The following is a 72,089-nucleotide window of genomic DNA, read 5'->3' on the forward strand; positions in this document are numbered from 1 at the left end:
AACGGAGGACAAAAACAATGCTCATCGGGCTCCCGAAAATAGCACAAAATAGCCCGGAATCACCACAAAAAATTAATGATCTATCACAGAAGTATAATCATATCCAAATACATATTTTCAGCTCTATTTTAATATTTAAAAGTCTGATATACAGCAGCAACCCAAACTGATATGAAATACTCAACTGGAAACACCAAACTCTTACAAAAAATACACCCGAAAACTCACAAATCTGCACTGTTCAGCACAAAGGCAAACTCTGCATGAGCATGCACATGGAATGGCTTCAAACTCCTGTCCTTAGCCTTCTTGGAAACCTGCAAACTCCCATTCTTGTGTCTCCCTGGAAACCTGCAAACTCCCATTCTTGGGTCTCCTTCTCCACAGGTTTGGCAGCCTCTGAAGAATAACAAAGAAATGAGCAAAAATCAAGTTCTCGAATGAGCCCAAAATGCCTTCAAACTCCTTAAAAGAGGGCGTAACCCTAACTCACGTCCAAGAGGGGTTAATAAAACATATTTTAATAATAATTTTCATTTATTAGTCCATTAGCTTCCAAAGATCATCCCCTTTTTCCGAAACTTCACCTTTTTGGGCCTGCCTGCCTTAGAAAAAGATTATTATTTTTAATTATTTGAAAAGCGGACATGACAAGTCCTCCCCTCCCAGATATTGCTTGTCCTCAAGCAATGGCTGAACAATAAACCAATCAAACCACCTGGATCCCAAATGTAGTCATGAACTATACTACTGCCAATTAACACAGGCTCCTGCAATATCCTCTGCAATATGACCAAGAGGAATTCATAATCAAACTGACAATTACAGCTCAACCCAATTCCAAGATCACCACTGCCACAGTCAGAAATCCATGAGACACAAACTCTTAGAACATCAAAACCCAAGTAAAGTGGACAAATCAAACTACCAACATAGTAAATACCATCAACGCATCCCACTGGCCTATACGGAATGTACAATCCAACTCTACAACAATGGTGAATGCTCTCGAATGAAACTATACCAAGTATGGAGAATCCACACACTGTACAACTCCTGTAGTCAACACAACTCTGCAAATCATCAGCCACTATCTCATAACCATAACTCCCATGCACTACTGATGGTGAAAAGACATTACAAGATAAAGAGTAAGAAATGGAACCCAAACCAAATTTACCATGAACAAGTGATATAGCCCACTGTGACTGACTACCAGCTAAGCTAGGAGATGTCATAGCCAAAGGAGTAGAATCAGTAACAACAACTGCTGAAGCATCACTCCCAAACTCCTACTCTAAGTCATGTATTATCAAGCTGTCAACTGCAAAACCTATCACCATGTCATGCCCATCAGAACTCTCATCCCAATACGTCAAACTATCCCATAACTGATGACAAGCACTAGAAACCAACATACATCTTTATATCATCATCTCATCAACATGGTCATCAAAGGTAAATTGATGAGCGTACCTCATAGTGTAATGCCGATAGAATGTGCCAATCTTAGTCAGTGGCTCAAATTGTAATCCAGATGAAACTAACTGCAATTGATCATTAACCATGTTGGAACTGACTACTACCTTTGAAGATATCACCAAGGGAGTAGTATTACTAGTAGGAACCATGCCAACTGCCGACTCACCAACATCACACATGATCTTTGATACATCTCTAGTCTCTGTGCCATCAGTACTAGAGGCCACCACCATGTCAGGCATACAACAATCTGCTACAACACCCAACTCAACTGAACCTGACTCTAGTGGGAATGAACCTAATATGCCAATGTTAGTATCAAGGATGGATGCATTCCCATCTCCACTATCTCTAACAATCTCGGCCATGGACATCCTCGAATCACCAAACACCACAGCTTGTGACTGTATAGAATCAGGTAAAGACTGTAGTTGCTCTAACTCCATGGTCACCTTAGCCAAATGAAATTGTGAATCCTTGAAAGCCAACTGTGTACTCTCAAGAATCTCAGAAGTCACCTCAAGCTGCTCAGTAAGCTCACTCACCTCATCTTCCTTGGCCAACAATGCATCATATGCTGTACTACCCCACTCCATAAGATAATCTCTGTCGGCTACCAACTGCATATAATTCTGTCTCAAAATCTGAATAGCCTCCCATAAAGAGTGGATCTCTATCAAGGAAAGATAACTACCTTCCTGCTCATCACTAGTAGGAGAACCCCATCCATAAACTGCTAACAACTGATGAGCAACATCGAAATGTTGGCAACTGACAGCAATGTCTCGGTCACTAACTCTCAACTGATTAGACACATGATGGCACTAGCTTGACTATCTCCTACAAACCTCCTTTGATGCACTGTCTAAAGGAGTATCCTCAAAGTTACTAGTCTCTAGAGTATTACCATCCATATCCTGTGAATCAAATCTAAAGCTCATATCAACATACAGAGTATCAAAAACATTAGCACTACTGTCCAACTCCTCTGTACCCAAGGAAACTAAGTCTTCAAAATTGCCCACTGCATCCTCCTGGATGTCATCAATGCCAATATGATCCTGGGACTCATCTGTACACACTGCCAAATATGAAATATCATCAACACATTCTAGCAAGTATGGTCGACTGGATATATGAACAAAGCCCAACACCAGTGTATAAAAACTAATACCAACATCGGATAAGCTCCTGGCACAAGAAAAGACAACACCGTGCAATCTCCTAATCAAATCCATGATAGCACCCAAACAATCACTGCTACCAAAAAGTGTTAAAGATTTCTAGTCAACTGAATCCCAAATGCCAATATAACAATCTCGAGTTCATATTTGTAAACTATAATCAGTTGGTAGCTCAAGCAAAATCCTCACCTGAGTAATATGACCAATACTAACTAATTCCACATACCTGTCTAACATTATCCCTATATCCTGGATGTGAATGCAAGATGAACTCGCAACATTATCAATGTCCACATATGATCTACTATTCATAGAAAGCTAAGTATTAGGAGTGCAAGATGAAACTAAACTCAATTCCATGCCATGCTTATCCCCATGTCTCTTCCAGTCTTGTAATGCCAATGGAGTATTCACCAAAGAAGCTCGAGTGTCCTCAAGCTTGTGAGAAAGCCTATCAACTTCCTCCTCCTTCCTCCTCAAGGCATCTGAATAGTCTCTGACAAGGCTAAGAAGATGGTCATGATCTGATAGAAGATGTAAATAACTCAACTTCATCATTCCCATTCCTTCCCTAATCACTTGTAAGTCAACACAAGGAGACTTTGCCTGAACTCCCTTATGTCTACCCTGTAACTGAATCATCTGAATGTGATCCTCTATCATATCCCACATCCTGTCATGATGAGATAATGAAGTCACAATACTATCTTTGTTCACCTTTAGCTGGCTGGAAAAATCATGTGAAGTACTACCTGCCTCAACTTCATGTGATGAAGCATCTAACTGTGCCTGGTACTCTTTCTCAGCAAAGTCATGAATGCTCAATGTCTGCTCATCTCTACCAGGTATCTCACCATTATGCACAAAAACATCCTCATAATCATCATCTAAACCCACTACCTCCTATGGTAGAGTAGAATCTGAGACCTTTGCCTGGCTATAAGCTAGTTTCTCAAAATCCTCATGCAATTTCTTGGTAATTGTGTCATCTGCCCTGTGAGAAAATCTGCCAAATAGAAATCCAGCCAACTTATCCACCTTAGCTAGGTTGGACAACATGTCATTCATCATACGGTGGTGCTCAACCAATTGTTCAGACATGTCATGGCTTATTTTCATAAGTTTATCTTGAATGTCTAAATAACCATCCTTTCTACTGTTTTGACTCTTGATATCAATTGTCAAAGATCGTGTCCTCTGAGACTCTGTACTATACCTGTCCATTCTGGATAAAGTAGAGTGTAACCCCAATAGGATATAACTTCTTCAAACACCAAGAACTAACATGCAAATGATTAGAAGTAGCATGCAAGCATAGATTTTGACATGCAACTGATTAGAAGCAACATGCAACCACCAAATTCACCAAGAACTAACATGCAAATGATTAGAAGTAGCATGCAACCATAAATTTTGACATGCAGCTAATTAGAAGCAACATGCAATCATAAATTATGACATGCAAGATCTGGGTAGTTATAATGACATGCAAGATCTGGGTAGTTGTCAAAACTGACATGCAAGATCTGGGTAGTTGTCAAAACTGACATGCAAGATCTGGATAGTTTCAAAACTAACATGCAAGATCTGGGTAGTTGTCAAAACTGACATGCAAGATCTGGGTAGTTGTCAAAACTGACATGCAAACTTCTACAAATCCTCAGGCTGGCAAGATCATGGCTCTGATACCACTGAAATGTCCTTTTACTGATTTTGTATGATATTTACAACCTCTAATCAGATCTTTAAGATTAAACAACCAATATTTCAAAGATCCACCAATTTCTCAATAAACCCCAAATTGGGTATGCCAGAAATAGTGCCAAAATCTTCACAGCTTCACCTGTTATTAATAAATCTGAAAGTGGACATTTTTACAAGAATTTGAGTAGCATAACAGCCTATAAAATGACATTTCCAGATCTGTATAACATGCACACAATAGCTCCCAAACGGAGGACAAAAATAATGCTCATCGGGCTCCCGAAAATAGCACAAAATAGCTCAGAATCACCACAAAAACTTAATGATCTATGACAGAAGTATAATCATATCCAAATGCATATTTTCAGCTCTATTTTAATATTTAAAAGTCTGATATACAGCAGCAACCCAAACTGATATGAAATACTCAACCGAAAACACCAAACTCTTACAAAAAATACACCCAAAAACTCACAAATTTGCACTGTTCAACACAAAGGCAAACTCTGCATGAGCATGCACATGGAATGGCTTCAAACTCCTGTCCTTAGCCTTCTTTGAAACTTGCAAACTCCCATTCTTGGGTCTCCCTAGAAACCTGCAAACTCTCATTCTTGGGTCTCCTTCTCTACAGGTTTGGCAGCCTCTGAAGAATAACAAAGAAATGAGCAAAAATCAAGTTCTCGAATGAGCCCAAAATGCCTCCAAACTCCTTAAAAGAGGGCATAACCCTAACTCACATCCAAGAGGGGTTAATAAAACATATTTTAATAATAATTTTCATTTATTAGTCCATTAGCTTCCAAAGATCATCCCCTTTTTCCGAAACTACACCTTTTTGGGCCTACCTGCCTTAGAAAAAGATTATTATTTTTAATTATTTGAAAAGGGGACATGACAAACTAACACTTGGGGAAACAAAAACTGGGCCACTTGTTTACTGTCATGAGGACAACATAAATCTAAGATTTGGGCTCATGAAAAATAAATGGGCATAAATGGTGAGTGGTCAAAGTGGGCTATTCAAAAATTGTAGATTGAAACAGTGGCAGAAAACCACTTTTTGTAAATGCAATTGACCTGGAGGACTGTGTAGACAGATTCATCAAGATTTGAAAATTGGCACACTCAAAGTATTTTTAGAGTAAAACATAGTGGAACAATCCATTTGATCTCATCTATCACAGATTTCAAGTTATGATATCATGAATAGGGGTTCTGACAAATCTGCACTTCTCGACATAGTAAAAAGTAAAAAATTGCATTTGGAATCGCATTTGAAAACTAATCAAACAGATTTGTCATAAGCTCAAAATTGAAACATAGCATGCCTTTGACCTCTAGAATGAAATGCAATAGGAATTTCATCTTTTTGATCAACTGTATCAAAGTTATAACAAGTCAAATAGGGCTTCCCAGAATTCAAAAAAATTCATATCAGCATGGCATCGATAAGTGGCCAACTTTGAGGGATTCAAAACCTAGTCAAACAGACTTGAAACAATTCAAAATATGAAACATAGGCTCTAAAGCATGAAGAATAGACATTCGCGAAGTGGTGAGTCATGAAACATAATTAGGTGTGAGATATTCAATTGCAAACATGGCCTCCTAACATAGTTTGACACAGGTGAAAATGCAGATTTGACAATTGCTCAAAATGGGACTTCACGAAATGGCTCAGAATGGCAATTTAACTTCATGAAATATATAGACACACTAAAAATAAGGTGTTAAAAACATTAAACACCTCTTAGGCCTCAAACAGATGGCCAAGTACGCATGTATTTAAAAGCATTTAAAGGGTTTGATTTCTTAGTGGTACTCAAAATTGGGGTATAATTTTGAGCACTAATACTGGTTATGTCTAGGGATGCATGTCCCTTGTAGGCATGGAAAGGATTCAAATCTCCAGAAGAAGCAAACCACTCACAAAAAATTCTCTCAAACAACTTTATTGAAAGAAAAAAACAACTACCTCTATTATGTACAAGCGATGGTCCTGGGCCACCAAACTTCAACAAAAACCTTTACCTTTTTCATAAATCTGATTCTCATCTGAACCTTCATGAGGTAAACAAATACTTCTCCTATCAGTTTCACCAATTAGATTAGCATCGTGAATTTTTTCAATTGGAAAAACAAAATTGTCACCATTACTTTCATCGTGCATGTAAAAACTTGGCATAACTTCAGCCTCTTGCTTACTATGAAAAGGAACATCAACATGCTCATGAACATCAACCTCAAACTGAAATTGATCTTTATAAACTGATTCATGAACATCATCAAATGGAAATACAAAGACCTTATACTCAACTTCCTCAAATGAGTTATATATATTGCTCATACCTTGACTTTGCATCTCCTCAAATGTTGCCGATTGGATTTCAAATGAATAATCAGATTTATATTCACACATATCATCAATGTCATAATCTAAAACTAATTCAAGATCCTCCAATGGTTCTTTAAAATCAACAAATGGATTAATCATCTCATTAGAATGTTCATCATAAAATTCCTTACAAGGTGCATGCTAATTTTCAAAAATAACTTTGTCAAACACCTTGTTATAAATCTCATGAGATGCAATATCATAGTCAATTTCACTATCATACTTGAAAGAACAATAATCTGATTTATCATAGCAGTATGACAATTCATCATCATTTAAACCCAACTCAACTAAATCTAAAAACTCAAAGTTCTCCTCAAACAATGGATTGATAAATCCATGCAATGGTCCTCTTTGGGCATTATGAAAAAAAAGGGGCTGACCATTATCAGGATCATCATCATATGAAATGGTATCAAACACCTTGAAGCTATTACCCAATGTATTGTCACAAAAACTTGCAGCATATGACGAAAACCCAGAATCATATGTAGACTTGCTTTCTTCTTCATCTACCACACATATAGTATCAATGATTACATCACCTTCATTACCATGTTTAGGATAACCTCTATGGATAGAGCATGAATCATCAGTAAAATGATTACCATATGCTAAAACCTCATTGTCTAACATTAAAGTTTTTAATAATCTTTCACTTAAAACTCCATGTTCAAACCAATTAGCATCAAATTGATCAACCATTTCTTTATCTTCAAACTTTGAGGACAAATCCCTCTCAAGCTCTTCATATCCAAACTGATTTGTATAATGCAAAAACTGAGATGCACTTTCCTTTTCAGATTCAAAAAAAGAATTCATACCTTCACCTTCGTATAAATGTTCACTTTCATCATTGCTTTCTTTTTCCCAATCAACATCAGACATGTATGAAGATGAATATGTAGTATCATTTTCCTCACTTTGATTCGAGTAACCACTAGCATCATCTTCTTCATTTGATGCCTCTTGATTGTATATTAGATCAACAACTTTATTGTCATCACTTGAAACATGACTTTCATCTTCTTCGTTCTCATATTAAGATGAATATCTTTCAACTTTAGATTTTATAACATTCTCAACATGATGCAATCTATGAATAAGAGAAATCATTTCTTGCATATCTGATTGATCAAGTGAATCCACCTTACCATCCATTGCACATGACAAACATGTGCATTCTATTCTTTTGGCTGTGACTAAGATGAATGTAACTCACATTCTTCATCTCATATTATTTCTACATGGCATGTCAGATCAACAATATCAAATTCATGACTAGAGACATAACTCTTAGCCTCATCACTTGAACAAGTTTGAGATCTAGATGTAGCAACTTCATATCTAGAAACATTAGCAACATCATCATGTACATAATCAACATTACAAGAACTCACTATTGTAGCTAATCCTTGATCTATAATATCATCACATTGCTCATTGCTATCAAAATCTGAAATACATCTTGCTGTTGTAACATCATGAACATATATGTCTTCATTTGCAATAAACTCATTCTTCTCTACACACACATCCTGATTTAAAATTTCAATCTGATTATAAATTATAGTAGAGGTGTTGATATTCTGATTTGAAATTGAAGCATCAACACCACACTCATCCTTTTTTTCAAACACATTTTATTGCCACACATTTCTAGCAAAATGACTTCTAGTCAATCCGTATTTTAGATTGTTTTCAATCTCTTTAGTAGTCATAAAAGCCTAATCTAATGTCCTAGGTTCTTTATCCCTTAGGTTTTTAGTAGTAGTTGGTATGAGCCAAGAAGGTAGACTTGTTACTTATTTTAGTGAGAAGTTGAATGATGCAAAAATAAAATATTATGTTTCTGATCAGGAATTTTATGATATAGTTCAAGCATTGAAAAAGTGGAGAACTATCTTCTTCCTAAGGAGTTTGTTTTGTATACTGATCATCAAGCTTTGCAATATTTGAATAGTCAAAGAAAATTAAACCAAAGGCATTTGAAGTGGGTTGAGTTTTTGCATAGTTATACAGTTTTTTTGAAACACAGGAGTGGGAAGTCTAAAAAAGTTGCAGATGCTCTTAGTAGAAGAAAACTTTTGTTGATAGAAATGCAGAAAGAGGTGGTTGGGTTCAAGGAACTTAGTACTTTGTATCCAGAAGAACCTAATTTTGGTGAAGCATGGAAGGCTTGTATAGAACCTGTTACACTTGACATGACAAAGTGGTTAGATTTCATGATCTAGGATAGTATGTTGTTTAAAGGAAGCTAGCTATGCATTCCTAGAAGTTCAATGAGAGAGAATCTCATCAAGGAGAAGCATAGTGGACAATTGGCTAGACATTTTGGCAAAGATAAAACCATATCTTTGGTTGCTGAGAATTATTTTTGGCCAGAGTTGTAGAAAGATTTGAAGAAGTTTGTACAAAGTTGTAGAGTATGTCAGATGATGAAAGTAGTGAAGTAGAATATGGGGTTGTATCAGCCATTACCTATACCAGAGAAACTATGGGAGGATATCATCATGGATTTTGTTCTTGGATTACCAAGGAAAAATTGAGGGCATGATTCTATTTTTGTGGTGGTTGACAAGTTTTCAAAGATCACATATTTTATTCCTTCCAAGAAGACTAGTGACGTTGTTCATGTGGCAGAATTATTTTTAGAGAAGTGGTGAGACTACATGGTCTATGCAAGAGTATAGTTTTAGATCTAGATACCAAACTTTTTTGGTATTTTTGGAATACGTTATGGAAAAAATTGAAGACAAAGTTGAAGTTTAGTTCATCGCATCATCCACAGACTAATTGACATATAGAAGTTATGAATTGCAGTTTGGGAAACTTGCTGAGATGTTTGGTTGGAGACAAGCCAAAAGGATGGGATCTAATTTTACCACAGACAAAATTTTCATATAAAAAATTTGTCAATAGGAATACTGATAAATTACCATTCTAGATTGTATATGGGAGTAGTCCCAGAAATGCTTTTGAATTATGACAATTGGATAAATGAGAGATAAGTAGTGCTGAAGTAGAATAATTTGTTGAACATTTGAAGAGCATCCATGAGGAGTTGAGGAAGAACATCACAAAGATGAATACATAGTACAAGGCTAAGGTAGATGTGAAAAGAAGGTATAAGGAATTTCAAATTGCAAATGAAGTCATGGTTTATTTGAGAAAGGAGCATTTTCTAGTGGGTACATATAATAAGCTAAAGATGAAGAAGTTTGGACCATGCGAGATAGTGAAAAGACATGATTTTGGAAATGCTTATGAAGTGGAGTTGCTTGCTGAATTGAATATTTCACTAGTATTTAATATTTTGGATTTGATAGAGTATTTAAAAGGAGGTGATGGAGATGAAGTTGTAGAAGCACAGTGGAGTATTCTAGTAGTCAATTCAGCTATAAAGGAGATTGAGGAGACACTAGACAGTCATAATGGAAAAAGTACAAGGAATAGAACTTATGAGGAATACCTTATCAAATGGAAAGGGATTCTAGTAGAGGATTCATCATGGCTAGCAAGAGAGGAGGTTAACAACCTTGGTTTTCCTTTGAACATTTGAGACATGATGGGACCACTTCTCAAATTACCTTGAGTGTCTAATGCAGGAGCATCCTGGGTGTAAGGGAAATCTTGCATCACCCAAAAATATTTTTTCTTTTTAGTCTTTTCTATTTTAATAAGGACTAGTAGACAAGGTGGTTACTATTTATGGGAGCTTGCTATTTTTAGTATGTTTTTCATACAAGCTCAATATATTCTCATTTTTTACATGATTCATTTTAGAGTTATAAGCCTACCATAAAAATCTCATTGCTCCAATTTAATTATCAAAGAAGTTAGTGCAGATTTTCAGTGGAAAAGTTTATAGAAAAATCTTTAGGCTCACCATTGGAGGCCTTAGAGTGCTCGGATGAGGTCCAAAAACTCAATAGAAGGGTTCTTGAGTAGTTCCAAGCCTATAGATCAAGAGATGGTGTTTCCAAAAAGTGGTTATAATAGCTAACTGGAGCAATGGTTCGAGAGTTATGGCCTTCCGAAGTTAGGCTACCCAAAATTTCTAAAATAATTGTCAAAGATGTATTTTCTTGACTCTATATGTATTGTTAGGGTCTGTCAGCCCTAGGTATTAAGTCTCAATGTCTAGAACCTTCCTGGGTAGCATAAAATTGCCTATTTAAGACAAGCCTAAACATTGTCTATAATAGCTTTGAGTAGTAGTTCACAGCTTAGTCTTGCAGATTACTATAATGAAGGTGTCCATTTGGGTTAGCATATTGTAATTGAGAATTCTATAATTCCACCTTTGTGGTGATAGTAAGAAGTCCATATTTTGTTCTCATATTTTCTGTTGTTTCTTTGTTTTTTTTATGTGTTTATGGTATTAAGGGGAGCACCCTTCATCAGATATTCACAACAAGAAGGCATAGACTATGAGGAGACATATGCATATGTAGCTAGAATGGAAGTAGTAAGGATGTCCCTAGTTTATGTAGCAAACAAGAAGTTTAAGTTTTATCAGATGAATGTTAAATCAACCTTCTTGAATGAAGAACTTGAGAAAGAGGTATTTAATGAGTAGCCTGAAGGTTTTACTTTATGAAAAGACAAAGACATGGTATGTAGACTAAAAATAGCTTTATATGGTTTGAATCAAGCACCTAGAACTTGGCATGCAAGGTTGGACAACTATTTGGCAAAACTTGGATTTGCTAAAGGTACGACAGACAATAACTTATATTTGAAAGAAGTTGAAATTGGTTTGCTAATTATTGTAATATTTTTTGATGACATCATATTTGGATGTAATGATGAAGAAAATGATAAGTTTGCTGAAGAGATGAAAAATGAGTTTGAAATTAGCATGATAAGAGAAATGAAGTTTTTCCTAGGATTGCAGATTGTGCAGAATAGTGATGGTAATTTAATTTCACAAGCTAAGTACCTAAAAGATTTTTTGAAGAGGATTAGATTGAAAAATTATAAACCTATTGGTACACCTATGATAACTGGTCACAAGTTATCTAAAAAAGATGAGACACCTATAGTAGAGAAGAAGTATAGATCCATGATTGGAAGTTTGTAGTACTTGACTCACACCAGACCAGATATAGAAAATGTAGTTGGGATTGTAGCTATATGTCAAGCTGATCCTAAGAAGTATCATTATGTAATAGTAAAGAGAATATTCAAATATTTGAAAGGGATATCCAACTATGGAATTTGGTATGATAGATCGAGTGATTTCACTCTATGTGCATATACTGATGCGGATTGGGCAGGCAGTATGGATGACAGAAAGAGTACTAGTGGAGGAGAATTCTTTCTTGGAGGAAGACTAATTTCTTGGCTAAGAAAGAAGCAAGATCAGATTTATTAGAGTACAACTAGGGTAGAGTATGTTGTAGCAACAAATAACTACAACCAAGTAATGTGGATGAAGCAAATGCTGAAGGATATTAGAAATGACTTTGAAGAACCTATTATCATTTACTGTGATAACACAAGTAGAGTGTGTATGTCTAAGAATCCTATATTTAATTCTAAGGTTAAGAATATATCTATTAAGTATCATGTGCCAAGAGAGAAAGCAAATAGAAAAGGAAATCAGATTGGAATATGTGAGTACTAAAGATAAGATTTCAAATATCTTTACGAAGCTTTTTCCTAAAGATACATTTGAGTAATTGAGATATATGCTTAGGGTTATGCCCGTGCCTACTTCTGAGTAGATGATGTAGTAAGTGCATCAGTCTAGTGGTATAGAGAACTATTGTTAGACTGGACTGAATGCTGATGCTTCTTGTATTGGGGAGTATTTGTAATGAACTAAGTCATTGAGGATGCTTAGTATTTGGTATTAAATAGTATCTTTGGACACTCTATCTGGTTGAAGATTTGGTGTGATATATTAGCAGTTGGTCTGTAACAATTAACATGTTGTAACATTAAGGCCTTTGACATTGATGTCATGGGGAAGAGTATGTATGCATGAAAAGCATATCCTAAGTTATGGGGGAGAAGACATCCTAAGCAATGGGGGAGAGATATCTCTTTAGGGAGATTTAGAAAGATTCATGTATGGAAGTAGGAATATGCACCTATTGTGTTGAGATTTATTTAGCATGTGAACAACTAATGTTAGTCCTTGAATCCAGAAGATCTCACACGTGCTTAATGAAGAGGATTTGAGAAGATGAGAACAACAACATAGTACTACTTAGTATTCTTGGAACTTAGATGTTTTTTCATCTATATTGCCATTAATGCTAAAGGGGGAGATTGTTAGAATGAATGCTGATGATGCTACATTGGGGGAGTATCCTAAGATTTGGAGAGTATTGATATGTTGTATTTATGACTGTGTTTGTCATTGATGTCAACATAGCATGATTTCTATAAAAACTGGCTAAGAAGCAAAAAAAGATCTTAGTTGTATGGACAATGGTTTGATTATCTAGTGATTCCCATTCATGGACATGTTCTACACCATGTCTTGATGATGTGGCCAAGTGTCCAGAGTCTAAGTCAAAGACGTACACAATTTGTACCTAATTTATAGAGAGCAATTTAGAGATAGAGTATTGGGAAAGCAGTTCCTAATAGTTGTTCACTGTCTTACATTTGAGATGCAGTAAGAAGATGCATAGTTAAGTAGTGAGAGAAGATAGTCAGCTATTGATGTTAGTGAGTGCACAAGTCTTAGTATCGCATGCATGTAGTTTTGTATAGATTTTGAGCTAACAGTGTTATTTATAATTGTAATTAATTAATTATCTTATTGTAATTAATTGGGAAAGACTCAAGGCCAACTCAAGGAATTATTTTGAAGATATGGTATAAAGGAAATATGTTTTCTTTGTTTATAATATGGCATGGTGATCATTGTATGAAGTGAAAAGTACAAAAAGGAAAAGAGTATTTATAGAATGCAAGTAAGTAATCCAAGGGATTACTGGATGTGAGTTTTGTGATCTGGTTACAAGATTAGAAGGAATAGAGGTTCAGTTGACAAGAGAAAGAAAGATGAAGGAGTAGTACAATATAAATCTATTATTCTATGAGGAATAATACATAGATCAATTGGACAGTGGGTTCATTGGTCTTTCCCTTGAAGCTGTTTGGGCAGTGAGTCCAATTATCTTCCACAACTCCTTATACGGTTGGCACAACTCCTAACAGGGTTGGAATCTCCTAATAGGGATTCAAAGTCTCTTAACAAGGACTCATATGTGCTAAATGTATTCATAGACTCCTAATAGGGTCCATCCTCTACCAAGAAATATTTATATTAGTACACCATCTTGTGGGCATCATCCCCACCAGGAGTTTCCCTTTGATCAATGGTTTTCCTAGTTAGCATATCTAGTGTTATTGTGCATGAGTATCTTCTTGTGGTTTCATTTTATATTTCTCATATGGTTAAGTTTGTTTAAGGTTGATAATTGTGATAATAGTTTGATAACTTATTCATCCCCCCTTTAAGTTATATCAATGAACTATATATTCTAATAATTGATATCAGAGCATCAGGTCCTTGAAGGATAAGCTTAATAGCTTTGGGAGATCATGGCAAGAAGAGATAGTCCTAAGTTTGATAGAGGAATTTTTGACACCCAAAAGATGGAGATTCTTGGTGAGCCACCAAATTTGTGTAAAGAAGCGAGAATTGAGTTTCTAGGTCCAAAATCTTTTTGTTGCATACAAAAGAATAGAAGAAAAAGAAAAGATAGATCCATATCCAAAGAAGACATGAAGATCAAAGAAGGTATTGATCTACTTATGGAAAGAGAGCAAGAAGGTATGAACATTTTTGCTTGTTAACATGTAAAGAGTTTAGTCATTTTTCATCTAGATGTCCTAAGATAGTAAGAAAATGTAGAAAGAGTTCACTTTTCGATGAAGACAAAGAATTTAAAGCAAGTATGGAAATATTATTGAATGACTCTAATGATAAAGATAATGAGTCTAAATTAATTATGAAAGAGGAAGTAGTAGAAGAGATATCTTTGGTAACTATTATTGATCCAAAGGATAACCATGAAAATGCAAAAGTTTTCTTTGAGACTTACAATGATTTGTAGAATGATGTGTTAACTGTTGAGCAAAGAGGAGAATAGAGATCTAAACCTAGAGATGAGATAAGAGTTGAGATGTCAACTCATATCCCTAATAGGAATTTGACAAAGAATCACTCTCCTAAGAAGATAATTGGAAGCAAAGACAAACGTGTGATGACAAGAAACAAAGTAAATGAGGAGATATGTCTGATATCTCAAGTTGAACCTAGGAGAGCATATGAAGCATGCAAAGATGATTGTTGGATTCAAGGCTCAAAATCAGATTGTGAAGAATGATACATGTGAGTTAGTTCCTATACCTAAAGATAAGAATGTGATAGGAACCAAATGGGTATTCAGAAACAAGATGAATGAACATGAAAAAGTTGTGAGGAATAGGGCTAGACTTGTATGCAATGAATATTCACAACAAGAAGGCATATACTATGAGGAAATATATGAACCTATAGCTAGAATGGATGAAGTAAGAATGTTCCTAGCTTATGCAATAAATAAGAAGTTCAAGATTTATCAGTTGGATGTTAAATAAACCTTCCTGAATGGAGAACTTGAAGATGAGGTATATATGGAGAAGCCCAAAGGTTTTCCTTTATCAAAAGAAAAATACATGGTTTGCAAACTAAAGAAATCTCTACATGCTCTGAAGCAAGTACCTAAAATGTGGTATGAAAGGTTGGACAGTTATTTGGCAAAGCTTGGATTTGCTAAAGCTATGATAGACATTAACTTTTATTTGAAAGAAGTTGAAAATGGTTTATTGATTATTGTAATATTTGTTGATGACATCATATTTGGAGGTAATGATGAAGCAAGTGATAAGTTTGCCGAAGAGATGAAAAATGAGTTTGAAATGAGCATGATAGGAGAAATGATTTTTTTCCTAGGATTGCAGATTGTGCAGAATAGTGATGGTATTTTCATTTCACAAGATAAGTACCTGAAAGATTTGTTGAAAAGGTTTGGATTGGAAAGTTGTAAACCTGTTGGTACACCTATGATAACTGGTCACAAGTTATCTGACAAACATGAGACACCTACAATATAGCAGAAGAAGTACAGATCCATGATTGGAGGTTTATAATATCTGACTCACACTAGACTAGATATAGCAAATGCAATTGGGATTGTAGCTAGATTTTAAGATGATCCTAAGGAGTATCATTATTCAACAATAAATAGGATATTCAAATATTTGAAAGGGACATCTGACTATGGAATTTGGTATGATAGATTGAGTGATTTTACTCCACGTGCATATACTAATGCGGATTGGCTAGGAAATATGGATGATAGAAAGAGCACCAGTGGAGGAGAATTCTTTCTCAAAGGAAGATTGGTTTCTTGGCTAAGCAAGAAGCAAGATTGTATTTCTTAGAGTATAGCTGAGGCAGAGTATGTTGCAATAGCAAATAACTACAACCAAGTGATGTGGATGAAATAGATGTTGAAGGATATCAAAATTGATTTTGAAGAACCTATTATCATTTATTGTGATAACACAAGCATAATGAGTATGTCTAAGAATCCTATATTGCATTATAAGACTAAGCATATATCTATTAAGTATCATGTACTGACAGAGGGAGCAACAAAAAAAGAAATCAAATTGGAGTATGTGAGTACTAAAGATCAGATTGCAAATATCTTTACAAAGTCTTTTCCTAAAGATACATTTGAGTACTTGAGAGGTATGCTTGGGTTTATGCCCTTGTAATCACCAAAAAATGGTCATCTAGACTATGAGCCCCCTTTCTATATTTTTTGTATAATTTATCTAATGTTTATCCTTGATCAAATCTCCAAAAAATCTATTTATGTGATTTTATCGTATAGTTTGACCACTTTATCCTAAGTTTATATTTAATTAAAAGAACATGTCCCCCTTTTAATTAAATAAAATTCTCTAGTCATCTCTTATCCTTAGTGTGCATACATAAAGCATTATTCCTATTTTAAATATAAAAGAAAAGGCTTTTTTGTCTACACATGAATGCACAATTTTCTAGGTGGGGGAATCTTCTATTTTAAAAATAAATTTAATTCTCCTCCATACATTTGAAACCTTCTCAAAAGTCAACTCTTTATCATGATTGGTGGAGATGCTTGTGCACATGGATCAATCAAGATGCATTCTCCTCCCTTGATTATGCCTATTTTGCCTCTTAATCTCTGTTATCCATTTTTATTTAAAAGGAAGAGCTCTCTCCTCATTCAAAAATCTTAGTCTCTCAAGCTATTGTTATGCTGCAAGTTTTCTTGGTGATTTTGGAGACTTTGAGCATTCTTTTATTTTTGTATTTTAGCTTAGCTCTCATTCTACTTACATTATGACATAATTTTAAACCTAGTTTCCTTTATGATTTAGCTTAGTTCTATTTGTTAGCTTGCATTTCATTTAGAATAGCTTGCATTTGCATTGCATTTTATTCTATATTCTTGGATATTGACACTCTTACCTCTATTCTTTGAATCTCTCATTCTATGGTGCACCTTGCAAGGGTTGCATAGGTTGGTTCATTTGAGAGTCATGATCTCATATCCTTTTCATGTCATAGATAGAGAGCTATAAGCCATCTCTTGAGATGCCCTTTTTCATGGGTATTCTCAAGAACAATGGTTTATAAAAGTGTGACTCTTTTTATACACATAGCCCCCACCTACATTTGAGTAGATGATGTAGTAAGTGCATTAGTCCAATGGTACATAACACTATTATTAGATTGGGATAAATGTTGATGCTTCCTGTATGGGGGAGTATCTGTAATGAATTGAGTCATTAAAGACTCTTAATATTTGGCATTAAACAGTGTCTTTTGACAGTCGAGCTGGTTGAAGATTTGGTGTAAAATATTAGCAATTGGTATGTAACAATTGATATGTTGTAACATTGAGGCCTTTGACATTGATGTTAATGGGGGAGAGTATGCATGAAAAACATCTCCTAAGTTACGGGGGAGAAGAACTCCCAAGTAATGGGGGAGAGATATCTCTTTAGGGAGATTTAGAAAGATTCATGTAAGGAAGAAGTAGTATGCACCTATTGTGTTGAGATTTATTTAGTGTGTGAACAATTAATGCCAGTCCTAAAATCTAAAGGATTTCAGACTTGCTTGATGAAGAGAATTTGAGAAGATGAGAACATCAACAACAAAAACAACCGAGTACTACTTGGTCTTCTTGGAACTTAGATTTTTTTTCATCTATGTCTCCATCAATGAAAAAGGGGGAGATTGTTAGCATGAATGCTGATGATACTACATTGGGGGAGTATCCTGAGCATTCGAGAGTATTGACATGTTGCATTCATGACTTTGTTTGTCACTGATGTCAACATAGCATAACTTCTATAAAGACTAGCTAAGAATCATACATAGATCTCAGTCATACGAACAATGGTTTGATTTTCTATTGATGCACAATCATGGACATATTCTACATAGTGTCATGATGATGTAGTCAAGTCTGTAGAGTCTAAGTTGAAAATGTATGGAAGTTATACTTGATTTATAGAGAAGTTTAGACACAGAGTATTGGGAGAGTAGTTCTTGATGGTTGCTCGCTATCTTACATATGAGATATAGTAAAAAGATGTACAATCATGCAGTGACAGAAGATAGTCAGCTAATGATGGTAGTGAGTGCGCATGCCCTAGTATCACATGTGTGAAGTTTTGTATAGATTGTGAGCTGACAGTGCTGTTGTAATTATAATTAATTGAGAAAGTATCAAGGTTGACTCAAGGAATTATTTTGAAGATATGGTATAAAGAAAAGATGTTTTCCTTGTTTATAATATGACATGGCGATCATTGTGTGAAGTGTGAAGTGTGAAAAGATATAGAGTATTTTGAGAGTGTGAGGAAGAGATCCAAGGGATTATTGGATGTGATTTTGGTGATTTGGTTACAAGATCATAAGGAGTAGAGGTCCGGTTGACAAGACAGAGAAAGAAGAAGGATCAATACAATACAATTCTATTATTCTGCAAGGAATAATACATAGATCATTTGGACAATGGGTTCATTGGTCTTGCCCTTGAAGCTATTTAGGCAGTGGGTCCAGCTAGCTTCCATAACTCCTAACAAGATTGGAAAAACTCCTAATAGGGTTGGAATCTCCTAACAGGGATTCAAACTCTCTAAACAGGGATTCAATGTCTCCTAATAGGGTCCATCCTCTAACAAGGAATATTTATATTAGTACATCATCTTGTGGGTACCATCCCCACTATGGTTTTCCTTATGATCAAGGATTTCCCTAGTTAACATATCTTGTGTTATTGTGTATGAGTATCTTGTTGTGGTTTTAGTTTATATTGCTCATATGGTTAAGTTTGTTTAAGGTTGATAATTGTGATAATAGTTGGATAACTGATTCACCCCCCCCCCCCCCCTCTCAGATATATCAGTGGATTACATAGTCTAACAAAGGTTAGAGGATAGAGATGGAACACAAAGTACATCATGAAATGTACCATCACAAATGCCAATAGAACCTTTCCCATATACACTCATAACTGGGTTATTCCCCATCAAAATATCTAGAGTAGGAGAAGCCTCAAAAGAAGAAAACAAATCTTGAGAAGATTCCATACAGTGTAAAGCACCTAAATCTAGTAACCATTTAGAAGAGGGTGGAGTAGCAGTTGCACATAGTGCATGAAAAATTCCTATATATTTACTATTTGACTGAAATGATGATGAAGAAGAAGATTTGTGAGAAGTAGAAGGAATATCAGTACTGCTCTTCTAAAGGAGAGCTATCAAATCTGAAACCTATTTGGCATAGCTATCTAACTTCTTCTCATAGAAATGTGACTCATCATGATTAGGCTTATTACAATAAGCACACTTTGGCCTTTTTGGCTTTGGTTTATCCCCCTTAAGAGGAGGTGGCCCTGATGAACTGTGAGTGCTAGAATCAATTCAAGACTCTATAGAATGAGATTTGTTTGTCTTCTCCTTCATCCCTAAAGATGGCCATGCTACCAATGCATAAGTTTGTGAGCTTGTGAGAGAATCCAACTGAGAGATCTTAGCTTGGTCTCGAGTCACATGGTAAAAAAAATCTCAAAGGATGGCATGGTAAATCTATTACCCAAAGCATCTTTTGTGGAATATAAGGTAGAAGCAAAAATTTGAAATTTTCCATGAAGCCTAGAAAGAATAAGATAAATGAACTCAATGTTAGTCTTGGTCTTCCCAAAACCCTGCAATACAAATATTTGTTGATTGAAATTAATCAATAAGTCCTCAATGGAAGGAAAAGAATTTGGTATGAGAAAGGTAAGATCTACCTAAATCTAAAGTGCCCTAAGCTCATTCACTATACCGAACAAGCCTTCAAGCTTGGTCCACATAGAGGGGTATTGCATCCATCAAGATGAAACTACAGACTGTTGAATAACTATAAAGTAATCAACCCCATTGCCTCGTCCATCTTGTTCCTATGTTGCAAAGTCTGATATTGACTCTAAAATAATGGTTGCACTATATTTAAACAAGACCTCAACCCTTTTGACTAGAGAAGTTGTGTCATCAAGGTCTTCCATGTGTCATAGTTATGAGGGGTTAGAAGTTCTAGATAAGAAGAGATCTTGGCCATTGTTTTAGAAGGTTTTGAATTGTTTTTGAATGAAGTTATAGTTTACATATGTAAGTAACAAAAACAATATGACAAAACACCCCCCACAATTCAAAAAATTGAACCCCAATTGCTTGTAGGAATGCATAAATGAGAGAAGAGCAAAAAAAATTCAGATATGAATCACAAATACCTGGTGTAAAATATTGGTGATTAAATGATAGAGAATTTGGAAATTTTTTGAGAAGAGCTTTTAGATAGAAAAATAAAGCTATAACGAAGAAGTTACACCCCCCAGAAGACATAATTCATCAATAAACTTCAAGCACAAAAAGAGGATCCAAACTTTAAAAAAACCCAAAAAATACCTACTCTATCATCTCTGTCTCGAAACCATCTTTTTGGCACTTCTTTCAGATTAAAAAAAGACCCTCGTATACTCAAAATATCGCAAAAAAATAATAGGGCCACATATGAGCAATAAAAAATTATTTAAAAAAATAAAATCATAACCACTGCTAGTGGTGCGATGGTGCAGTGGCAGCGTCAAAAATTGATGGTGGTGGTGATCCAAAGGAGATCAAAGATGACAGCTAGAAAAATGCTCACATCGGTTAGTAAGGTGAGTGCATTGGAATTTTGAAAAAGGTTGTCAGTTTGATTTAAGCCATAGTTGGCATGTTTGAAAAAACCGCGCAGGTTTTTAAACTGCTATGCCCTTTTTTAAATTTTTAATTTTTTTTTCTCAAAAACATGTCTTCATCTATGTGTAGGAGGCCGTACGACCCTATTGGGCAATTTTGTTTTGCGTCCTAGGTCAACGTTGTCCAAAATTGACAAACTATATGAAATGAGAGTTTTGATGCCTCTAACCATGAGGTCTGTTTGGCCTCAAAATTCTTTGAAAATCAGAGATCTCCTTGTTTTCACAAAAAATACCCAAAAAACATCAGATATATTTTATCAAACCCCTATTCTTCTTTTTCTCCAAATACCAAACAAGCTACAATAGATCTGGCTCTGATACCATGAATGATTTGAGCAATACAGGTCCACAAAGCTCGAAGAATACCTGCATGTAAAAACCTATCACAAAGAAGAAAAAGACAAGAAGAGGCAAGGGTTTGCTTTGAAAAATATGTAAATTGTTTTCTCAGAAATGAAAAAGATAAGAGATAATTACAAAAGATCAATCCTTATAGATGAAGATTAAAACTCGAAAAAGGGTAACCTAAGAATGAAAAGCTATTTAATAATTACTAATTAATTATTAAATGTGAAATGTAAGGTGCATAAAGTGAAATCTTAAGAAGGGAGAAAAGGTAATTTAGTAAATGAAATTAAATTAACCTTTTTCTTTAACATAACCCACATAGAACCTACATATTCTAATTGATTTTTTAAAATTTTATCTTATTTGCAGTCAACACAACTTTCTAGGAGTTAAATAGGGTGTAAGGAGAGAAGTCTAAGAAAGGCATTTGAACCTTTTGACATAGTGCCATAACAAATAAGTAACTTTCAAAGAGGGCATACATGCAAAATACCAGAGCATAAGTAATGTGTATGAGTAGCTATTTAAGAGAACATTACTAAATATATGTCAACTTATAGATTGCAATGCTAGAACAATATGCACAATTCTCATTTGTAGATTTGTACATAGGATTAAAAAACTATTGTCAGAAATCTCGATACACTTTTGTTGGTACGACTTTAGGAATAGGTTAGTATGTGCAATGATTATGGATAGGAAAACAAATGAGTTATGTGTCCCTTTATAGTTATTTGTACCTCTTCGATGCAAGGGACATGACTGTACATTGTAACTAATGAGTTGTTCACTATGTAAGAGAAAGAAAATAAGATGAAGATCACAAATTTAATATGATATTTATCCTATACAAGAACAAGAAAATTAGATGGAGATCACAAATTTAACATGACATTTACCTTATAAAATAAAACATGGGTCCCCTTGTTTCTTTTAAGCATGCAAGTGCTACTATTAAACTAGTTTTCTATTAAATTTATCATCTTTATTGTTCAACCTTCAGGATTGGAAACTCTAAATGCATATAATGTAATAATTTTATTTTTTTATCAATACCATTTTAAGAAAGAATTTCTATGCAACTAATGACATATTTTTTCATAATAAATGGGAGGAAATAACTCAAAATAAGATCATAAGGACAAAATACAAGGAGGAGACTTAGTTAAAGTAGGTTTTATTCCTTTAGGTTTTACTTTAGAACTTCTTTTTAAATTTTTTTTGTAGATTTTATGTTGGGGGTTGAAGATATTTTTCTATAATAGTGGTAGATTGATCTACATCAAATTCATTTTTTTTTTCTTTCTTTCCTAATCTAACTTTAGTTAATAGATACCCTAGTGAATAGACTTGAAAGATGTGAAGATCTCTATGAAATTGCAATGTTTTCAAAAAGTAAATTTCTAACATCAATGATTTAAATCTAAAGATTCTCATTGTAAGCTTGCATAGTGATATAAGAACATGTCCACTTCTATTCTTCTTAACTTTTCGTTTTAGAAACAAACAATAGATTGTCTTACATAAGTAATGATACATGATAGTAGCATAAAGCACACTACCTCTTCTTTAGAAGATTATAGGTGTAATTTGTTGCATACCATTTTAATCTCTTTTCTACACTAGTGCTGTTAGTTTATAAATAAAATATGTTTATTCAATATGATTTTCTTTGAGATTTAAGAAGATTTTCTCATAAAAAAACATAAACAATTTGACCTTGTGATTGATCCTTTCTCCTCCCCTATCTACCAAAATCAAAATCACTGTACTAGCATTTGACATGAACTATGTTGCACTATAGCTCTTGTTTATCATTGCTTCATAGTGTACTCCATAAAACATCATCCCAATCGGTAAGCTTGAAAATACATCTTGAAGCTATCAAGATAATTTATCGTAGATGGAAAATTTCTTACATTTATTAAAAAACATCTTCTTATAAGCAAGAAATTAGAAATAATAGTAAAAAAGTACTCACACAACAACTTATAGAAAAGATAGATTCATATATTCTAATATTTTTCTAAATTACTATTACTTTTTTCAACAAAATATTTTATTAAATAAAAAAAGAAATTAATTGTTTTTAAAAATCAAAATATTCCTAAGAAATAATGAAAGAAGTAGAAAACCATAATATTGTTATGGGCACTCTATCTAGTAAATTTCTTAGATTTGGTAATATTTCCAATTGAGCGTATGCGTCTCTAATGCATTTTCCACGTTGTGCCACCATTTTCTCTTTATTTGTAAGGTATAGAAGTTATCTTATGCGTTGGATTTTTTTATTTATTCAGCTAACCACAGGCAAGAATATTAATAGACATAATTGAACTCTTTGGATCAACTTCCTATTCTAGAGAAAGATAGAATGTAAAAGTAACGAAACAAACTTTTGCATAGACATGAACTGCAAAATTTTGTAATCAAATTCACTATTCCAGGAATTCCATATAAGAAAATTAGAGATCAATGACTTGCAATCTTCTTGATTGAAAAGAAACAAGACTTGCTGTGGATGAACTTTGAGATATGCAAGTGATTCCATCCTTCTTGCCACCAACTGCCACAGAATATGCCACCTTCACCTACCCTTCCACTTTTTGTAGTCTCGTAAATGTTCTCATAAACAATCTTATAAAACATGCTTCTCTTAGAAATGCTATGTCATGGGTGTTTATAAAAGGTTTTCCAAATTCAACAAATAATATTGGTTTGTTCAGCACTTTGATTGCATCTTTTATATCTACTTTCATCTCTTAAAAAATAAGAGTTGTACCTTGTCATCTCAACTAGCCAACCTGAATTCAGTTTGGTTTGGAAAACGACAAGTCAATTTCGTGAAACAGTGGCGAGGTAGAAGAGCAATTGGATTGAGAGTATGAAGAATAAAGACCTAAAGTCAGGGTAGGCACGGACAATTGCAAATTAATCCTTGGAAGCTGATCTATACTAATGAAATCAGTTCCATTAGTGTTAATTTCCTTACTTCCAAGAACCAAATTACCATAGACCCCTTCCATACCCACTTCAAGAAGGTGGTTACTATCAATTGTTTCACATAGGTAGTCATTTCTTTTATCCCTCTCAATGTTAAAAATCATGATAGAACATAGAACTTTACAGTCACATTTTTATGCATCCAAATAAACATATTGTATTGGAAATTATTGGTTTGTTGAAGCACATATAGTGCTCACTATATGGAGATACCATTGTATGGTATGTCAACTGTACATTGAGACACCATGGTGAAGATAGTACAAGGCCGAAGTGGTATGATGAAGTCAGTACGCCAAGGCAAAGGGAATGGTCCCGAGGTGAAGAAAGATTCCTGAGGTGAAGGAAGATTCCCGAGGCAATGGGAATGTCCTGAGGTGAAGGAAGATTCTCGAGGTGAAGGGAATGTCTCGAGGTGAAGGAAGATTCTTGAGATGAAGAATAATTGCTGAGGTGAAGGAAGGTTCTTGAGGCAAACAGAATGTCCTAAGGCAAAGAAAGATTCTAGAGGCAAAGGGAATGTCCTTAGGCAAAGAAAGATTCTCTAGGTGAAGAAATATTCCCATGGTGAAGAAATATTCCCGAGCCGAAGGGATTGTCTTTGAGGCATATAGAGTGACCAAAGGCATCCATGTCACCAGAGCCATTTGTGTCACTAAAGGTGTTCGTGTTGTTGGAGCCATTTGTGTCATTGAATTTATCTGCATCATCAAAGGTTTTCGCATGATTGAAGCATCCATGTGACCGAAGGCATGCGTGCAACTGAAGGTATCTGCGCGATTAAAGGTGTCTAAGTGACCATCATCGAAGGAATCCATGTGATCGACAATGTCCAGTGAATGGAGGCATCTGAGTCAATGGAGACATTTGATACCTAAAGGAGCGACCATCAGATGGATGATTGACCATTGGATGGATGAGTTCCAAGGCTGCCAATAACCAAATTATTCTGTGATAGTTAATGCACCAAATTCCATAACAAATTGTAGAGAGTATAAATGTCTATGAGATTTGTTAGAAACTAAATGGGCTGAAAGTGCAAAAGTTGGGTTGATTTTAATACAATCCGAGCTTGTGAGCCTGTCCAAAAACCAAAGTTTGTTGTATGTAAATTTTTTACTGTAATACAAAGTTGCTTAGGGTTTTTTGGGTGGTGTGTTTTTTCCCAAAAGGGTTTCCCACGTTAAAACTGGTCTCTTGTGTTTATCTTGTGCATTGTATTTTCTATGCTCTTATTTTCCTCTACATCTCAATGTTTATAAAGTAGTTATGAAATCCCTGTAAATTGACATTAGGAAGGTGTTTCCGCATGTAGATTTCTCAACAAAAATATGAAAGTAAATCATAATTAAAACTAATAAAGAGAAACTTTTGGGAAAAAAAAATTATACTTAAAAAGAAATTCGTGACTTGTATTAATCTTCTAAATGACTTATGTCAATACAACTTTTCTAAATTAGTGCAATACTTTATTGTTCCAACACCAATAATATATGAATTAACATTTTTTTTCTTTTGAAAATCAAATATTAATATATGAACAGGAAGAAACACTTCATTGCTTCAGCAATATATAAATTAACATTATTTTTCTTTCATATCAAACAATAAAATTAATATTTAGACAGGAGGAAAATTACAAAAATAAGCTACCGTGCAAAGATTGCAGAATCATTCTTCTATAAAACCCCATCCTGGGTATTGTTTCTTGTCTAAATCTTCTGCAATTGCAAGCAAAATCTCAAAGGCATCAGTGTAGCCAGCTCAATTATAAAATTAGAATGAACAATACGATACTTCTACCTTTGCATTGACATATTTTTTGTAGTAGCCTTTGACATTTGGATTGTGTAGAAACCATCCTCACCAATTTGCAACTCTGCTGTATTGTTCTCCCATTGAACATACTACACTGTGCCCCCAAAACCCTTGAAGTTGTTGAAAAAGCTAAGTATAATCCTGATGCAATGCCTTTGGGCTTCACATAAAAAAAAAGCCAATGCTTGAGAGAAAGTCAAAGTCCAAATTGCATGAGGCAAGTTAGTCAAGTAGAACTTTTTAATGCTAATTTCAAATAACTTTTGAATGCCATGAACAGGGGATATTTTGACTTTTCTTAAGGAGAAGTTCTAACAAATTATACTCGCAAAATAGAACACAAACTCTATTAAATCATGAAGCTTGAAAGCTTGGAATATTTGTTCATGATATACACTTGGGGAAGTTTTTGCCTATGCTCCTCACAAAATCAAATTCATGGCAGCCATGTGAATTCAATGGAAGGAGAAAGATGAGATGCGACATCTCTAAGAAAATGACTGATGTGAAAGTTGACAACAGTCTTTTCATGGTATGAAGTGTATCTTCACTACACAATTAACTTGGGTGTGAATGTATTAATTCACACTAGAAATGATAGAAATGGAAGATAAAGTAATAGGAAGCAAAGGTAACACGAATTCTCACGTGCTTGAGATGTTCACGAGGAATTGTACAATAGTTTGGGTGGTGGGAAAGTTGTGGCAAAAGCATGGTTTTGAACGCATATAACTTATAGTATAAGGGAATCGATGAATTCAATGCGACAATTTGTAGAATGAGGAAAAGAACTTTTAGGAATTGTCCCACCCTTTATCTTCAGGATGGGGTTGCAACTCAATGGTATCAAAGAGTGCCCAAATAGCCTCGGCAATAGGGGAAAGGACTGGTGAATCTAGAGGGGCATTGGACTCCTCCTCATGGAGCTCTGAAAATTAACACTGATGGTTCTTCCCGAGGGAATCCAAGCCCTGGTGGTATTGGGTGAGTGACTCATTGCAGTTCTGGTGAAGTTAAATTGTCTTTCTTAGTGCATAAGGTTGACCATACTAACAGTCTCATTGAGGCTTAGGACATTTTATATGTTGTGGAACAGTGTTGTTTGCGGGGATGGCACAAGATTATCTGTGAGTCTGACTCCCAAGTGGTGGTGAACTTTCTTTCATCGCAAGAGCTTGAGGATGTTAGTTGATAGCTGGCCACTATTGTTTATCAGACCCTTCTCTTTTGTACCTCTCTTGAGTTTATTAGGTTTACTTACATTCCTCGTGAATGGAACAGGGTTGCTGATTGTTTGGCCAAATGGGCTTCTGGTCATGCTCCGGGCTGAAATATTATGGATAGGGGGCATCTTCCCCTTCAACTATTATAAGAATTTGATAAACTTGTTGCTCAGGACAGAGCTCCTTGTTGTAATCCTTTCTGTCTTAATAAATTTTTACCCCTCTTTTTTCCAAAAAGTCTGTGTTTTAAGAAATAAGTTGGTAATATGGGGCATAACTACTCAATTAGCCTTCCAAAATTAGCAAAAGTCACAAGTAGTTTACTTTTAAAAACATTCGATCATAAAAGTAATTTATTACTATGGGATTTTGACAAGGAAAATTGTATGTTTGTAGTTTCTCTTTGAGTGGTTATGTTTAGGGATGTTTATTTTTAGATGATATAACTTTGATCATAAAATTTGTATAATAGAATATATTTTTTTGGTTCTTTTGGGCTGAAAAGACATCTACTACAAATAATTTATGGAATTCACGTGATCTTCTAAATTAAATGATAAATGTTCCTAATCAATCTTAATTAGCATTGCTGACTATCACCTAGCTCTAATTTATACAATTTTCTATAATTAGCTTTCATTTATCTTATCGACTATCAACTTCATATACTATCAACTTGCCTTGTCTTCTTTATCAGCTACTAATAGAGGTTCCTTGCATTGTTTGATCAATGAAAAATGCTCCTAGCACTCCCTAGCATATCAATCATATGTGTAGATTGAGCACAAAAATTACAACTTTAGGGATCAAAGGTGTAGGTCTATCAAAAGTGAAATATCCCTCTTCATAAGTGCAATTGCATTCCAATCATATGTGTAGGTTGAGCATGAAATCAAAACTTTAGGGATCAAAGTTGTAGGTCTATCAAAAGTGAAATATCCCTCTTCAGAAGTGCAATTGCACTCCAACTGCATAGTTCTAGGCCTTAAAAGTGCAAAATCAACAAAACAACAACCTTGGGTATTTATGGGCATCCTATTGCTATCTACCTCAATCAAAACAAAAAGAAAGCACAATGAGAAGCTAAAAAGTATTTACTGGCTCTTGTGGTCATGCATTGTGGCACTTGCTCTAACTGATGTGTTGCCACTTATACTACAAACATCTTGCTCACCACTTCTCACTTCTTCACCTCCTAAGCTTCTTTCTCCCCCTTGCTTTGCTCCTCAAGCTTTAAGTGCAAATGAGCCAAATAAACCCCTCTCCCCCCTATTTATAAAGGTGTAAATCCTAAATTGAACATTTTATTCCTAACTGCTTGTGTAAGCCCTTATAGAGGTGTGATATCCCTAACAACATCATAAAATCAACAAAATGCCTTTACAATTATATAAATAATCATATTTGTTAAATCAATTCATTAGCTTCTTCATCTATTAATTAAATAAACATTCTAATTTATAAATCTAATTTTCTAAACATTTTGCTACCCTAAAATTAAATAATTTCCTATTTATCTAATTACCTATTTACATTTTAAGTTTTCTTTTATTTACGAATAAAAACTTTTATTTATTTTATAAATTCTTAAATCCTTTTCTTTCCACATTTAGTAATCACCTTCAATAAGGTGAATCAACTCCACACATACAAATATAAATTGATGAATAATTTAGATGGTGATCGATTATAAATTGATTGCATAAAGATATCAGATTGAATAACTAGGGAGTGCCACTTTAAATGATTTTGTTTTAATGAAAAATGCACAATTTAATAATTAAATCTTGAAAATGGTATTGAATAATTTTTACTGTCTCATTGGACATCCTCATAATGTTACGTTCTCAAAATGTTCTCTTCAATGCAAGCTAACGACATCCTCATAATGTTACATCAGACTTTTCATGCACTGTCTACATCTTTTACTGAAAAAAGAGCATGTATTCCTGAAATTAAAGGTGAAAGAAACAGTCATCCAAGAGAACAACACATCTCTCGTGATAAACCTCTCAGCAATGAATTTTCCCAACTAACTTTTTTGTCAGGATAATCACAAAAACCCTGGTAGTAGTTGTCTTCTTGTAACAGTTCTAAATAAAGGCAACTGATATTTGAATAGCCATAGGAGAAAAAAACTGTTTGTATGAGTTTTTAAGATACAAGTTCACTCTTGTAACTGATCATTATTACTCTGGTCATATTACACCTCAACAAATTTTGCTTCTTCTTTTGGGCGAGCTTCTCTAGTTTGATTGTAAAGCATCTGTTGCAAGAAAGAGATTAAGAGATTACGAGATAATGGTGAGAATTTATTCTATCTACTGCGGGTTGTAGAGGGGATCACTGATTCATTTCATCTAAAAAGACATATTTTTATAATTACTGTTATTTATTTATTTCAACAGATATTTATAAAACAAGAACAAAAGGGGAAGTTTGATAAAATCAACATTTCTCATAGAATATAATAAAAGTAGACAGCCATAATAATTTTTTTACCCCTCTTTTAGTTTAATAAAAGTAGACAGCCATAATGATGTTGTGGGCACTGTACCTATAGCATGTCTTTCAAATTTGGTAATGACTGCAATTAATTGTATATGTCTCTAATGTATTTTTTTCACATTCTCCCATCTTTTTCCCTTCATTTATAAAGCATAGAAATAGTATTAATGCCCGGGATTATTGTGCTTGTTTATCTAACAATTGGTAATGATATTGTTAGTTATTAAATTGAGCATTTTAGACAGTAACAATAACAAAGCCAACTTCAGCATAGGTGGGATTTGCTAAATTGTGTGATCCAAATCTACTATTTCATGGAATAAAGGTAAAGCTCAAGGCCTAGATGGTTTCCTGTGGAATTCTTTAGGAATTTTGAGAAATTATTAATATGGATCTCTTGGAGATGTTAAGGAATCCCTTCAAAATAAGAAAATGCTTTGTGCATTGAACTGTAATTTACTAACTCTTATTTCTAAGAAAGAAGGTGCTGACAATCTTGACTCCTTTTGTCCCATCGCTCTTTGTAATGTTGTGTACAAAATTATCACCAAATTGATTGCTGACAGACTCAAGATATGCCTTCCGGTTGTGATTTTAGAGGAACAAGGTGGTTTTGTGGTTGGTGAGCAAATTCTTGATGGAATTGTTATTGCTTCTGAAGTTATTCATTCTATGCATACATCAAAAGAGCGATCTATGTTCATTAAGTTGGATATTGCTAAGGCTTATGATAGAGCCAAATGGAGTTTTCTCCAAAAGATCTTCTTGGCCTTTGGTTTCTGCCAACAGTGGGTGAATTGGATTATGAGTTGTGTTACTTCAGCTTCTTTTTTCGTTCTGATGAATGGTGTTCCTTCAGAGCCCTTTGGTGCCTCTAGAGGACTTTGCTAAGGGGATCCTATTTCCCCTTATCTCTTTATCATTCTAGCTGAGGGTTTGTGCCGCTTTCTTAAGCTTCATGCTTGCTAGGGTTTGATTCATGGGTGGAAATGGGGTGCTGGCTTGCCTCCTATTTCACATCTTTAGTTTGTGGATGATACTTCATTTCTGGGACAAGCCCGTCTTTAGGAAGCTACTTCTTTTAGGCATGCTTTGGATGTGTATCTTGCAGCTTCGGGATAGAAAGTTAATGAGAACAAATCCTTCATTTTTTTCTTCAATACTCCCCAGGCTATTCAAAGGAATATTGCTGCTATTTTGAGGTTTCAGATTGGGTCTCTTCCCTTTGTTTATTTGGGTATTGCTCTTACTGTTCGTAGACATCCTAGATCTTCCTGGCAAATTTTTCTTGATAAATTATGGAAAAAGCTTAATCATTGGACTCATCGATGGCTATCAACTGCTGCTCGCCTGACTCTATTAAAATCGGTTATTCAAGCCCTTTCTATTTACAAATGTTTTGTTCAAGTTGATGCTATGTATTTTCTTCAAGAATTTGATGCTCTGTCCCATCAATTCCTTTGGAGTGGGAACCTTTCAAATTCTAAATGAAGTCTAGTTAAATGGGAAACAACATGTAGACCTCAGAAGGAGGGTGGCCTTGGCTTACATTCAGCTATTTTAAATAGATAGGTTCTCGCTGCAAAAATTTATTGGCATTGGTGTACTAACCAACATCAACTTTGGGCTCGTATTCTCACCCATAAGTATTTTCTAGATATTGATGTGGTTGAAGTTCACCACTTTCCTTTGGAAGGGAGAGGATCCATGATTTGCAATATGCTAAAGTTTGAAACTCAATTGGTTAAAGATGGTCTCTTTTGGATTTGTCATTCAGGATCACAAGCTTTATTTTTGGCTTGACTCTTGGGATGGGCACCTTCCTATTCTTACCACTCATCCTCAACTACACCCTCTATCAAAATTTTAGTGCTTCTAGTTGGGACACAGTTGATTTTTATAAGATATGGTGTGTTAGAGGTTTGGCTCCTTCCTTTCATTGGAAACACCCTTCTGAATGGCCTCCAGGAGGGTCTGAGGAGAATAGGAAGGAGTTGTTTCAGATTTTGCAGTCTCCTGAGTGTACTACTTTGGTGGGTAATGATGTTCTTGTTTGGGACATCAAAGATTTGTCTAGAAAATTTCTAAGTGTCTGCAGGATATGTTGAGCTTCTTTGATAGACGTTGGGGGAAATTTAGATGCCTTGGTGGAAGCAAGTTTGGTACAAGTTTTCTTGGCCCAAATGTAATTTTTTATGTGGTTGGTGGTCCATAGCCGATGTCTTACATGGGATAATTTATGTAAGCATGGCTTCCAAGGACCCTCAATGTGTGTTCTATGCTGAAATAGTGAAGAAAATATCTCTCATCTCTTTTTCCAATGCTCTTTCACTAGACATATTTGACACTCTTGGTAGAATGTGTGGAACCAATCTTGTTGGTATGTTTCCTCACTAATAGAATTCTTTGCTCGCTAGGGTAAGGCTCCTATCAAGACTTCATTTCTTCAAGTTGCCTGGACTCTTGGACCCTCCTTTGGTATTTGGCATATTTGGTTAAAAAGGAACCATCATATTTTTAAGGATGAGTTTTTAGAGGTTCCTCACTTATGGTGGAAAATTCTCCATGCTTTGGGGGAAACTGTTTCTAGAAAATGTGGCACTTTTGAGGCCATGGAACTAGGGGAGGACATTTTCAATAATCACCTGAATATTCCCCCCTCACATGGAAAAATGCTAAGTGGAGTGCCCCTCCGCAAGGTATTCTTAAAATCAACACGGATGGGTCTTCCAAGGGAAATCCAGGCCTTGCTGGCATTGGTGTTGTTGGTAGAGATAGTAAGGGGATGTCTAGTTTGTGTTTTCTATTTATAAAAGTCATCACACTAACAACTTGATGGAGGCCATAGCTATTTTGTATGCTATGATAAATGCTTGTGACCTTGGTTGGAGAAGGCTTGTCTGTGAATTTTACTCACAAGTGGTGATATGTCTTTTGAATTAGCAACATTCTGAAGTTGCTAGTTGGAAGTTAGCTTTGATTGCGGACCAGATTCATAATTTGTGTACTTCTTTGGAGTATATTGCTTTCACTCATATTCCTAGGGAATGGAATATTGTTGTTTTTTGTTTGGCAAAGTGGGCTTTTGACCATATGTGTAATTGGAACATTGTTGATAAGACTCAACTTCCAATAGGCTTGTCCCATCAACTTGATCACTTGGTTGATCTTGACAGGGCTGTCCGATACCCTTTCTTTGTCAGTTCTTGTTTCTCTTTCAGCTTGAATAAATTTTCACCCCTCCTTTATTTCAAAAAACATGATAGAAATAGAACTTTACAGTTACATTTTTATGCATCCAAACACACAGATGGTAATGAAGAATGAAAGTAAATCATAATTAAAGCTAATATAGAGAAATTTTTGGAATAAAAAATCATACTTAAAAAACTGATTCAAGACCTGTATTAATCTTCTAAATGAATTATGTCCATACAACTTTTCTAAATTACTGCAATACTTTATTGTTCCAACACTAGCAATATATGAATTAGCATTGTTTTTCTTTCAATTCAAATACTAATAGATGAACAGGAGAAAACACTTCATTGCTTCAACAATATATAAATTAACCTTATTTTTCTTTCAAATCAAACAATAAATATTTAGACATGAGGAAATTACAAAATAAGCTACCATGCAAAGATTGCAGAGTCAATCTTGTATAAAACCCCATCCTGTTTATTGTTTCTTGTCTAAATCCCATGCAATTGCAAGCAAAATCTCAAAGGCATTAGTGTATCAGCTCAATTATAATATTAGAATGAACAATACGATGCTTCTATCTTTGCATTGACATGATTTTTATAGTAGCCTTCGACATTTGGATTTGTGTAGAAATCATCCTCACTAAATTGCAACCCTGTTGTATTGTTCTCCCACTGAACATACTGCGCTCTGCCCCCAAAATTCTTGAAGTTGTTAACAAAGCTAAGTATAATCCTGATGCAGTGCCTTTGGGCTTCACTTATAAAAAAAACCGATGCTTGAGAGGAAGTGAAAGTCCAAATTGCATGAGACAAGTCAGTCAGGTAGAACTTTTTAATGCTAATTCAAATGACTTTTGAATGCCATGGAAAGGGAATATTTTGAATCCTCTGAAGGAGAACTACTAACAAGTTATACTCCAAAACAGAACACAAACTCTATTGGATCATGAAGCTTGAAAGCCTGGAACATTTGTTCATCATATACACCTGGGGAAGTTTGCAATGCATAATATGCATTTCCATCATTGAAAGCCAGAGTACGAGCTACATTCAGGTTATGAGCTGCAGCTTCTTTGAAAGCAGAGCCCACTTTGTGCCTCTGCTCTGTGTCTGATGCTACCAACCTGAGCCAATATGAGTTGAATCTATTAACACGGAGAAGCCTGCCGTTGAAAACAAGGTTTTCTGCCTATGCTCCTCACAAATCAAATTCAGGGCAGCCATGTGAATTCAAAGGAAGGAGAAAGAAGAGATGTAACATCTCTAAGAAAATGACTGATGTGAAAGTTGATATAAGTCTTTTCATGGTATGAAGTGTATGTTCACTTTTTGGGTGTGAATGTAGTCCTTCAGACTAGAAATGATAGAAATGGAAGATAAAGTAACAGGAAGAAAAGGTAACATGAATGACAAGGAATTGTACAACAGTTTGGGCGGTGGGAAAGTTGTGGCTAAAGCATGGTTTTGAATGCAGATAATTTTAGTGTAAGGGAGTCGGTGAATTCCATGTGACAATTTGTAGAATGAGAAAACAAACTATGAGGAGGAAGAGCAAAAGTCCGTGTTTTGGGAAATAAGTTGGTAATATGGGACAGAACTGCTCAATCAGCCTTTCAAAATTAGCAAAAGTCACGGGTAGTTTAGTTTTAAAAACGTTGGAGATCATCATAAAAGTCATTTATATTATATATGGGATTTTGATAAGGGAAATTGTATGTTTGTAGTTTCTCTTTGAGTGGTAATGTTCAGGGCTGTTGACTTTTGGATGATAGAACTTTGGTCATAAAATTTGTATAATAGTTTTTTTATTTCTGATTATTTCAGGTTGAAATGATATGTACTACAAACAATTTATGGAATTCACGTGTTTTTCTTATATGACAAATGTTTCTAATCAATTTTAATTAGTATTCTTGACTATCACCTAGCTCTAATTTATATAGTTTGTTATAATTAGCTTTCATTTATCTTATTGACTATCAATTTCACATGTTATCAACTACCCCTATCTTCTTTATTAGCTACCAATTGAGGTTCCTTGCATTGTTGGATTAATGAAAAATGCTCCTAGCACTCCGTACCATATCAATCATACGTGCAGGTTTAGCACAAAAGCACAACTTTAGGGATCAAAGGTGTAGGTCCATCAAAAGTGAAATATCTCTTTTCATAGTGCAATTGCACTTCAAAAGCATAGTTCCAGGCCTTAAAAGTGCAAAAACAAAGCAAAAATGAGAAGCCAAAAACTATTTACTGGCTCTATGGTCCTTAATTGTGGCCCTCATTCTAACTTGATGTGTTGCCACTTATAATCCTAACATCTTGCTCACCACTTCTCACTTCTCCACCTCCTTAGCTTCTTTCTTCCCCTTGCTTTGCTCCTCAAGCTTTAAGTGCAAATGAGCCAAACAAACCCCTCTTACCCCTATTTATAGTGATGCAAATCCTAAAATAATCATGTAATTCCTAACTGCTTGTGTAAGCCATAATTGAGTGCGGTATCCCTAAAAATGTCTTCATAAAATCAACAAAATGCATTTACTAATTATATAAATAATCTTATTTATTAAATCATTTCATTAGCTTCGTCATCTATTATTTAAATAAACATTCTAATTTATAAATCTAATTTCTAAACATTCTTCATCTTAATTTTTATAAATTAATATTTATCTAATTACCTATTTATGTTTTAACTTCTCTTTTATTTATGAATAAACACTTTTCTTTATTTTATAAATGCTTAACTCTTTTTCTTTTCGCATTTGGTAATCACCTTCAATCTCATGAATCAATTCCACACATACAAATATATTAATATTTTAGATGGTTATCATTTAAGATGGAAAATTGATTGCATAAAGATATCAGATTGAATAACTAGGGAGTGTCACTTTAAATGATTTTATTTTAATGAAAAGTGCACAATTTAATACTTAAAGCTTGAAAATGGTATTGAAGAATTTTTACTGTCTTATTGGGCATCCTAATAACGTTCTCTTCAACACAAGCTAAGGACATCCTCATAATGTTACATAAGACTTTTCATGTATTGTCTACATCTTTTACTGAAAAAAGAGCATGCATTCCTGAAATTAAAGTTGAAAGAAACAGTCATCCAAGAGAACAACACATCTCTCGTGATAAATCTCTCAGCAATGAATTTTCCCAACTAGCTTTTTAGTGAGGATAATCAATAAAACCCTCGTAATAGTTGTCTTCTTGTAACGGTTCTAAATAAAGGCAACTGATATTTGAATAGCCATAGGAGAAAAATCTGTTTGGATGAGTGTTTTAGATACAGGTTCACTCTTGTAACTGATCATTAATAGTCTTCTCATATTGCATCTCAACAAATTTTGTTGCTTCTTTTGGGCGAGCTGCTCTAGTTTGATTGTAAAGCATCTGTTGCAAGAAAGAGATTAAGAGATTACGAGATAATGGTGAGAATTTATTCTATCTACTGCGGGTTACAGAAGAGATCACTGATTCATGTCATCTGAAAAGATATATATATATATATATATATATTTTAATTACTGTTATTTATTTCAACAGATATTTATAAAATAAGAGCAAAAGGGATTTTTTTGATAAAATCAAGATCTCTCATGGAATAATAAAAGTAGACAGCCATAATGATGTTGTGGGCACTGTACCTATAGCATGTCCTTCGAATTTGGTAATGACTGCAATTAATTGTATATGTCTCTAATGTATTTTTTCACATTCTCCCACCTTTTTTCCTTCATTTCTAAAGCATAGAAATAGTATCTGATGCCTAGGATGATTGTGCTTATTCATCTAACAATTGGTAATGATATTGTTAGATATTAAATTGAGCATTTTAGACAGTAACAATAACAAAGCCAACTTCAGCATAGATGGGATTTGCTATATTTTTGTGATCCAAATCTACTGTTGTATGAATTCAATATAGAAAAATTAGAGATCAAGGGCTGACAATCTTCTTGATTGAAAAGAAACAAGGGCTGCTGTGGATGGACTTTGAGATAAGACTATCTCATAACCATCTGCAAGTGATTCCATCCTTTTTGCCACCAAGTGCCAGAATAACCCACCCCCACCCACCTTTCCACTTTTCGCAGCCTTATAAATGTTCTCATAAACAATCTTATAAAACCTGTTCCTCTTAGAAATGCTATACCCTGGGTCTTTATAAGATTTCCCAAATTCAGAAAACAGTATTGGTTTCTTCAGCACTTTGATTGCATCTTTTATATGTACTTTCATCCATTTCCTCAAAAATAAGAGCTGTACCTTTTCATCTGAACCAGCCAACCTGAATTTAGTTCAGAATTGAAAACATCAGGTCAATTTTGAAGAAACAATACCAAGTTAGAAAAACTATCAGACTGAGAGTAGGAAGGATGGATACCATAAATCAGGGTAGGCATGAACAGTTGCAAAATCAATCCCTGGAAGCTGATTTGTACTAATGAAGTCAGTTCCAAATTCAAGCCCATTTGGATTGAATTGCTTTCTTTCAGGAACTGAATCGCCATAGAATCCCTCCATACCCACTTCAAGCAGGTGATTGCTATCAATTGATTTGACATAGCTAGCCATCTCTTTTACCCATCTCTGTAGTACTCTTAGCAAAATCACATTAGCAAGTAGGGTACAAGATACTAATGTGCTTGGAGGCTTTTGAATTTTAACTTTGTTTATCTTTTTGAATCAATGACATTTGGAATCATACTCTGTGATACATCATCATTTTGGATCATTTTATGATCCATAGTCAAAATGGTGAGCTAGAAAAGAGAATGATGGATTTATTTGTTCTTCTCTAGCTCACCATTCTGATGATAAATCAGAGAGTATGATATGAAACATTATTTCAAAAAGATATAAAAAGTTTAAACCCAAAAATCTTAAAGTACACTAACATGGACCTTGCAAACTTAATATCTCTAAAATATACAAATGTTTAAAATCAAATTGAAAGGCATCGGAAACAAGCTGACCTGAACTGTCCTTCCAGATAGATCAGTTTTACAGCGGGGTTCATTGATAAGCTCCCATGCAAAGATTGTTGGGTCATTTTTGTACACAACCCCATTCAGGCTATTGTTTCTTGTCATTATCCTCTGCACACAAAATCTCAAAGTCATTAGTGCATCCAGTTCAAATATTAACAATATTAGAATGGGCAATATGATGCTTCTAGCTTTACCTTGACATGGTTTTTATAATAGTCTTTAACATTTGGATTTGTGTAGAAATCATCTTCACTAATTTGCAACCCTGTTGCATTGTTTTCCCACTGAACATACTGTGCTCTGCCTCCAAAATCCTTGTAGTTGTTGACAAAGCTAAGTATAAGTCTGATGCCATGCCTTTGGGCTTCACATATCACAAAATCCAATGCCTGAGAGAAAGTCCAGTCCAAACTCTATGAGACAACTCAGTCAAGTAGAATTTTTACTGTCAAATAACTTGTGAATGTCATGGAAGGCGAATAGTTGGGACCCTAAGAACGCATGTGTTTGGAGCATGTTTGCAAACTATACTTGCAAAACATAATACAAACTCTATAGGATAATGAAGCTTAATTTGATCATTTTTCTACAATCCAATTCACACATTCCAATATATGCATCAAGTAAATGATGCATCGTGAAACTTGCATACCTGGAATACTTGTTCATCATAGACGCCAGGTAAAGTTTGCAACGCATGATATCCATTGCCATCATTGAAAGCCCAAGTACGAGCTACATTCAGGCCATGAGCTGCAGCTTCCTTAAAAGCAGAGCTCACTTTGTGCCTCTGGTTTGTGTCTGATGCTACCAACATGAGCCAATATGAGTTGAACCCATTGACATGCAGAAGCCTGCCATTCAGAACAAAGTTTTTGCCTATGCTCCTCACAAAACCAGTTTCAGGGGAGCCATGTGAACTCACAGGGAGGAGGAAGAGTAGATATAACATGACTAAGAAAGTGACTGATGTAAAATTTGAGAGAAGTCTATTCATGGTATGAAAATTTCAGTCACTAAACAAGGAGCTTGGGTATGAATGTAGTCCTTTACACTATAAATCCATAGCAATGGAAGATAAAGTAATAGGGAAAAAAAGTAACATGAATGCTTGTGTGCTTGAGTTGATCACGAGAATGATACAACAGTTTGGGCGGTGGGAAAGTTGTGGCAAAAGCATGGTTTTTAATGCAGAGGATTTATATTGAAAGAGAATCAATGGACTCCAGCAACAATTTGTAGAATGACAAGACAAATTTTTAGTAAGTGCGTGCAAAACTCTGTGTTTTAGGAAATAAATTGGTAATATGGGACATAACTGCTTACCTTTCATACCAAACTGAATTTACAGAATCAATTTTACTGGACTAACAAATGCCTCACGGGTAGTTTACTTTTATGGAGTTTATCATTAAAGTCATGTGTTTTATATGATGGGATTTTGATCATGAATGTTGTATGTTTGGTCTTTTTCATTTGAGTGGTAATGTTCACACCTGTTTATTTTTAGATGATAGGACTCTGATCATGAAAATCGTATGTTTGGTTCCTTCCATTTGAGTGGTAATGTTCAGGCATTCTTATTTTAAAATCATAGGATTCTGATCATGAAAATTGTATGTTTGGTTTTTTCCATTTGAATGCCAATGTTCAAGCCTGTTTCCTTTTAGATGATAGGGCTTTGCCCATAAAAATGGTATAATAGAATAATGTGTTTCTTTTTCATGGATTGAAATGATCTTACTGGAGACAAGATGTATGGACTACATGTGATTTCTTAGGTTTTATGAAAGATGCCCTTGCATAATCACAACTTTTCATATTGTCAAAAACATTAATAATTGGTTTATGTTGTTTTTTATCATTTAGTAGATTGCAATACCATGTACAGTGACTTATAGTACTCCTGGCATTATAGTTGTTTTTGGTAAGACAACAAGTCTGGCCCAACGAAAATAATTTTGTTTCCCTCTCTATGAATTTGATTTTTGGAAAGTGGTTTAATTCTCTCTGTATTATTTAATGCGAATAACTTAATATTTTTCAACTATAAAATAAATATTTTTTCAACTTCTACAACTATAAATTGTTTCAACTTCTACAAATTCACTAACGTTTCAAGTTAATGAATTTTACTATAATGAAATCACTCAGGTTTGCAGTTTTTGTTGTTGTTTTTGTTTTTATCAATTCAAAAATATTAAAAGATTATTCTACAATGATTGCAAAAGCGCAAATATTGGGCCATTTAGCCAGTGCCATCTTCTGTGGCTGTGGTAGATGTTGAGCTGTGGTAGAAATTTAAAAACTTTTCCTTCTATTTGAAAAATATCTAAATGTATGTGGGTGAATTTTAATATTTATAATAATCTTTTTAAATTTTAGCCAGAATGTAATTTTAATATGGATTTTAATTATTCCATAAGAGGGTTGCCTTATTTTATGTGGTTGCAGATCTAATTGATTTATGTAATTAGCTATTGTGACTTTATTTTATTTTATTTTAAATATTGTTAAAAATAAATATACTATGATATTAAACTAAGAGAACATCTCACTAGAGTAAGATTAGACTTATTTTTGCTTTCAAGATCTATTAAATTAAATAGTAATATAATTTATCATTCAATTATTTCTTCTTTATAAAATATTTTTATGAAAGTATTTTACTTTCTAATAAAGAATCCATGATAATTTAACGAGTTAAGGTATATTTGAAATATTCATTTTAATATTTTATAAATTATGTTCAAAAAGATTAATTATGTTGATACTAATTTAATGTAGAGGTCTATTTAACATAATTTTGGTACATATGTGAATATGTAGTTTTTGTCACTCTTTCTCCCATTTGATAAATTTAAAAAGAATCAAAAGAATAACAAAAGAAATTAAAAAGGTTTAAATTATTCTACTCTTTAATTTTAGACTTCTAATATCATGTATATAACTACATAAATTGAAGTTATAATATCATATTTCATTTCATATGTATATATTATTCTTATGTTTAAATTGAGTATTACACTTTATTCAACCCAATATTAAATTGTATTAAAATATTATTAAAAAAAAATCAATCATCAATTGCTATTAATGAAATCTAATTTTGATATATTATATAAACTATGTTTATAATGAAAAACTATTGAGGTTAATTTGAAAAAAATTTCACTTCATTTATTAATTTCAAACTAGTATAATGTTTTGATGAGATAGTAGGTGTTATAGGATATTATATTTTCAAGCAATTCTACTAATGGAGAATTTAAAACCGAAAACATAATTCATTTTCTCTTTAAATTAGTCTCTCAACATCTTTACCCATAAAGTGTTTCCCATTTTACGAATATGGTTATAAAGTTACATTAGCAAAATTACTTATGTTTGTAGTTTTTGTTTTTTCTATCATTTTATTCTAATTATACTATTGCATTCACTTCTCCTACAATCCAATTAGTTTCCATTAGTGACAGATTATTATTTTCTCTATTTAACATATTTCTAAAGTTTTAATAATTCTTGATACAATTTGTATATTATAAAAAACATTTATCTAAAATATGATTGGTTAAATTGGTTGGGTTTTATAGGACCCCTTTTTGCAAAGTTATTTCCATACCACATTTTTTAAGCTTTTATTTTGAAAATGCACATTATAAACAAACCTAAACATAATGAATTAAGATAATTTTTAAAATCTTAATTAATGTAACACTAAAATTAAAATTTCATTATTTTATTTATTTCTAATATTGAATTAAAAAGTGAAAATTATATTTTAAATAATTTATAAACTATTACGGCAATTACATGCCACTGCATGACACTTGTTATATATATATATATATATATATATACACACACACAAACATATATACATATATATGTATATATGTATGTATGTGTATGTATGTACATACATATACATACATACATATGTATGTATTTGTATATATATACATATACGTACATATACATACATATATACATATACATATACATATGTGTGTGTGTGTATTTATATATATAGAAGCATTGAGTGCATCAAGTCCTAAGATAAAATCACACTTTGACTTTGTGTTGGCATCCAAATTATATATATATATATATATATATATATATATATATATATATATATATATATATATATATATATATATATATATATATATATATATATATATATATATATATATTAGGGTTAGGGTCCATGCTCAATTTGGTTGATTATTCAATTAGTGTTTTAAGGTTAGTGATCAATTAGGTTTAGATAAATAACTTTTGTTAATTTTAAAGTTAAGCTATTATTTGGTTTATGGTTATAATTCAATTTTATTTAGTGTAAGCATCACTTTAATTAGGTTTATAATTAATGTTCAATTTGGTTTTGTGTTTCCATTTGATTTAGCATTGGGTTTAGAGTTCACTCTAGTTTAGTATTTTATTAGGTTTAAGGATATGATTCAACATGGGTTGGCATTTAATAAGTAGTATAACTCACTTTGCATTAGGGTTTTCAAAAGGTTATAATTCCATTGATTATTTTACTTAGTATGAAGATTATGTAATAGATGCCTAGTTATCTCTCTCTTTCTATCCCTTCCTAGTTACTATCTATTTTTATTCGATGTCATAATTAATATCTTTCTCTCTAGTTCATCTCTTTCCTCCTTCCCCCTCACCACCACTCCCAATAATTACCATCTATCAATCTCTCCCTCTCTCACCATCTATTTCTATTCTATATCCTAATTAAATCTCTTTCTACCTCATCTCTTCCCTTCTCCTCGCCCCCTCTCTCTCATTCCCCAATGATAATATTTCTCTATCTACCTTATCTCTCTCATATCCCCTTTAACATTAAATTCCCCACAATTACCATCTATTTCTACGTCATGTCTCTAATTTCTCCCCCTCTCTCTCTTCTTCCATCAATATATATCTATCCATTTTTATCCCTTATTTTCCTCCTCAACCTCTACCTCATTTATATCCCTTGCCCCTCTTGTTTTCCCTTTCTCCCCCCCTCTCTTACTAGAAACTACAATTGAAACAATTATTATGTTGTCATTGATGTCAAATCTATTGATGAGACATGTTGCTATTTGATCTAAATGTCATATCTATTTGATTGATGAAGAGAATTTGAGAAATTTATCACAACAAAAGAACCTAGAGGAAAGGTTGAGTTATGAAAAGGAAGCTACAATGGATGTTTGATTAGTTAGACTTTGACAAGATAATTTGATTTTTTTACATTATGAAGAGATGAGAAGGGACTAACATATTGCATAAGCTTGTTTGAGGAATACAACCAAATATTAAGGAACTTGAAGTTCATGCCGAGGGATGCTAGCATTGACTGAGTGCCAAAACAAAGCAAGCTGAGTGCCATTAAAAGTTGCGTAAAACTTAGTATTGATCAAGCATCAGTATCAATCGAGAAGATAGTGTAAGTGCCAAGAAAGTAACCTTGTGATGATCAAGTGTTAGAACCTAGTGATGACCGAGGGTTAGAACCCAGTGATGACCAAGTGTCAGAACCTAGTAATGACTAAGCGACAATATTTTGGATGCCTATGAGAAATCATGATTTCTACCAACTTGGTTGATTTCTTGGGATATGGAAAATGTGTTGAAGATAAAAATTGACGTGTTGGATGAATTAATTCAAGGAGAGGATTAGGTAAGATATCTAATGAACATATTCCATGAAAAATTTCTAGAAGAGAAGAAGAGATGAACATATACAATGAAGATGTTAGATTAGATCGCAAACCCTAAGATCTACGATGATTGTGAGAAATGAAAAAGGAAAAAAATTTCCTATTTAAGGAGGAACAGAGGCAAAAATTTAAATATGCAAAGAAATGAGGATAGTAGAGAAGTTGTGCGTATTTGAAAGATTTCCAATGAGATGAAACAAAGTTGTTGAGGTTGATAAGAAAATCTAAGAAGGCTTAAGTTTTTTGTGAAGAGAAGGATGATTTCTTGAAGAACTACCAAGAAAATCAAGGATAGACGTGACAAGGAAGGCTTATCAGGGAATCAACACATGAAATGAACATAGATCTGAAACTACAAAGTCAGTTGTAATCATATAGATCAAACCCTTTGGTTTTCTTTCTAATCATTGTAAACAATTTGTATTGAAATCCTTTTAATCATAGATTGACCTAACAATCATTAAGGATTTAATAGTCTATGTAAATCCTTTAACCAGGTGACATTCTAATGGAATGTTCTAAAGTCCTCTAACAAGACCACTCCTAATAGGGTGATTAAATCCTTTAACCAGGTCACATTTAATAGTGTGTATTGTAACCTTTAATAGGTTTGGCTCCTAACAAGGCTCACTTTAGAAGAGTTAAAAAGTGGTGAGATGCTGGTGGTGGTTTTTCCCAATTTGGTTTTCCATGTTAAATCCTAGTGTCAAATATGTTGAATGTTTTTACGGTGTTTTACATTTCAAATGTTTACATTTTGTAAGACTGTTATATGAGGCCAATAAACTACTAGTTGATATTGTAATTCAAACTATAGTAGAGACCGAGCTATAGGATAAGTAGAACAAAAAACTATTCAAGTGTTTTGTTTGTTTAGTTGGTACATATGGACCTTGAGTAACTAATTCACCCCCCCTCTTAGTTATTCTAAACATTCTTTGTCTCTCTCTCTCTCTCTCTCTCTCTCTCTCTCTCTCTCTCTCTCTCTCTCTCTCTCTCTCTCTCCCTCCCTCCCTCCCTCTTATTCCCTGGTCTCTATTCCCTAATGATTGTATTTCTCTGTCCACCTTATCTCTCTTATCTCCCCTTTCAAATTCAATTCCCCATAATGATCATCTATGTCTACCTTATGTCTCCATCTCCTCTCCCTCTCTCTTCTCCCATCAATATATATATATATATCTAGTTTGATCCTTTATTTTCTCCTTCTGAAGCTCTATCTTGCATAGATCCCTCTTCCCCCTCTTACTTTCCCCTTCTCTCTTTCTCCCTTTCTACCTCGCTCTCTCTCGCGCATGCACGCACACATGCACAGGCTCACGCACGTGCACACGCGCGCGAGCGCGCACACACACACACGCACACACTCACATGTATGCATGTGCACATGCACATACACCTTATTCTACTATAATCCATAGATATCTCCTCCTAAATCTCTATCTATTCTCTTCCTCTCCCCTTTCTATCTCTATCTCATCTCTCCCCTCTCCCCCTTCCACCCCTTTTTCCCACTCCTCTGAACTTATACCCACCTTAATTGCCATATATTTTCTCCTAATATATATGTCTCTCTCCTCTCCTCTTCCTTTCTCTATCACCATCTCTTTCTATTCCATGTCCTAATTATTTTAGTCATAAATCTCCCCCCTCTCACTATAACATCCCTATAATTACATTGACATATAATAAATGCTTTTTATTTAATATGAATGTTCACTCTTTTAAATATTTATTCATATCCATAAAAATTAATTAAGGACCATAATATTTTAGAACTTAGATTTAATTTTATAATTTAATAATTCTTAAATAATTAATTTAATTATACTAATTGTCCAACTTCAAATAAAATAAAAAATCAAAGTCAATGAAAAATTATTATTTATTAATGAAAATGTATTTGTAAAATAAATTTAATTTTTTATTTAATTTATTTTAGCTATATCATGCAATTTTACATTTAGAAATAATAAATTTTAAAATAAATTCAGCCAAAGAAAATTGGGAAAAAGCTTAAAAAATAGAACTATAGTAACTAATATATTACAATAAATATCTAATAATAAAATAATCCATCTTACAAAATTAACAATATAAATATACATTTTTTCTTTAACTCTTCAAATTTTCAATATTTAACAAAATAAATATACATTCTCTCCTTAACATTTCAAAATTCTAAACAATTATTTTAAATCTAAAATGTAATATAACTACCTCGTTATCTCACTAACTCAAGAAGTGGTGATTTATAATTTTACCTTGTATTAATATAAATTATAAGACATTCAATACAATGGCTAGATCTACATAATTTTGAAATTAAAATATTTTAATCTCATTATAGAATATAATCTTAATTTTATTTTTTCCATACCCACATTGCTAAAAGTTTCTTATTTTTATAGAAAAGGAAAACCGACTATTTTAGAATTTAAAAACTACCTCAAACTTAAAATAACTATTTTATAAAATTTTAACAATACATATAACCAATTCTAAAGTCTTTTTAAGAACAAATCATATATTATTTTCTTTATAAAATATAAAGTAAAGAATAATTCAATAATATCAAATCAAACCTCCCAACTCCTATTTATTCTTCTTAACCAACACACTCTCAACCACTTTAATCTTCTACTAATCAACTATAAAGGATACCTAAATTAAGGAAAAAGATAGAGGTGTGGTAAGTGGGAAAATTGTATCGACTTCATAGTTTTCTTCTTGATCACCAAATATCATGGATGTATGGAAGCTGAGAGTTAGTAATATGTTATAATTATGGTATAAGAAATTGACCAATATACCATAACAAGATCTCAATTATCTAGAAATAGCCTCCCAATAGATTATAGAGTACTTGACTTTGGAGATTCCTTGATGAACTTTAAAATAATTTAAAGGAAAAATACTTGAGGTCGGTGGCTTAGTCTAGCATGAAGTAATTGTCACATGAATTGTTGAGAATAAAATGCAAGTGGTTGATGCCAATCCTATCCAATATGGTCTTTTGGCTGTTGGTTCTTGTGCTATTTTTGTCATGGGATCTTAGCCTTGTGCTGAATCTTCTAACAATTTTGGTAATAAAAAACTTTCTTGGTAGAATAAAGAAGCATTGGTTGAAGATTGGATCCCAGTTAGTGGAAAGTACACTATGAAGTCTCCTCCTCACCTTGATACATATGACCTTTCATTCTTAAAAGAAGGGAGGTAAATGGAAAACTTAGTTTTTCCTAAGGTCTTGTTGGTTGCAGTTCCTTCGTGCTTAACCCTATGGGACAATTTGGTTTAATTGTTATATCTTTAGCTATCTTAATTTTTCTGGTCTTGGATAGAGTTATCCTAATCATTCTTTGGTTGATCTATTTTGGGCAGCTAGACATGTAATGTTATTTTGTTACAACTTTTGACTTGTTATGGTACCTCTTCTTTCCCTTCTTGTATTCTGAGTTTTAGGATCCCTCCAAAACTTGTTTTTACCTTAGTAAAATACATAAAGGAAAAATAGGAAAAATCAATGGAAAGTCAAATGAAGATTTTTTGAAAATAGATAAAGAAAGCTTCCAACCCTAGCACAACTATACATATATTTTGAAAAATAATTGCATGAAACAACTTAAAAAATTTGGTGCCTTCATGTGGGAGGTCTTCAACACAAGATTATGTTACTCTAAGAACAAATGGAAATAATTGACAAAGCTAGCTATTCCAATCTTGGGGAAAAATGATTGTAAATCCTTAGAAATTCTACTTTGGAGATGTGTCAACAAGATTTAGGCAATATCTTTATTCCATTCAAATTAGTGAGAGAGATTCAACAACCTTATATTCATACAAAAAAAAAACAAATGCACACAACAAATAATATTGGCAAATAAGAATTATACGTACCATTCTTTGATGTCTTACACCTACCATTCTTGTGTTGAGATTATGTGTGTTGCACACATTGCATAATATTTTTTATATTTTATTATTTTATTTTATTATGTAGTGTTGCACCTAAGAGCACTTAGATGGATGCACAACATGTAAAGATTGCTATAGGACATACTTGATGAGTTGTATTATAACATTGTGATAATATTTTATGTAATTATTTAATATAATTAGGGACAAAATTAAATGTGGGTCAATGGGTTAGGTAGCACATGGTTTATTTAATACAACTTAGTGGTTTTGTGGGTATATAAGCAACCACAAGGGTACATAGTTGTATGAGAAGGGAAAAAGACAAAAATAAAAGTTGAGCAAGATAAGACTTGACACGTTATCCAATAAGGGAATATTTGTGAAGGTTAAAAGCATGGCATGGGATGTGTGGATTCATGCTTGTTTACATGGATTGCTTGGTTGTGGCTATGACTTTGAAGGCTTCCATGGTTGTATTGCAAGGATATTTTTGCTGAATAATACATGGTGATGGATGCTTTTTGGAGGTTGGGATGTTTTCCTCAATGAAGGTTTCTCACGGTATATCTCATGTCACAATTTTGTGGGTATGTTGTCTATTATCTTGCACATGGATTTCAATTGCATATTTGTTTCAAATCTATTATGGGTTATGTGAAAACATTTATATTTTTATTGAAAGTTTCCTTACAAGTGATATAAGAACTATAGTTTTGTTGTTGTAACCCTAGATTGAGTCCATCAGAATGCATGAGTAGATAAAATAGAGCACAAGATATATGGGTTTTCTAGGTTGTTTATTGTAGATAGAAGGGTTTTAAGCTTGTTGTTATGATGGAATGTTAACAATTTTTGGGCATGTGAAATTTTTGGTCAAATGGGTTTTTTGGATGTTTCATTTAAGTGAGGGTTTTGGGGGGGGGGGGGTGTGGTGGCAGGAGGTTGTAGAAATGACCTAGGCAAAAATAGACCTTACCATTGGATCCGGGTCAATGTTTCCATAAATTTTGATACATAATATGTCATATTTTGGCCATGTGAAGGGAAAATGAAAAGGTTTTTAGTGTCAGCCCATGATGGCTGTCAAATTTAATCACATCAAAAATTTTGACATAAAAAAAAGTAAGGAAAATGGTAAAACAACTATCTTTGTAAAATGACCATAACTTTCTCTCAATGTATCAGAATTTGGACTTCCTATAGTCATTGGAAAGATAATTTAGAGCACTACAACTTGATATAGGTTTGATTCTACAATTTTGACATTTTGTCAAGTTTTAAGAGGCCAAAATTTAGATGTTTATTTTGAGCACATATTTTGGCATAACTTGGCCATACAAGATAGATTTTGTACTTCAAGTAGTCAACGGAAAGCTCTACACATTGTTTGTTTAAGACATTGTATGTTTTGGAAATTTGAGTTTGATGTCATTGTACACTCAACTTATATTTTAGATTGGTCTCATGATGATATGAATATCAGTGTTGGGTTTCGATATTTATGATGACTTGTTCGGTCTACAAGTTGTACAATGTTGTAAGTAGTCTATACTTATAAGTTACATTTATGGCTTGGATATGAGTTGTCTTTTCCCATTGATCTTTCATTTGATGATGGATATTCAAATTGGTGGCTTGGATTTGGGTTGTCTATGCCCTTAGTCACATAATTTTCTAATTTGTCTTCATGTAGAAGGGATAAGATGTTGTTACTAAGTACAATCATGGTGTAGGATTGCGGTTGACTATTTTATGCTGACATGTTGGACACATTGAGAGTTAGTTGCTCAGTTCATGGATGTGATCATGATGACATGGATTTGGTATGACATGATTGTATATATAGGTACATCTTTTATTTTCATTAGTTTGGATTCCTTATTTGGTTATGGTGGTATATCTTCTTGGTCAAGTATCATGGTTATTTGGTTGCTTTTGACGACCTCATGATGTCCACTTTGAGTTCTTTGATGGTTTGATGCCTTGGTTGATTCTCATGGTTAGAGGATGGTTTTTTCATCATGATGTCATGGATAGCTTGAATACATAGTTTAGTGAGAGCTTGTGATAGTGATGAGGTGGTAGTACAGGATTAGTTCCTAGTTTGGTTTGTATCTTCTTAGTTTGGAGATCTTGTTTTTTCACTTGGTACTGACACTTTGGTTGTATGTGTGTGGAACCAGAGGATATTCATGTTATGATTCCATGGATGACTCAGTATCATGATTGAGTGAGAATTTTGAGCATTGATATATTTATTGAGTGTTTGCAGATGTTGGAGGATTGTCTTAGGTCCTTTTGCTATAGAAGCATCTTTGACATTTGCATGGTGCACTTGTTATCTTCATGGTGTATGAAGAGGGTTCTTCATGGTGTGTGGAGGTAGTTCTTTATTATGTATGGAGAAGGTTGTATCTTGAAGACTCATGGGGTTCTTGGTAAAGGTGTGGTTTACGCTTTCATTTGAAATGTTATCATTGGTATTAGGATGGTTTCATTATTATGTCATGGTATAATATTGATACATGTTTAGAGTTTTCACATGTTATAGTATGTTCATTTGGAGCATTTTATCTCTTTTCTTGAGATGGTTTAGATCATGTTGTCATGTTGATGTTCTTGAAGCCATGATTGGGACTTTGACATTGATCTTGGTTTAGTCTCTTGGTATTTAGTACATTGATAATTTTCTAGATACTCCATGATATTGTTATATTAAATTTAGATTTGGCATGGATTTATTGATTATAGGTGCTCATGGATACTTAGAGATAGTGGTGATGTTGATTTCTCTTAGATTAGAGAACTATTTGTTGGGACAATTAATGGTTTTAGCAAGAAGTCCAAGAAGCATTCATCTGATATGGACTTAAGAGGATATTTTTCTTAGATGGTTCTTGGTTGAAGACTTTGATATCTTGATGAACATTCTCATTCCCCACTCTGGCATAACCCATTGTTTCTCTCAAGTACATTATGTTTATGCTTTTCTTTCATGGGCATGGATCTTGAGCTATGATACATGAGTTAGTTCTGGAGGGTTCATTTGAAAGATGTATTAGCATTGGTTATCTCCTTGTGCATATTAATTTTGTTATGTTGGTTGAGTTTGGGAGATAGTTTTGTATTGGGAATATTCCTTGGTTAGGAATGATTTATGATTTTGATCTTCTTGTGAGAGACCTACATCCCTGATTAGTTATATGGTATGGTTTGGGTGTTGTTGTGGCTTCTTGGTTTGGGGTTATATGGAGGAGATCTTACTTGGAACAATTTACATCTAGAGGTGTGTGTAGAAGGACATGATATAGATTATAAATTGCATGGTTTCTCTTTGTCTTGGTTATCTTCCTAGATGTTCAATTTCACTTACATTGGATTTGAGATTGGTTGGATATTTTGATCACTGGTCTGTGCCCATGTATGTCATCCGATAGATGGCATGGTTATTCATTTATCTCTTTCCTTTTTTGGTTGTGTAGAACTTATGAGTATTGGAGATTTGTTTTGAGAGTTGTTCTTGTAGGTTAAGTTTATGTAATGTGGATGTCCTTGATACTACATGGATTCACTTCTATGAGATGTTGTGAGTGGATTGGTTACAAATTTGATATTATCTTTTATAATGGGAGCTTCTTGGTGCTTATGTGATAGTTATTTCTTTTGAGGCTTATGATTGTAGGTTTTATATTGGATATGTTGATGATGTGAGATTCACTTCATATATAGCTTTGGAGGTATGGACAGTTGGATGGGTTAGCACTTGCTATGGATGTTATTTTAGCTATGAATATTTGACATCTAAAGATACATATGATTACCTTTTGATAAGGTTTTTGTGCTTGGAATTTCAATTGGTACATGATTTTATGATTCTTATGTGATAGGTTGGGTTGCTTTCTCTTTAGATGACTTCTATGTATGTCTAGTGGTAGTGGCATAATCAAAGGCTAGATCATTCGTGTTTGAGAAGTGGATACTTTGATTTTGTTGTGGGTACTAGGATTGAGCACAAGGTGTACTTGGTTCCATTATGGTAGATGTGCTAGGAGGTATTGTTTCCTTGATCATTTATGTGGCTACACATTGATCCTATCCAATGTATACAACAAGAAGGATATTGTTGAGATTATGTGTGTTTCACATATTGCATAATATTGTTATATTTTATTATATAATGTTGTACCTAGGAGCACCTAGATGGACATGCAATATGTAAAGATTCCCATGTGATATACTTGATGAGTTGTATTGTAACATTGTGATAATATTTTATGTAATTATTTAATATTGGGAAAAATAATTAAGTGTTCAATATTAAATGTGGGTCAATGGGTTAGGCAACATATTATTTTAGCACCTAGTTTATTTAATACCACTTGGTGGTTTTATGGGAGCTTTCTACTATATAAGAAACTACAAGGGAAGTTGTTGTATGAGAAGGGCAAAAGGCAAAAATAAAAGTTGAGCATGACAAGGCTTGAAAGGTTAGCCAAGGGAGCATTTTTGAAGGTTAGAAGCATGGCATGAGATGTGTGGATTCATTCTTATTCACATAAATTCCTTGGTTGTGGCTATGACTTTGAAAGCTTCCATGGTTTTATTGCAATGATATTTTTGCTAAATAATACATCGTGATGGATGCTTTTTGGAGGCTGGGTTTTTCCCCTCAATGAGGGTTTCCTAGGGTATATTTTGTGTCACATTTTTGTGGGTATGTTTTCTATTCTCTTGCATGTGGATTTCAATTGCATATTTGTTTTAGATCTATTATAGGTTATGTGAAAATAGTGTTATATATATATATATATATATATATATATATATATATATATATATATATATATATATATATATATATATATATATATATATATTTCAAGTTTTCGTACATCTTGGAAGTCTTATACCTACCATTCTTGGAAGTCATTGTGTGTAGTGCCCTAAAGTAAGGGTAAAATAAACAATAATTTTTTTTGATTACCTTGAAAGCAATAATTAAATCTAAACTTTAATTTAATAACATAGGGCTATATTTTCAGAAAAAATATAACAATAGTTTAATTGTAACAAAATTTTTATTTTTATTTTTATGCCCAAAAAATTTAACATCAACTACATTAAGAAGGTTGCAACTATATTTTTTATTTCTTAAAATTACTGATACAAACTAGGTCTATATTAAATCTAAAACTTTATTTTCTATTTATTTTAATATTTCAATACATAGAAAACAACTATCCATTTACGCTTCTTCTACTGTATTCACAATAATGCATTCTTGCATTTGCATAAGGCGATACAACTTAGCGTAACCACTACATATCTCTTACTTACAATAAAAACACAGTACTAAGATTCATCCTATTTTCTAATACTTCTTTATACAACTCTCTTTTACACAATAATACCCAAGATCTCTCTTTACAATATTAAATGGAAAATACACAAAACTTGTGAGATGAACACACAAATTCCTTCATTTTCCTTCTTTCAACATGACTTTCAATGCAATTAATCTGCAACAAAACACAACATAACCATGAAGAGCTCAACTCCTAACATAGGCCTTAAAGATACCACCCACTAAACTAGGAGAAACAAGACCAAATGGGTCACAATCACAATCAAACCAAAAATGAAAGAACATCACAAGAACTCACAATCCAATTATTCACAATGGGTTTCACCTAAGAACCCATGAACAAGGGTGAAGGTTTTCCAACCAAGAAGGAGAAACCAATTCCAATACAGACAATTTCATTCCTTCATAAGGCTCATAGTAATCATATTTCTTCCATGCACATTTTCCACTTATCACCACCAAGTGACATCAAAGATCATTGGCAAGCAAGGGCCCATACACCTTGCTTATTTTCCTACTTCTCCATGCGAAGAGACTCTACTCTCACATGGCAATAACAACTAACTCCTTCACCCAAGGCCACTTCTTCCTCCGAAGGTTAAATAATGTCTTCACACCCATGAACAATCCCTCAAAGAAAATGCAAGAAAATAATTGAAAATATCATTTCCAAACCCTTTACAAGCACAAAACAATTTGATACATAAAATGCATGACATAAATGAAAAATGTCTTCAAAATGCTAATCTTTTACATAAAAATAAATAACATCCTTGGCAAGAGCCACCAACCTTACTCAAAATGTGATGGAATGGATAGTTTAAAAGAGTCCTTTCCTTTTTGCATCCAATCTTCTAACCTTAATGTCTTTAAAATTGGAGAGTGGGTGAACATCTACTAAGCCTCAAAAAGCCTGATAGGCCAACACTGGGGAAATTACTAAGAAAGATATATTATAAATTAGGATGATTTTTCATCTTGTTCTATTCATGTCAATCCAGGGGTGTAAGCTTGTGAAAGGTGTTTGGGTAATTTACCATCGAGGGGTGCAGGTTATGAGCTATGCAATATGCATGTAGCTAGAACACATGAAAAATAAACCTACAACATACCAAAATAGAAATATGACATGAAGTGTCAATTCCTGTCAACATGAGCTTAATTGAAACCTACAAAAAATAATTCCAATGACAAAAAAATCATTAAAAAAATTCTTCCTAACAACAATAAGAATATTAACTATAATAATTATAGAAACCAATCTTGCATATCCAAAGAAGACTAATCTATAAGGAACAAACAAGCATCAAGCATGAATGACTGATCTAATACACAAAATCTCTAAATTTGATATGATTTGATTTTTAATTTTATTTCTTTATTTAAAATGTGATAGGAACTTAGAATATGATAGGAGTAATTAATAATCTATATAAGGGTAAGTGCACCAAGTTGTGGTGCCAAAAGGGGGTATAAGTGGACACCTTTTTCCTGAAATCAGCAATTTCTGGACTTCAACAAGAATTTGAAGATAGTTACGCTCAAAATTTTAAGATATGACAAAAAAAAAAAAGTCATAGTCCTCTAAATCTAGTTTCTAAACTACTAATTTTTTTTCAAAATGGTTTAGTTTTAGGTCCTCAAAAAAGGGAGCCACAAAAAGTGGTGCTATTTTTTCTAGAAAAACATAACATAGTACAAAGTGTGGTCCCCCTAAAATTTTAACTTTTTTTTTCAAATTCTTTAATCACTCTAGTCAAAAGTTACCTAACACTATGTAGTTTATCCCAGATTTTTTGGGTAATTTTATAATATGTATTTTTTTTTTAATGAATTTTTTAATTGGACACATTTGAAAAATGTGAAATATCTATGTGCTCCCCCTATAAATGATTGAAAACTAATTTAAAATCAAAACTTCTTTTTTTCAAAGTGTGTAGAATGCAGTCTAGTTTCTAAAAAACTAAGTTTTTTCAAAATTCGATGAACGAACTAAAATCTATAGCCCAATTAGTACATGTTGGTTTTTGACAAAAAATGGACATACATTCAAAAGAAATTATAGATGAAAGGCTTAAAATAGTTCAAATTAAAAATAAATAATATGGTTGTGTAGCTAACAAAGAGACCTACAATGTCATGTAACTTGATTTTATTGATGCTCAACCACGAAGAAACTGGACGGAGAGCACACAAGAAAAATCAATCAAAAACACGTCTCAGACCAGTTTACGGACTCCAAATCTTTGGTTTGGATTCCCAAAGCAATACCAAATGTTAGGCTTGGTAGTATTTAAATCTTTAAATAGCGTGCGTGCTATAGTGCGTGCACGCTATAGCATGCATGCGCTATTTAAAGCTTGTTAAATTTACTTTCAAATAGTGCGTACTCACTTTGTAATTTTTTTTTTCCAAAAAATGCGCACACGCTATCGTGTGTACACACTATAGTGCGTATGCACTATTTAAATTTATAGCACGTATGCACTTTGAAAAATCAATTTTTTTAAAAATAGCACACACGCGCTATAGTGCATGCACACTATAGCACGTACGCACTATGGCTTGGTACACCCAAGCCATAGTGCGTGCGCACTATAGCGCACACGCGCTATAGCACGTGGGCACTTATTGAAAATAGAAAGGAAAAAAAGGGTGTCATCTTTTTGGCACCACAACTTGGTGCACTTACCCATAATAATAATGATACTTCCCTATATGAATTCTAGATCACAAATTAACTCTATGAATCATTTCTATTACAAGAGTGAAAATATGATGATAATTGATAGCCATATACTCAAACAATAATGCTAATCAATTTGAAAAATTAAGGAAAAAATAACTAGTTTAATTATTAATTGAAGTGAAAATTATTCCATGAAACACAAGCAGCACATAAAACACACTAGAGTTTCTAAGAAGTGGATCCCCTCCTTAGTCTGTCAAGTGGTGAGATAAAATAAGTTGGACATTGGACTGATCAACACAATCAATATTTTATTTCTTAGATAGAATACATAGTTTTCCATTCGGTTTTCCTTATAGTGCTTATATATAGAAAACTAATAACAAATATTGACCAAAATAGATATTGTTTTAAACAAACAAAATAATAGCTTCTGTACGGTTTTGTTTGAAGGTTGTAGTTAGTTACAACAAGAAAATAAAATATAGGAGTTTGATGCTCCAAACGAACATCCTCCAATTTTCTCATAATAAGAATTGTTTCAATCCAAAACCAAAAGAAACCTTTCATCTCAAGACAAGTAACATTGAAGTAGAATTACGTGGATAAGAATTGGTAAAGCTATGTGTCCATGTAAAGTGTTGCAACTTATTTTATCTCATCACTTAGCCCCCATTTAAGAGTTGAATAGTTGAAATTGTTGGGTCCTCCATTTTCTAATTATCGAGCAATTTCATTTTAGATAGAATATAATATAGATTAGATAGCAAAGAGCATGCATAATCCAATGACTAAAAGGATGTAATTGCAAGTCTGAGGTCAATGGTTCTAAATTCTTGGTCTTCCATTTTATTTGAGATGAGCATTGTTAGTTGAGTAAATATAATGTGACATGTTTATTTTTTAAATCATGCATGGTGGAGTGGTAATAGAAATAAATATGATTTTGTAGGTTGCATGTTCAAATCTCATTGTATTGTATATTTAGCAAACAATATGCCTCTTGATTTTAGCCATAATTTGCTCCTTTATTTTAGCTACAATATTCTCTTAGAATTGAACTGCAATCTTCTCCTTGATTTTAGCCACAAGCTTCTTCTTGATTTTAGTCATAAATAAATAATATTGAATTTTCTTATAGGCTCTCACATATTTGGGATTTCTTGTCCATATGAAATATGAATTTTGGCATAATAAATGCTAGTAAAATACAATCAAATATTAATTATTCAAATATTTTATCTAAAAACTAAAATAAATATTATTTATTAATGCCTATAGGCATTCTACAATGGTAGAAAGGGGGTGGAGTGGGATGTTGTGGGCATGTTAATCTTAACATTTATATTTCTAGATTAAGTTTGACAACCATCTACATGTCAAAATCCTAATATATATTATAAACAAAGTATATTTTAAAAATAATTAATAAACACTCCATTTAAAACATTTGCTAAAATTATAAACTTTGTAGATATAAATAATCATTTAAAAAAAATTAAATAAAAAAATCAGAGCCCAAATAAGAATACAGATACATAGAAATAGAAATATAAATATTTCTAATATAGCAAATTAAATTTTAATCATTTTATAATGGATATCTATCAATATTTCTTTAGATGGATTTATTTAAGATATCTATACTAGTGTATATTGAAATATATGCATCATAAAATGAAAAAATGGAATAGAATATGGAATGTGAAAATAAGGATGAAGAATTATGTAAAGTGTAAATATAAGACAATTTATGACATAATTTGCTCCCATCATTCTCCCCAACTTAGCACATTGCACATCCTCATGCAATTAGTATGATCATGAGATTTTTCGTTTGAACAAGAATTACTTTGGATTTATGGATTTGGCTTCATTTACACCTTGAACCATGATAACTCATGTATAAACACAAAGCCCCTTTTTATTTTTTTAATTTTTTTTTATATGACAAGGTTTGTTGTTTTCTCTTGGCTTCAATTTTGTATTTCCAATATTGATACCTCCTTCAATTTTTCATATTTTTTTTTTCTTTGTTTTCTTTTATTTTCATTTGTTTATAGCATCATAGTCCAAAAGGTTACATATAGGAGAAATTTATGTCACTTTGCACAAGGGGATTTCAAATGGGAGAAATAAGAGACAAAACAAAGGATTATGTAGGATAGTATGATGGGATGATTAAGGGCGATGGATGTAGGATATATAATAGGATGAGATACCTTTCCCCCCATCTTAAAGGGTTGATCATCCATGGGAAACAAGGAGAGGTGAGGTAAGGGTGTTGCATAAAGAACAATGTGATAAGCAATATAAATAAAGTTTAGAGACAAAATAAAGAAAAATAAAATTGATTATTTTACCAACATAGATGTTTAGAGAGACCAAGGCTGGAACACAAAGAAACTCAACAACTGGCACCTCCAAAATAGATGAATCAACAAAAAGGAACTAAGAAAGGCATGTAGAATTAAAAGACCACAAAATACCTCCATCTAACTAAAATCACCAAAGAGCATACCACTAGAAGGAACCAAAAATAGTAACAGAGACTGCAATGTGAGAAGTCACCATCATCAAAGTAAAGCATTATAGACCAAACAGTGGGTGACACATTCCACTGAAACACCTCAACTAAACATGTAGCACATACTATGGGTGAGAAAAGTATGGTTGACCATGCTAAATAGGAGCTTCAATAGTTAGGAGGTGCCAAGAGTAAAAGAACCACATAAGCCAATGAGTGTTCCTAAAAGGAATGATTAGCAGAAAGACCAAGAACACTAATTACTACATTATTTCCATTTTTTTCCTCAATTTTTTTTGGTTTTTTTTCTTTGTGTTTTCATTTTTCATTTTTATTTATTTTTCTATTTTGATAACAATAAGTGAATGCTAGCAAGCCAATTTTCAATCACTCATCACTTAATGGTGTTGCAAAAATAATTTTCACTAAGTTAAGAATACATTTTGTAGGTAACATCTGCTAAAAATTGATTTTTAGATATTAACTAGCCAAGAAGGCCTGAAGGTTTTCATTGTTGGGTCTTTTATTGTCTTTTTAATTTTTTATTTCAAAAATGACATAGAAATACCAAAGAAAAGAAATCTTGTCATAGATGATAAAAAATGACACCATTCAAAACTTGAGTTATGTCCATGACCATTCATAAGGGACAGTTGAAACTTGATTACATAATAAATTTGAAAGGAGGACCATGAATAATCTCCCCAAAACTAAAATAAACAACCTTGATCAATGCATCCCACATAACTGAATCTGAAATCTTCTTGCTGAACTTTGGAACACATTGGCACAGTTGGGTAAGATAATCACTCAAAATGATGGTGATACTCATATTTCTAGATGATGATAAAATAGGATGACATCACATGAAGATACAAAATCCTATTCTTTTGAAGCTTGAGAGATATCCATTGTAGGAAAATTGAAAGTTACGAGTAACTCAACTTCATTACTAAAGATATGAGTATAGAGTGAAGACCAATATAAGTAGTCACCAATGTGTCCACAAAACTTCAGAGAGGAGGAGACACATCTCGAGGAAGGAGTGTGGTTGTTGGAAATATGTTCAAGATTCTTGTACATGTCTTCAAAGTATTTTCATATGTGTAGCTCGATAAGATAGTACCACATTGTGTACGAATCTCATGGATTGAGTTAAATAGTGTCCTCCATGTGATTGGGCACTAGAGAAAAATAAATCTCATCTGAAGGTGGTGAACAAATTATGCCACAATCTTCATGTGATCTCAAATAATGAAGCACAAATAAAAATAGTATGTGCCAAATAGCTCAGAAGCCCACACAATGTTAACAAAGCCAACATAGTATGCTATGCAATGCTTGTGTAGAAAAACATCATCAACTAGTACTGGCACTAAGATCATCTCACCACAACAAGAGACCTGTAACCATATTCTCAAAACCAAGCATATCAAGTATAGTAAAGCAATATCATCTAGTCAATAACACTACCAGTAAGTGGGTAATGGATTTTTCAAATTGATAGATATAGTTACTAATATGAATAAACATTTGATAAAAAAAATGAATATGACTATAATGAGTTATACCAATGGAAATCAACATAATAATACATACCTTGATGTGCTCCAAGTATTACAAGATTAGGTATATCAAAAGCATCAATGAACATTTATTAGGAATCAATCAAGAATCAAAAAATTCAAGGGATTCCCCCCAACTAAACTTCATACTGTAAGGGCATGAGAACATTAAGATAACCCAAAGAATGAAATAAAGAAACACATTCTTAGAATTTTGTGAGCCTTATTTTATAATTGATAAATCAAATATTTCAATAATTCAATGGATGTACTCCCAAATTAAGTTGATGTTGTAAAAGCATAGGGAATTAAAATCATCCAAAGAGTTAATATATTGATTTAGATCATCTTAAGATGCAAGAACCAAGAATGAAAAATATATAGATATTAATACCTTGATCAATGTTGAATCATTCATAGTTTATTTTGTCATATTAGGATAATTGAAGGAATCAATAATGAGGAAAAATGTGTTGAAATAAAGAAAATTGTTGAAGTATAGAAATAAGGATGATTGATGAAACCTATCATGGAGTAATCATTATTTTGTCATTGATGTCAAACCTGCTACTTGCTGGTGAGACAATTGCTAATTTGGTCTAACTGCTATCATTTGATTGATTGATGAAGATGATTTAAAAATAAAGGATAACAAAAGTACCTAGAGAAAGGTTGAGTTATATGGTGTATTAAAGGAGCACTAAGACCAAGAAAGACTTTGATGATATAGTGTATTGTTTATCTACTTAAGGCTACAATGAAAGGATACTTAAGCAAAGACAAGAAGAAGGCTAAGAAAATAAATGTGTTTACCAAATCTAACTGAGTAAATAGTGGAAGATGAGAAAGTCAATGCATGCCAAGCATAAAGTTAGTTGAAGCCAAGAAAAGAAAATTTAGTATGTGCCGAGTAAAGAGAAATCTAGTAGATGTCAAGTAGAGGAAGTTTAGTATGTGCTAAGCACCAGTAAAACTTAGTGTATGATGAGAAACCTAGTGTTTTTGATATAAAATAAGCCAAAACTAAGGGGCTATCCCATTAAAATAGTGGTGGCACAACTAGCAAAAAGCCAGCCAACAACCAGTAGACAACCACACACAATGCCCTTAACCATTTATATCAAAAATAAAAGTAGCAGAATAACGATAATTAAAGGTACTAGGGATCCAACCCTTAGAACAAAAAAGTTTAATAATTTATCAAAAAGAATATAGATGGTCATTGTATCATACCACCTATAGCATAGAACTAAGTTTAACCCAAAAAAAACTATCACCAAAGGATGGAGAGTGAAAACCAGTAGAGTACCAAACACAATAGAAAACAAAAGGCCACTAAGTTGCATATTTTTTCTTTCCTTTTTTAGCCAGGAGCACCTTGGCCCAATCTTTAGTCGAAAACCATAGAGAAGCTTCAAGTCCTCCCTCCCTTGGCTATCCTCCTCTAACTCATTAGCTAGTAGCTACATGAGTCACCTTAAGGATGAACTTTGAGAATAGGGAGAAGCCCTCCTCTACATCATTGCACCTAGCTTTGAGCTCCTAAAGATCCTTGCAGGTAACCACTCCTTTTTCCTCTATTCCCAACTTTAAAGCCTTGTTGTTCACCAGAGTTTTTCTACTATCTTGCACCACAAGATTGTCAGTGTGGGCCTTTAGGTTTACTAGACCATCTTTTCTAATTAGGGAGGAGATGTTGTCAAGGGAGTCAATCATAATTTTGCAGTTCTCCTAGTTGTTAGTTGGAGGTTGGGAAATGGTGGTAGAGACATGGGTGGGGTTAAGGGAGGGGTCCTTGATGGGATTTTTCACCTCAAAATCCCAAGTACCATCTAGGGTATCATCCCATTTCTCCACCTCTTTGTTCATTTCATCTTTCCCATTCTCCTGACCATCCCCCAGGTTCTTTTCACTCTCGTGAGAGTTAGTGCCATCCTAATCATCCTCCTAAGAGTGACTTGCTAGTTGCTTAAATCTTCTATGGGTCTTAGCAATTCTTCCCAACCTTCTTCTACCCCCACCAATTTCCTCATCTGAATCCTCGATTACCACCTCCACCCTCCTTTCCATGTAGTCAATTCTAGGGCCATCTTTTTCTTCCTACCCTTAACAGGGGTTTATCTAGGGGAAGGCAAAGGGGTGGGGGTATAACTACCACCCATAAATTCTAAGTGTAGGGGAGCCCTAGAGGGGAGGACATTGTCAATTGCAATCACACAGAGTGGGCAAAGGACAAAGTGAAATTGGAAAAGAAAAAACATGAGCCCTTGGTGAAGGATAGTAAAGTTGGCCCCTTTATTTCTTTTGCCTCTAACATCCATCATAATCTCTTCAAGCATGTAAATTAAAAAGAAAGGAATGCAAACAAGCTCCCTATTATGAAAATGGTTAAGAAGTGGGAAATGATAAAAGTAATACACACCATGCCTTCCTTCCAGCATCACGTATTTCATAATCATTAGATAAACATCATCCCAAGGTTTCGATAGTCTATCCCTCCTAAAACCACTAGGGTAATAGTCTGGGGCCTCATTTCCGCTGAAGAAACTAGTCATACTTGCTTGATCTGCCACCTTCATAACCTTCTACCATTTCCTACTAGTAATTTCCAATCCCATCACCATGGAAATAGAATCCTCATTCACCCAAAATGTAATACCATTTGTGGTTAGACGCCCATCCTTCCAGCTAGCAACAAATTGTTGTGAGTAGTTCTCATCATAGCCTGCCATAGCCTGCATGCAGTGGACAAACCCTCCTTCCTTCAACAGAATCCAAGTAGCCTTCCTTTTGGAGAAATTCTCCATTTTAGTGGGCTCCAATTTTTTTAGGTCCCCACCCATGCGAATAGCTTCCTCAACAATATCCCCTTCCTCAATCTCAGTAATTCTCATTTGCACCAAGAAAATTGCAAAGGTAGGGCTAGAAATGTAGTAACCAGAGGTAAAAAAGCTATCTTTCTTATGCTTCATGAGATTTCAAGTTTTAGAATGTACTAACCAATTTAAAGTATCATTACAAGGAGTGTAAGAAATTCACATGTAATGTGTTAAATATTTAGCCTTAGTCATAATATGATTTTTTTTGTAATCCTTCCATAACACCAAAAAATGATTTCGCTAATTTTAAAGCTGATATTATTAATTGCATCCCCTTCTCCATGCCCTTCCATGAATTAATCAACATAATTAAACCTTGTGAAACATCTTGTCAAACTCAAGATGATCTTAACTATCATAATGATAATGATTCTACCAGATTGGCCCCTTCTCCAAAATTGGAAGGTCATCTAGCTTGATGTAGAGAAGTTTTTTCCTTATCAATGAGAAAATTTATAGAGTTAGGTAACAATTCAAAACTCTTACAAATTTTTATGTTCTCCAAATCAAACCCCAAACCAGCCAAGGTGTTTGCCACCATGTTTCCTTCCCTGTAGGTGTATTGTAAGTCATAATGATCCAGGGTTGTGAGGTACTACCATATGTCACCCAATATGTGACACAAGGCCCAACTAGGTTGAGTACTCCCTTGAATAAAGTCAAGGGTGAGTTTAGAGTCCCCCTCTATGGTTAGTCTTTTCACCTTTAATTCCACAACAAATTTTAGCCCCCAAAGTAGAACAATAGCCTCCACCACATTATTGGTTCACTAACCCAAATGTTTCAAGTAGGAAACCAACACATCTTCCTTAGTAGAGACACCAGTCCCTTGGGAAGTCATGCCCCTTGGGAAGTGGATCTTGGTAGCCCCAAGAAGTGAGTGCGCTGTAAGGGGGAGCCTATGGTGCCAAGGTCCTAAGTTGTTTGCTCTGGATAAGCGCAACTGAACTTTGGTTCAAGTAGGAATTCAGTGGATACAGTCCTAAAGCCTAGGTTGTGGTGTGACTGTTCACTTTTAACAACAACTATTCTTGTCTTAATGTGTCTTACGTGTGTGTAAAACATAATCAAGATAAAATCCAACATTCAAATTTACACCTTGGAAACTTGCAAAACCTTGTCAAAATATCAAACATTGTCAAAACATCACAAACTTTGGTTTAATACATTCAAACCTTGGAAAACATGGCAACTTGTGCTCCTAAACGTGCTTGGCAAAACATACATTTCATTGTTACATAGCATCCACTTGCATTCTTCATAGTTTGAGCCTCATACTTGCATCATATAGACTTCATATAGCACCCTTTTAGTATCCCTCATATTCACATTGCAATCATTAGCATTTAAGCTTGCATCCTTTGCATTTCACCTCAAAAATTATCACTTTGCATCTTCCATCTTGCATGTTTGCATACCCAACCCTCATCTTGACTACTTTAACCATCATTTCGGATGTCCTACACATCATTTTGACCATTCATTTCGAATTATCTCCTTGAATGTGTCTCTCCCTCACTGCTCTCTCCCTCTCCCACACACACACAAACACTATTTACTTGTGTTTCATTTTTATATTCATCCCTCCATCTCTGTCTACCCCTTTCACTTCCCTCATCACCTATCCCTTTTGTTCTCCACATACACCTCTCCTCTATATCCATATTTCTTCTCCATCTCTCCCTTTATCCATCTCTATTCCTATATCTCTCTCTCTACCTTCTCTTAGTTATATATTTCATTCTCACTATCTTTGTTTATCTCTTCCTTTCATCTCCATATCCCTCTTCTTCTCAATCCCTTACTCTCTCTTTCTCTTCCCTTTGCATATTCTCTCTTTCTATCTCCTTTCCACCCCCCACCCTACCAAACCAGATCTCTCTCTCTCTCTCTCTCTCTCTCTCTCTCTCTCTCTCTCTCTCTCTCTCTCTCTCTCTCTCTCTCTCTCACTCACTCAAATTATTATTTTTTCTTTCTGTCAATTATAACATATCAAATAATTATATATTTAAATTAAAAAATATGTTATTATGAATCATTTAATATTACGAGTTTAAGTTTGGGTATGTGCAGGATCATGATGTGCCAAAAAGTGGCGATGTGAAAAAAAAAGAGTTTGAACATGCCTAAAAGCACTTCAAAATCCGCTCTCACTTTTTTTTACCTATCTAGGAACCAAATTTGGAAGGTTAAGCCGAGCCTTATCAGATATCCGATATGATATCGAATATCTGATTTGACATCGGATATCTGATTTTAAATCAAATATCCGACTAATAATTATAATCATATAATAGTATGATATATTATTTAATATTAATATTTACTTAATGATATTATTATTATTTAATATAATATTATTATTAAATAATAATAAGATATAATAATAATATCATACTAAATAATAATAATATTATTAAATAATATTATTATTATAATAATTATTATACTATAATATAATAATAATAATAATATTATATTATAATCATATAATATTATACTATAATAATAATATTATAATGTATTATATTATAATAACATATTATATTATAATAATATAATATAATATTTCATATATTATAATATATAGTAATGTAATATAATATATATATATATATATATATATGAGATATAATATACTAATAAAAAGTAATATCTTATAATAATAATATTATTATATAATATAATATTTTATATTATAATATATAGTAAATTAATATAATAAATATAAAATATAATATAAAAATATATAAAATGTAATATATATTATATATTATATATTGTACTCATTTTATGTTATTGTGCCATATCGGATATCCGATACCTATACGTTGGATTAAATAAAATCATAGACCCGCGGACCCTCATTTTATGCGAATTTGGGGCCAGTATTGCCATAGCGGATCGGATATCAGATATCAAGTATGTTTTTGCTCCCCCCCGACTCATTTTTAACCTAAATTTAATAGATTTTAACATGATTTTGTTTGTTTTAGTTGAATCTAGGGTTTTTTTGACAAAAATGGTTAAAATTTAGATTTTTTAAAAATATATATTACGTTTTGCAATTCAATAGGAATGGCTGATCAAAATGATGACACTGAGGCAAGGAATAATATTCCTCGTAACCCACCACCAAACGATCCAGTATCCCCACAAAACCCTCCACCAAATGATCCTCTACCTCCACAAAACCCTCCTCGAATCGAGGATTTGATAAATGAAAATCTCACTGAGTTGAGAGGTTTGCATAGAACATACAATAATGTACCTACACTGGCTCCTATGTTATCCACGTTAAACACCATAGTGGATAACATTGAAACCCTGACAAACCAACAAAATGCCGCTCTTCGTTGGCGTGATTAAATGCACTAGATGTTTGATGATGGTTTGGATTATGATGAGGTCACGGCCCTCAACATAACCAAAGACGATTTGGCTAGCCTTTTTGCTAACCCATTTTTGGGTATACCAGTTGACCCAAAAAAAACCAAACTATCGATTAAATGGTGCACAAATGATGCCATACATGCAAATTTTTGGGACTGTTGGTGGATGGTCTTTGATATCCCTCCACATGGCAATTTAAACATACCATTTTATTTCCTTAGAAAATTATATGCAGAATTTGTGTTGAAACTTAAAGTGAACTATTGGAGCATGAAGCCCAACATGGGCTTAGGACTAGGAGCTCCTCAGGATAGACCCTCTTCCCAGCAGAAGAAACTTGGAACTTTTGTCCCCCCCTGATATCTCCCCCCCTCCTCGAGTGCAGCATCCATATATTACGGCAGAGGCTAGCTCTCAGACCATCAGAGCCATTCATAGGCTGAGTAGCTTAATGATATCTCAGGCTAGGTCAGTCCTGCCTCCTCGTGTTGATGATGTTGGTGCCAGTTCATCATCGGCTAGCTCATCACACATTTGTGTGCCTCACAATTGCATTACATGCAAGAATATTTTCCTGGGTCCCATAGGTGATCTTCCTGAGTATCATTTTGTATTAGATGAGGATACACCAGACACATGTGCAGAGGCTACAGACCCTGATGCGAGAGACGAGGGGAATGCAGAGGCATGGACTCCTTCGGTGTTGGTATGTGTATACATTTTTTTGTTATGACATGTGATTTAAAGTTAATTTTTATAATAGAGTAATTTTAATTTTTAAGCCATACTAACTTTTACATGTATGTGATCTTCATTCATGTTTAGTTGATGACCAAGGAGGAGCTCAAACAGATAGATGATGCTACACTCTCGGCCATTTCATTTGGCCTTGAGACATCTATGGTACATTATGTTGTGTTCGCATTTTTTTTCTATTTGATATTGTAGCATATATGGTTGCTAATCTTTCTTTTATCTTGCAGATACCACCTGCCCCGAGGGGACAAAGTGTGGGGGTTGAGCCAACATGCATTGACAAAGGAAAGGTAATTAGATGTTTTCTAATTGATTAAATATTGATGCATTCTAGTAAAATGTTTGTGGTAATCTCATTTAATTACATTCTTTATTGTATATAGGGTGTGGCTACTGGCGATGAGCCTATACAGATTCGGCGTCCTAGATCATCAAGGATTTTCATTCGCACAGAGAGCCCCATTGTATGTATAAGTATCATTTATTTTATATTTTTTTTATTGATGTAGAGGAAAGTATGATTGTGGTTCTATAGAATTTCTGTGATTTTGTCTGTACCAATAATGATTCATGTCTTGCATATGTTCATTACAACTTAAATAGGCTTATATGCACTTGTCCAACTGACCAAGTTGGTTACAAAGGTTTATTTAATCAAACAAATACCAAATTACTACTTTCCCTCCAAAACTAATATGACCGTTTGAATTTGAAATTCAAATTTCAAACTATAGTTTTTATGCATTCCCTAACTTTCTGAACTATTCCATTGACTCAAAATTGGTCATATGGATTTATTAAATGCAACTAAGTATGAAACTATCCTAAGACTACCCCATATGGCTCTTTTGGCCATTTTACATCATGTTGCCCTTAGGTCCTTACTAGGAATTTTATGACTTTTGTCTTTCAAAGTACATTGTTTATTACATAATTCTATTATTGGTTTTAATATATCCCAATTAACAATCAATGATGTCTTTGATCCTCTATCTTCATCTGGTACCAAGGCTCTCTTAGATGATTTAATAGGTGCCCCCGCACCAAACACCCCACCTTCAAAGCAACTCTTGTCCCAAGAGTTAAGGGGTACTATCTTCTTTCCTCCCATCCTTCTAGAGGGATGTTTGCAACTTTGCACCTGCAATGTATTACCCTGCACACCTGCATACAAATCATTAGAAACAAAAAGCATTGGATCCTTGTTACCAGTCATGGTAACCTTACTGCTTGCTGATTGTGAACAGTCATGTTTTATCCATGACAAAGGCTGAATAACTTGTTGTCTAAGGTCATGTTGACCCTATCTCTTATCCTCCATGGATATGTTCACTTCTTTGTTCACTCTCATCACCAAAGGACACCATACTATTTCTATCATCACTCCTTTTGCTGTCACTGTCTGCTTGTAAGAAGAATTCTGAGTTTTGTCTTGAACAATCTCATCCTTCATAACCAAAAGAGATGGCTTTAGTGGCAGATCTGTCATATCATGTTTACTCTCCCTCTGCTCCTACAAGTCCACAAAATCTTTCTTGCCAAAACAAATAACTCTTTCCTCATCATGACTAGTCAAAGGATTTAGCTTAAACTTCACACCATCTTTGTGTACTATATAAACATTTGATGAGCCAAAATGAATAGTGTTCCTTGCGGCTTGCCAAGGCCTTCCAAGGATTACATGGCAGCATGTCATTAAAATGTGATCACATATAGCTTGATCTTTTATATTCTCCTATAGAGAAATCCACTATTGCTTGCTCCCTTACAACAATATTTTCTGCATCACTGACCCAAAATGCCATATATGGTCTATCAATAGGATACTTCTTCAATCCTAGTTTATTTACCATTTCATAAGACACTAAATCATCAAAGTAACTAGAGTCTATTATCATCTTACAAATCCTACCATGGCTCATGCAATTTGTCCTAAAAATGGATGGTCTGGTCTCCTTTTGCTACTGCATTTGTGGTCCTCTTCTCACCATCAAAGATTCTCCTTCAAGTTCAGGGTCTGCATTATCGTATTTCTTTTCTTCCTCTTCTCCTTGGGTCAAGGTGACTCTCCTCTCCTCCTTCCTAAAATCCACACCTTTCTCAGGGTACTTGTAGGATTGATTGCCTACTCCTCCACATGTGAAGCATTTACCTGTGAAAACACTATTACCTCTTCCACTTCCAAATCTTCCTCCCCTAAAACTTCCTCTTGTCTCAGATGTAATATCTTTTCCTTTATCTTTGTCTTGATTGTTTGAAGTGTCAAACTAACTTCTTACACCTCTTCCTCTCATTGTTCCACCTCCTCTCTGATTTGCTTGCCTCTCATTCTTTCTTTTCAACTTCTCCTCTGCCCGGATTGCCAACTGAAAACATTCTCCAAGTGTCCTTGGTACATTCAATCCCATTTCATCTTGAATATTGTACTTGAGGCCATTAATGTATTTAGCCACCTTCTCATCTTCATCTTATAGTCCTCCCCTAATACTCAGGGTATGGAATTTCTTAGTATAGGACATGACATCCATATCCCTCTGTTTCAAATTGTTCCATCTTATCTTTAAATTTGGATTGCTAAATCAGATGGCAAGAATTGATTTCTCATCATAGTCTTCATTCTCTCCTAATTTGAAATCTTATTCAATCCCCTTTTGATGCAGAGTCTGCAACAACTACTTTCCACAAGCCAATAAATGGCTGTCACAATCCAACTTAGGATTCTAGGACTTCTCACAAGTCCTCTTACCCACTCCGGGTATACTCAACCTCCAAGCCAAACAAGGAAATCCCACTTCAGAAGCCTCACCAACTATCACCAAAAATGGAGACAATCATGGACATACTATTCCAACCCAAACTCATCAATTTGTTTGGTTCCACCAAACTCCCAACAGACCTTTGCACTTCTAGGCCTACAAACCTTGTAGTCTTCTAATTAGCTTCTTTGCACTTTTCTCCTAGTATCCCTTAATAGCATAGGGAATTCTCCATAGGTCAAAACACCATTCTTGGCACCTACTAAGAATCCAAATGCTTTTGGGCTGATCTTGCTCCAGCACCCTCCAAACTGCTTCTTGGTCCCTAGGCCTAGTTGATCAAGTTAGGCTAGGGCTTCAAGGAAGAATGGGCAAGGTGGGTTCCCAAGAACCTAAACACTAAAGGAGATCTCCAACATAGTTGATGCATCCAAATCCAGCACTCAAACTGATTAGAAGTGCTTGCAACCATGACTGTCACCAATTACCTTGCAAAAACTGGTCAAGCACATGGGCTTGCTTGACCTAGGGCTGACTTGGAAAAATAGTTACCCTTCTCTCTAGGCCTCTAACCTTTGGCATTATGTTGCCTAGTCTCCTAACTTGCATATCCCTTAGTTTTATAGGGTGCCACTGGTGGGAATGCAAGTTAGGGATGCATTTGTGGAAGGGTCTAGGAAACAAGGCTTTTCAGACCACCTTCTACTAAAATGTAGATAACTTTTAAACCCCAACTCCTTTTTGAGTCAAACCAAAACCAAAAGTTTCATAACTCACCCCTGAAACTATTTAATACACTTAGCAATCATAAAAGTTTTGTACAGATCTGTACCAGTGTAACAACCAAGTGATTACCAGTAAATTTCCAAAAAATTAAAGTTTTTATTATTTTTTCTCCAAACCACCGTACACTCTGATCTCCCCCTTTCAACTGAGATCACATATGACATATATAAAGGTGTACATGACTTTTGGATCAACTATATAGGCATTTCCAACCATAAAACAAATAAACAACCACTTTTTGCTAATATTGTTTAGACTCTAAATACCCTATTCTAAGGCCTTTTGGTCCCATGGAGTCACTTGGTTTATAACCACACCAAAATGCTTGTGGGCCTTACATGTGCCTTTATTACAAAACATAGACCAACTTGTAAAATATGGACCAAACCTTTATTCCAATTTCCTAATCTACTTGAATCCTTGCTTTCATGGAGTGGCAAGGTGTCCGGCAACATAGATACTTGTTCCCCCCTGCCACATAGGTTAGGTGCCCTGCACCACCTTTCCTCTCTCTCATTTTGAACACTAGTCCACCAAGTGAGTGATGTTCCTCTGAGTCTTGCTGTTGCTACTTTTACCTTCTTATCTGCCTCTATGTCTTCAAGATCAAAGTAGTTCTCAAGGGCCTCTATCCACCCTAGCACTTCTTCACTATCCATTTTACCCTGGTATATTGGAAAATCAATATGGTTCTTCCTGCCATTACCTTGTACTACCTTAATGATTCTCATAAATCTCCTTTCTTCAGGATCATCTGCTATCTCATGCTCTTGCCTTACATTACCAACCTCTTCTTCTTCATGGTTCTCTCCATGATTTCTTCCTCTAACCTCTTCTCCTCTAGGTTCTTGCCTTTCCTTTTCTAAGGATTCTATCCTTGCAATAAGCTTCAGCCTCTCTCTTCTCATCTATCTTTCTTCCCTCACTCTAGATGCTTCAAGTTCTCTCCTCTCTCTTTTCTCTTTTGCCAACTCTTCTCTCAATTCTTCAAGTTCTCTAGCCATTTGATTTTTAAGAGGCATTTTCACAACAAGTTTTCTTCCTTCCCAAGGGCCAACTCACTGATTCTCTTTCTTTCCTCACCAAGAAATATCTGGACACCACTTATGTACCTTTCAACTCTGGGACACACAAGGAGGAATTAGACACTCCAAGGCTTCAACAAAGGGACCAGCACACTAAGGATTTTCAAGATTATAGTTCTTGGTCACACTCCTAAATATCCAAACTTCAAAACCCTCCTTAAAATGGCTTAAAAACCAGGGCCTGCTTGTTCAAACCCCAAAACTCAATTCTAGAACATTTTGACTTGTCTAATGACAAGATATGATCATGACAACCTACATGAACCTATCAAATGACTCATCTACCATATGAAATCCTAAAATCCTATCTCATGCCCAATTACAACTTTTTTCCACATATGAGTCCAACATTATAACTTTGTATGCTTCCATGAGCCATAATTGGTGCA

The 72,089-nt window shown here is 33.9% G+C and overlaps 1 protein-coding gene and 2 pseudogenes across 1 annotated transcript; all 3 read right to left on the reverse strand.

Annotated features, from left to right (window-relative positions):
- Nucleotides 1-23,950: 23,950 nt before the first annotated feature.
- On the reverse strand, nucleotides 23,951-25,306 carry LOC149559730 (mannan endo-1,4-beta-mannosidase 7-like; annotated as a pseudogene).
- Nucleotides 25,307-33,657: 8,351 nt separating this feature from the next.
- Nucleotides 33,658-34,820, reverse strand: LOC149559731 (mannan endo-1,4-beta-mannosidase 5-like; annotated as a pseudogene).
- A 2,104-nt stretch (nucleotides 34,821-36,924) lies between these two features.
- Nucleotides 36,925-39,859, reverse strand: LOC149559732 (mannan endo-1,4-beta-mannosidase 1-like). Its single transcript, XM_089824262.1, has 5 exons — nucleotides 38,905-39,859; nucleotides 38,447-38,641; nucleotides 38,238-38,360; nucleotides 37,646-37,851; nucleotides 36,925-37,549 (listed from the first exon to the last, which is right to left on the reverse strand). Exons 1-5 carry the CDS (start codon nucleotides 39,247-39,249, stop codon nucleotides 37,192-37,194), a joined length of 1,227 nt encoding a protein of 408 aa, XP_089680388.1. The 5' UTR covers nucleotides 39,250-39,859; the 3' UTR covers nucleotides 36,925-37,191.
- Nucleotides 39,860-72,089: the final 32,230 nt, after the last annotated feature.

The sequence above is a fragment of the Cupressus sempervirens genome, chromosome 4, assembly GCF_028749045.1.
Source record: "Cupressus sempervirens isolate cs-2001-9-10 chromosome 4, ASM2874904v1, whole genome shotgun sequence".
Lineage (NCBI taxonomy): Eukaryota > Viridiplantae > Streptophyta > Pinopsida > Cupressales > Cupressaceae > Cupressus > Cupressus sempervirens.

Excerpts from the sequence above, each read along its gene's own strand:
- LOC149559732 (XM_089824262.1), bottom strand. The coding sequence starts at position 39,249 with ATGAATAGACTTCTCTCAAATTTTACATCAGTCACTTTCTTAGTCATG. Across the intron at positions 37,852-38,237 it reads TATCTGGAAGGACAGTTCAG|AGATGGGTAAAAGAGATGGC; the intron begins GTCAGCTTGTTT and ends AGAGTACTACAG. Across the intron at positions 37,550-37,645 it reads CATGCCTACCCTGATTTATG|GTTGGCTGGTTCAGATGAAA; the intron begins GTATCCATCCTT and ends AACTAAATTCAG.